Here is a 72,089-nt window from a genome sequence, read left to right as displayed (position 1 = left end):
TGCCTGTTTGAATCCACGCTGGTACTATATCGGGCAGCAGCGATATAGGAAGATGCTGAAAGGCATCATCTCATACTGCGCAGGACGAGGCAATGGTAAACCCCTCCTGTATTCTACTAAGAGAAAACCACAGGGCTCTGTGAGCGCCAGGAGTTGAAATCAACTTGACAGCAAATTTTACCTTTATGCCTAAAGCACAGGCCTCAAACTGCACCTCTCCAGCTGTTGTTGGATTACAACTCCCATCATCCTGCAGCACAATGGCCAGTAGCCCGAGATGGTGGGAGTTGTAGACAGAGGTGCACCTAGATTGGAGCCTGCACCTAAAAGCCTTTGGAGGCCCCACCTGTTGCAAGTTAAGCATTATTTTAAACATGTAGGTTCTTGCGGGCACAAACCACACCACCCAGGGCAGACTAAAGAGGATTTGGGGGGCCCCAGGGGTGTGTGGAGACCCTGGGCTTCGGCCCCAAAGTCCAAGGGTAAGAGCACCTCTCGTTGTAGGCCAACCTCTATAGAAGGATTGAGACCCCTTGTACAGTTTGAGACACCTTGTGCAGAGCTTTGCCTTCAATGGCTTTTTCCCTAGACCAGGGGCTCCCAACAGAGTTACCAGTATTCCTAGGGGTACTTGAAGTATTCCCAGGGGGGACTCAGAACCCTCCTGCCTCCCCATACTGATCCATATCTGAAGACTGCCAGCTTGAAGCTGAGGCATCCTCAGCAAGATGCCCACTGCAGAAAGGGAGGGAGGGCCATTGAATACCGTCCTCCTCTACTCCTGGTTGGCTGACTACATGCTGAAGCTCAGCATACCCCTCCCCTCAGCCTCACTTACGGTTTTCAGAAAATAAACAGTGTGTACTCCCATTGAAATTAATCCAATTAATTTCCAATTAATTTCAATATGACTGCTTGTGGGTGACCTAATGTGGATGTGAGCCAGTGACTACAACAGCCTGTCCCCCTAATTGTAACACTTAAATTTTGTGCCTTATGCACACACAAAAATTTAAATGTTACAGTTATGTGATGAGCTACTCCAGTCACTGGCTCACATCCAACTCAGTCTTATTGAAATTAATGGGACAAGTTTACTTTGTCGTATCAATTTCAGTGGGAGTACTGATGAGTAATTTTTAGAATGTCAGCCCTTTTGGGAAAGGGAACCATCTTGTTTGTTTTTTCCTATGTAAACCTCTTTGAGAACTTTGGCTGAAAAGGGGTATATAAATATTTGTAGTAGTAGTAGTAGTAGTAGTAGTAACTTAGTCTCGATGTAAGCCAGTAACGGGAGTATGAGGTAGCTGAGCTGAAGGTTTGTGACAGAAGGGGTATACTTATTTTTTAAAGAGGGTTCAGAACCCCAGCTCTAGACCACCTCCAGAGACAGGTCTACTGTGAAATATTTTACACATGGTTATAAAGTCCTTTTAAAGAAAAGGGAAATTTGAACATTTAATATCATGTAAGGAACTTTGATTGCACTAGTGTGTGGATACTTTTCATTGCTTTTTATCCAAAACACATGAAGCCTCAACTGTATAGTTCTTCAGAAAATGTCTTCTCAGTCCTCCCCTTGGAATCTCTTAAAAAGATCGCAGTGTAGGATCCCTGCAGGGCTCATTTGCTAGCATTCCTGCTCTGAGCTGCCACTCTATTCAAAGCTTCTGCTGGGCTGGCATTCCCTAATGCATTTGGAAATCTCTTGCCCTCAACTCTCGAAACAAACTGAAACATACTTTTTGCTTGTTAGTCTGCACCTCCGAGGGTCAGAGTGAAAGTCTGATGTAAGCCAAAAGGCATTTTTGAGAGGATGGCTAAATGAAACACATTCGTAAAGTGTATATTCGACTCAAATCCGACAGATTACGACATGGAGCACATCTAAAGAGATATGTTCAAGAATACGTGCAGCAAAGAAGCAGTTCTTTTCTGCCCGTATTGCCTCTGCGAGTTCACATCCGGCGGAGTTGTTCAGGGTTGTGAGGGAGCTAGTATCTCCCCCCCGCTCCCTTGAACCAGAATTTGGAATCATCACCTGCTGCGATGTGTTTAAAGAATTTTTCGCAGATAAAATCTCTCGAATTCGGGCCGACTTAGATGGAGACTCCACAATTAATTTGATGTCTGAACTGGAGGTGTCTAACTATTCCTCTTATGTTATTTGACTGGATCAGTTTCAGTTTGTGACTCCTGAGGATGTGGACAACCTCAGGATGTCTGCTTGGGGCAATGAAACCTACCACCTGTTCTCTTGACCCTTGTCCAACATGGCTTGTTCAATCTAGCAGGGAGCTGTTGTAGGCGGCCTGGTGGAAATCATAAATGCTTCTCTGAGGGAGGGCAGGATGCCTCCTTGTCTTAAGGAGGCAATTATTAGACATTTTCTAAAGAAGCCTGCATTAGATCCCTCAGAGTTGAGCAATTATAGGCCTGTCTCCAACCTCCCATGGTTGGGCAAGGTAATTGAGAGGGTGGTGGCCTCTCAGCTCCAGTAGGTCTTGGAGGAAACTGATTATCTAGACCCATTTCAAACTGGTTTTCGGGCAGGCCATGGGGTGGAGACTGCCTTGGTCGGCCTGATGGATGATCTCCAATTGGGAATTGACAGAGGAAGTGTGACTCTGTTGGTCCTCTTGGATCTCTCAGCGGCTTTCGATACTATCAACCATAGTATCCTTCTGGAATGTCTGAGGGTGTTGGGGGTGGGAGGCACTGTTTTACAGTGGTTCCGCTCCTTCCTCTCGGATAGATTCCAGATGGTATTGATTGGAGATTGTTGCTCTTCAAAATCTGAGCTTAAGTATGGTGTTCCTCAAGACTCCATACTTTCTCCAATGCTTTTTAAAATCTACATGAAACCACTGAGAGAGATCATCAGGGGATTTGGAGTTGGGTGTTACCAATATGCTGATGACACCCAGATCTACTTCTCCATGTCAACTTCTTCAGGAGTTGGCATATCCTCCCTAAATGCCTGCCTGGAAGCAGTAATGGCCTGGATGAGGGAGAATAGACTGAAGCTGAATCCAGGTAAGACGGAGGTACTTATTGTGTGGGGTCAGAACTCTAGAGGTGATTTTGATCTTGATGGGGTCACACTTCCCCAAAAGGAACAGGTTTGCAGTCTGGGAGTACTTCTGGATTCACACCTCTCCCTGGTTTCTCAGGTTGAGGCGGTGGCCAGGGGTGCTTTCTATCAGCTTCGGCAGATATGTCACCTGCACCAGTCTCGAGATCAATGACTTCAAAACAGTGGTACATTTGTTGGTAACCTCCAGACTGGACTTTTGTAATGCGCTCTACGTGGGGCTGCCTTTGTATGTAGTCTGGAAACTTCAGTTGGTTCAGAATGCGGCAGCCAGGTTGGTCTCTGGGTCATCTCGGAGAGACCACGTTACTCCTCTGTTGATGGAGCTACACTGGCTGCCAATAGGTTTCCAGGCAAAATACAAAGTGCCAGTTATAACTTACAAAGCCCTAAACTGCTTAGGCCCTGGGTATTTAAGAGAATGTCTTCTTCGCTATGTGCCCCACTGCCCATTGAGGTCATTCGAGGAGGTCAGTCTCAAGTTGCCACCAACTTGTTTGGTGGCTACACAGAGATGGGCCTTCTCAGCTGCTGCCCCAAGATTGTTGAATGCGCTGTCTACTAAGATACGAGCCTCCCCATCTCTGGCAATTTTAAAGAAACTTCTGGAAACGCATCTCTTTAACCAAGCTTTCTCAGCTTTTAAAAACTTGTTTTTAAATTGTTTTGGCTCTTTAATTGGTGTTTTATGATGTTTTAATTGTTAATTATTATTTTATGCAGTCTATAATTTTTGTTTTAATTGTTAATTGATTTTAATGGTGTTTTAATGTAAACCCCCCCTGAGCCTTTTGGAAGGGCGGTATAAAAATTCAAATAAATAAATAAATAAATATTGTTTTCCAACTTTTTTGTATTAATCTGGCAGATGTTAATGGTGCCACCATGACAAGAGTTCTAGAAACCAAGAAAAGCCAAATGGCCATTACAGAATGTGACCGAAAATTATCAGAATTAGAATGTTGCCAATATCTCTATGGGTGGGTTCACACAATCTGCCAACAAGTAAGTCAGAAGGAATCTTCCCAGGGAGTGCATGCACCCAGTGGGCATGTTGTATGAACTTGCCAAGTACCCGTTCCCAAGTTCTCCATCCAACTTTTGCCCAACATTCTCTGCCCAACTTCAAATCTTGGTAATGGAATTAAGATTCCGTTCAGAATTCCTTGGTTTTGGAATTCAGTTCGTAACCAGCAGGCCCGCAGCAACGTCAAGAAGCTCAGGAAGGGCCGAGGCCAGGCAGCAGCGTGGCTGGTACACAAACAACAGCTCAAGCTTATCGCGAAGACCCAGCATCACGAAAAGGCACTCACAACCTGCTGCCTGCATGGCACGGCCCCTAATCAATGCAAGATTTCCTCTGTAAATCACTGCCCCTCCACCTCCTCGGCCAAGGACCCAGGGCTGATGAAACATACGGAAACATGGCAAGTAGATCTCAGATAAGGCAACATCGCCATCATGACCCAGCTAGGTTTCTGTAATACAAACCAATTTCATAATACAAACTTATAAAAATTCTTCAGCATCAGATTTCATATCTGAACTGTTGGTCTTGGATTTTGGGTTCATGTATCTTGAGGTTGTGGTGGACAGCTTGTTGAAAGTGTCAACTCAATGTGCGGCAGCTGTGAAAAAGGCCAATTCCATGATAGAGATCATTAGGAAGGGGATTGAAAATGAAACTGCTAATATTATAATGCCCTTATACAAAACTATGGTGTGGCCATGCTTGGAATACTGAGTACAGTTCTGGTCACCATATCTTAAGAAGGACATTGGAGAACGGGAAAAGATGCAGAAAGTGGCAACCAAGATGATCAGGGGCCTAGAGCACCGTCCTTATGAGGCAAGGCTACAACACCTGGGGCTATTTAGTTTAGAAAAAGACAATTGTGGGGAGACGTGATAGAGGTCTATAAAATCATACATGGTATGGAGAAAGTAGATACAGAGAAATTTCACACATAACACTAGAATCAGGGGTCATCCCAAGAAATTGATTGTCAAAAAATTTAGGACTGACAAAAGGGAGTACTTTTTCACACAATGCATAATCAACTTGTGGAATTCTCTGCCATAAGATGTGGTGTCAGCCAATAGCCTAGAAGACTTTAAGAAGGGTTTGGATAACTTCATGGAGGAGACATCTATCAACAGACCTCTATTAGTCAGAGGGCTATAGGCTACCTCCAGCCCCAGAGGCAGGATGCTTTTAAATACCAGTTGCAGGGGAGCAACAGCAAGATAGAAGAGCTGCCCAGCTCCTGCCTGTGGGCTTCCCAGAAGAATATGGTGGACCACTGTGTGAAACAGGATGTTGGACTAGAAGGGCATTGGGCCCGATCCAGCAGGGCTGATCTTATGTTCTCATGTTCAGATTACTGATTTATTTGTCCATGTGGCTAGCACGAGAAACCAAGCCAGTGTGATGTGACTGATACTAGAACATTGAACTTGGACCAAAGAGGTCTGAGTTCAAACCTGAGTTCACGGGTACTTGCTCAGCCATGATCCTCACTATGGATGTTTTCAGACAGAGAAATATTCTGAAAATGAAAGTTGCTGGTCCCATCCTGTGAGAGCCAGCATGGTGTAGTGGTTAGAGTGCTGGACTAGGACCGGGGAGACCCGAGTTCAAATCCCCATTCAGCCATGAGACTTGCTGGGTGACTCTGGGCCAGTCACTTCTCTCTCAGCCTAACCTACTTCTCAGGGTTGTTGTGAGGAGAAACCCAAGCATGTAGTACACCACTTTGGGCTCCTTGGAGGAAGAGTGGGATATAAATGTAAATATAAATATAAATATAATAATAATAATAAGAAGAAGAAACAACAGTGGACCAGCTAATCAGCTGTTGTAAAAAGATCGCACAGACTGACTACAAACAAAGGCATGACAAGGTAGCAGGGATGATACACTGGAACATCTGCAAAAAATACAAGCTACAGGTAGCCAAAAATGGTGGGACCATAAAATCGAAAAAGTGGTAGAAAATGAAGATGTAAAAATATTATGGGGCTTCCGACTACAAACAGACAAACATCTGCCACAAAATACACCAGATATAATTGTAGTCAAGAAGAAAGAAAAACAAGTTCAAATAATCGACATAGCAATACCAGGGGATAGCAGAATAGAAGAAAAAGAAATAGAAAAAAAATCACCAAATACAAAGATCTACAAATTGAAATTGAAAGGCCGTGGCAGAAAAAGACCAAAATAATCCCAGTGGTAATTGGCGCCCTGGGTGCAGTTCCAAAAGACCTTGAAGAGCACCTCAACACCATAGGGGCCACAGAAATCACCATCAGCCAATTACAAAAAGCAGCTTTACTGGGAACAGCCTATATTCTGCGACAATATCTATAATAATAACAACAACGATGTTGATAATAAAATTCAGCCATCCCAGGACCTTGGGAAGGACTCGATGTCTGGATAAAACAAACCAGTCAATAACACCTGTCTGACTGTGTAAACAAGAAATAATAATAATATGACATGGTTCCCCATTGTGCAGTTTTGCAGTGTCATCTGTTGGCCATTTGCCTCTTTTGAAAATTGCCTCTTTTCCAGACAACCCTAAAAGTTTTTAAGGTAAAGAGGTAGTTTAGATTGGCAGTAACTTTCCAGCAGATGGCACTGAAAAATTGTGCAGCAGGGAAGCATGGTATCTGGATCAGGTGCGGACAAGCCAAAACTTCTGTTTTCAAAGGTAGTATTCTTTGGTCTGGAAACACCCTTTATGATCTTAGGCCAGTTGCTATCTTGCAGCCTAAGCAAACTCACAGCATTCTTATGAAGGGTGGTAGCAGAAGGACAGACCATTTATGCTGCCCTGGATTCCTTAGAGAAAGGGTGGGATACAACTGCAATAAATAATAATAAAAAATTTACTACACTGTTTTGGCAGTTTTAAAAAATTCTTCTGGATTCCAATCAAATTACGTTGCTGGCTGTCCAATTTCCTTTCTTCTGCCCAGAAAATTTATTTTATGGCCAACGGCAGATAATTTCAACTGTCTCCACCCTCTTTCTATGGAGTGTTATGTATCAGACAAAAAGTATTACAGACCATACTTCATAATTACTGCAGCCATTCATTTTATGGCTTGTCATGCATTGTAGGAAACAAGAAAAGAGAAGACTTTCATAATTATTTATGAAAAAATTATGTCAGGGCTGGAATGTTGTTTGTTTTTAAAGAACATTTTCCTATGGTACTTGTGCTACTGATTCAGAATGATTCTGAGGCAAATTGTTGAAATGCTTTCAGTTTTGCTGGTCAATGACCGAATAAACTTATAACTAACTAACTTAAGTCAGCTGGTTAAAGCTTCTTCTTGACTGGAGTAGTAAGAAGTGGTGAGGACCAAATGTTAAATGATGGGATTTTCTTAATTTTTCTCATACTGGAGCTCAGGGGTCTTCAGCGGGAGTTGATACAGCATTAAAGGAGTTGGGAGTGGATGGCTTGACTAAAGCTGAGCCATCCTCCTCCCCCACAGTTTGTCACCCGCTTCTTAGGCTGCAAAATTGTTGGCGGAAGAGTGCCAACATCGTTACTGGGGTCCATTTTGTTGGGGGTTGTTAATTTTACCCCCAGTAGATAAACAGTAGAGCACTAAGGAAGAGAGCACACACTCCAGTTACAGAGTAGGTAGCAGAGGATGGTTTAGTTGTTGCAGCTATTTAGATAAAACACATGGAGATTCTTGTAAAACTAAAAACTAAGTATTTATTGGTTAAGTACACTTGGATAGGAATGTCCTAATCCTAATCTAATGGACTACATGATGAATAGGTAAAGAGAGAGAGAGATGTTTCCATCTACTCTCTAAGAGAAAAGGAAGGATTGTGACTCAGCACAAGAAGTGCTGAAGAGTCAGATCAGGGGTCATAGAGTAGGGACAGATCGGGAGACCCTTACTCACTGTCTCTACTTCCAATGCCTCTAGTAGTCATTAGGATAGTTGGTGCAAAAGGTCGATGCACTGGAACTCCATCGGTGTGACAGGAGAACTCCATCTCCAACACATTTCCTTCAAAGTTCCTTCCATTCCTTTTTCTCCACACAGGAATCATTGCTTTCCTCTTCTGCCCTCACTATCCTCACTGATGGCATCCAAACGGAAGATAAATCAGAATATTCCTTCCCACCCAGAAAACACCTGAGTGAAACATTGCTTCCCCCGCCTATCATCCTCCTGATTTAGCTTCAGGATGGATGCCCTCGGTGTGAAAGGAGAAGAAAGCAATGCTTCCTACCTTGAGAGATAGGAACAGAAGGAACTTCAAACAAAATGGTGTCTGGCAGCAGCTAGAAGAATGATGAAATATGTGGCAGTGGTAGTGAAACTGATGAGTGGGGATGGCACTGTTTTGAGAAACCTTTCTTTCCCCACCCCTCAACCTCCAAAATTTCCCCTTTGGGAACTTTTGGCTAGCTCTAGACTTGACAAAGCAAGACAGTGCTGTAACCCTGGGCTAAATGTTGTGATGTTGCAGGGAGGAAAGGCACACTTTATCTGGCCCATAGGAACCCTGCCCTCTGAAAGGAAAGACTATACCCCTTTGTACAAACAAACAAATCTCCACTTCCCAAACAGGAGGTATCTTAACTATAGAAACCTTGGGACAATTTAATAATTCTTGTATTATTTATATAACACATTCCAAGGTCTCCAAGTGCCTCACATAACACTAGTCTCAAAAACCCTTATAACAGCCTGATAAAACAGCAGCCCAATGATTATCCCCACATGGTAGCTAGAGGGTTGAGGCGGCGGGAATCTTGGCTTCCTGAAGGCTACTGAGTGAGTTTGTGGCCGAGGTGATGAGTTTGAATGGAGGATCTTCCAGTTTACACAGATAGCCACTAAACCACACCAGCGTAATAAAGAGAGATTTGATTTATTTATTGAATTTGTATACTTCTTGTCTGTCTTGACCAGCAGTTTACAATATTGAAACCATGTTACAGAAGACTTTAAAAAGCAGCGTACCTTCAGCACACTGATAGTCTTTTCAGGAGCTGAGGTCATGGATGTCCCTAGCCTGGGCTTTTCCTTTTTTGTTTCCTCTCAGGGCACACAGGTCTTTCAGAAGCCCCTAGGAGGTTGTAGACTTTAGAAAGCAGTGTACCTTCAGCACACTGATAGTCTTTTCAGGAGCTGAGGTCATGGATGTCCCTAGCCTGGGCTTCTCCTTTTTGTTTTCCCTCAGGGCACACAGGTCTTTCAGTAGCCCTTAGGAGGTTGTATGGAGAGAGCTGCCTCAACAGGCCTCACAGACCAGTGCTGGTCTCTTTACGCGCCAATGACAAGAGTTCTCTGGCCTGAGTGCCTCTTCTTTGCCTTCCCTTCAGGGCACACAGATCTTCTGGAACAGGGGTTCCCAACCAGTGGTACTCCAGATGTTGCTGGACTACAACTCCCATCATCCCCAGCTACAATGTTTTGTGGTTGGGGGTGATGGCATTGTAGCTTAGCAACCTCTGGAGTACCACAGGTTGGAAACCTCTGTCCTAGAAGGTGGAGGAGGGGCTGCCCCAACAATCCTCTTAGGCTAGAGTTTGCCTTTTTATACATTCTGTGTGGGTCTATTTTGTTAATTGATGATACCCTATAGGCAAAACCACCATTAGTATTCAGAAACGCCTCCAACCCATTTTAAATTAAGTTTCATGTGTGTGGGCTTCCAAAGAGATAGGTAGGTGGTGATGGAGGTTAATGATTTCCCCCCGACTTTCCCCCTCTGCAGCTGGCAACCCATGATACTCACATTTATATCGTGAAGCTAAAAATCTTCCACAATGGTCTCCAGGATAGAGGTTGAGGCACAAAGGTAGGAGCTTCCGGTGCCTCCAGAGCTGAGGCCATTTAAAATGTCGCCTCAGGGTAGCCAACAGCATTTTATCTCTTTTAAATACAGCAGGGAGATTTGAATGGCCCTAACAAAATGTCTGCTTGTATATATGAATGTTGCTAAGCAAATGTAAAAATACAAGTCTTGGATGCCTGCACACTCTCACTGGAGGTTAGTAATTCATTATTTCTGTATATAAACACCATTATAATATACAAGAACACCATTCATCTCTCTCTTTCTCTCTCTTCCTCAGTGTACTTATAAGTTTCACAGCAGGGACGTACAATAGGGACTGCTTACATTTAACTCTACCCACACCACTGAGTCTGGGTAAGTAAAGCATAGCTTTTGCATGCACACTGAATGGATATTATTTAAGGCCAACATTTTAAAGGACCTTGTCACAGATGCCAAGAATGGGCACAGAGAGAACATGCAGATTCCACTTTGTTGTAACCAAATGCCTGTTTTAACATGTTGCATATAAAGGGGTGGGTTTGCACATATGCATACTAGAGCTGTAGGCCACTGTTTGGCGTCTGTGGACAAGCAAATGAAATATGCCCCTAAACACCATGAGTGTGATGTAAATTTTCACTGTATTCTCAATCTGAGGGTGTATAAAGCTGTTCTCATGGGCAACCCAACCCCGGTTAGGGCAGCCCAGCCTAGATTAGGCTTCTTGCGTGGAGTGCTAGGATCAATCCCGATCTCGGCACTGCCCTTGCAGGTAGCCCAATATTAAACCCGGCCTTTAGCCAGGGTGCAGGGCGTGAGCAGACCCCAGCTCCGGGGTCGTGTGTGTGCTCAGGCTGCACACAGCTCAAGTGCACACAGAGTCACTCAGCAATCCTCCTCCGGCTCCCTGCTCTGCTGCTCGCAGCAGCACTGCATGTGTGCCACAGTGAGCAGCAGAGCAAACTGGGGGGGGGGGTGATCGTGTGCAAGGAGGCAGGAAGGAGCCTACCTCCCCACCCGCCCTCCCCAGAGAGATTGTGTGCACAGCCTCTATGTCTGTGCATACTCCAAAACAAAGGCAGAGCAAGCATTTCGGTGTCCTCTAGTGTAGCTTTGTGGTGGAGATCCTCCACATAAGAGGGACTGGTGAATGTCTTCTTGATTTCTGCCATTCACCTTCCCCAGGTTTTGAAGTGTTTACACAAACATAGACCTGCCTTGCATCAAATCGGATTACTGGTCCATGTTTCCCTAGAATTGTCTTCTCTGCCTGGAAATGAGTTCTCTATGGTCTCAAGCCAAGAGCTTTCCCATCATCTGCTGCCTGGAGGAGCGCTGGTTTTGTGGTAGCAAACATGACTTGTCCCCTTTTAGGGGTGTAGAGAGGGGAAAGGGGGGGCCTGCGTTTGCCCCTCTCTCCAGCAGCCCCTCGGAGTGAGAGAATTAATGAAGTAAATCAGGAGGGGTGGAGCTGGGGGACCCTTAGGAGCTGGGGGCCCCATGTTCTTTGAACCCATCCGCTCAATTATAGCTATACCCCTGTCCGCTTTGCTAAGCAGGGTCCACTCTGGTTGCATATGAATAGGAGACTACATGTGTGAGCACTGTAAAATATTCCCCTTAGGGGATGGAGCCGCTCTGGGAAGAGTATCTACATCCTTGCATGCAGAAGGCTCCAAGGTGCCCACTGTTTGACCTTGGGACTGTGGCTGCTGCTCAGTGGGGAGTCTGTGCAGGACTATGGCCCAGGGGTGACTCAGCAGTCCCTGAATACCATCTGCCTAGTGTGGCCACTTCTGGGCCTGCTTAGGGATGTTGTCAGTGGCAGCGGGCCCACCATTGTCAGGGTCGCCATCAAAGGGGTGACACCAAAGGGATGACACCAAAGGGGGTCATCCCTTTGGGGGAGCCACTTCGGGGTATAACAAGGGTGAGGGCCAGGCTTCCTGGCACAAGAACGTGTGTGTGTGTGTGTGTGTGTGTGTGTGTGTGTGTGTGTGTGTGTGGTGACTGGGTGGGTATTTAATAGTTTGCCTTCTGTTTTAAGTAAGTATTGGGTGAGATAGTTTTATAATGTGTCTGGGTTTGTCTGGAGACCAGGAGATAGGGGGAGTATCCACTGATTATGGAACAGCTCTTCCAGTGGTGGTGGGGAACAGAAGAAGTAACGTTGGCAGGTCAGCAGACTGTTACGGGGGAAGGGAATTCAGAAATCTAATACTGTCTCCCCTTCCAGCTGTCCTACCAGCTCTTTGACCTTGGGGAGCAGTGCCAACCTCCCACAGAGCCTCACCTTAGTCCTCTGTAATGCCAGGTCTGTCCAGAATAACTCAGAAATCATCCATGATTTGATTATGGATGAAGAGGCCGACCTGGTATGCATTACAGAGACTTGGTTGGGGAAGGCTGGTGATGCCCAGTCTGGTCCCAGCTTCTCCCTCCAGGGTACTCTGTTGAGGAGCAGGTGAGGGGATGTGGGTGGGGAGGTGGAGTGGCTGTGGTCTATAAGGATAACATCTCCCCTACCAGGATCCCTTTTGAAGTGTCTGACCATATTGAATGTGTGTACTTAAATTTGGGAACTATGGATAGACTGGGACTTCTGTGGGTGTACTGATCACCCTGCTTCCCAACGGAGGAGTCCCCCAGGTTTGTGGTGGTGGTGAACTGCAATGTTCACTTTGGGACCAATCTCTCCAGGGTGGCTCAGGAGTTCATAGCGGCCATGACAACTATGATGTCTATCCCAAGTGGTCTTGGGACCGACACATATTGCTGGTCACATGCTTAATCTGGTCTTTCACTCTGATCAGGGTGGTGTTCTGTGGGTGGGGACTCCTGTGATTTTTCCATTGTCATGGATGGACCGCCATCTGGTTAAGGTTGGACTCACAATCACACCCCACCTTCTCAGGAGTGAGGGGCCCATTAGGATGGAACATCAAGCTCACCAGGGCAGTAGACATGATTGCTCCTAAGCATCCTCTCCAGCCTGCTTTGAAATTGGCCCTTTGGTATACAGAAGAACTACGGGGGCTGAAGTGGCGAGGTGGATGACTGGAGTGCTAGTGGAGAAAGACTCGATTTGAATCCAACGGATTACAAAAGGGAGTGCATTTGAAGATCTATGCTCAGGTGATATGGGAGGCAAAAACGCTATTCTTTTTTGCCTGTATTGCATCCGCAAGCTCACTTCCAGCAGAGTTGTTCAGGGTTGTGAGAGGGCTAATACGTGCCCCTCCTCCCTTGAATCAGAATTTGGTACCATCAGTTACACGCTGTGATGTGTTTAATGAGTTCTTTGTGGATAAAATCTCTCATATTAGGGGCATCTTAGATTTATACCCCACTATTACTGAACATTTATTCACCCAGGCTTTTAAATAGATACTATTTTAATAGTTTTTAAACATTGTTTTAAATTTTAAATTATTGTAATGTTTTAACCTTTTTATTTTGTTGCAGTTTGTATAATTTTATTGTAAACTGCCCAGAGACGTAGGTTTTGGGCAGTATACAAATATGTCAAATAAATTTAAAATATAAATAAGTAAGTAAGTTCCCTCCCAAGCATCTCCAAGTTAGGACTGAGAGAGACTCCTGCCTGCAACCTTAGAGAAGCCGCTTCCAGTCCGTGTTGACAATACTGAGCTAGATGCACCAATAGTTTGACTCAGTGAGGCTGTTCTCACGACCAAAGGAAAGCTGGCCAAGGGAGGCCAGCCCACTTTCCTGTGGTCGTGAACCGTTGGGAGCCGCATGTCTCCTGGCAGTTAGCCCACTCAAGTTCCACTCCTTAAATGAGGTTTATTTTATTTATATATTATTTATTAGAAACATTTAATATACCGCCCACTCCGAAGACTCCGAGCGGTGCACAAAAACATGCAAGCAAGGCAACATTAAAAATTACATTCTAAATTAAAAACTAAAGTGACTAACAGAAAACGAATAGGTAAACTACAGGGCAAAAGTGCTCCACTAACCCTGTTCTACTGCTCATGTGCCACCGCAGCTCCACACCATGATGACACACGAGTAGACCCTGACCAGGAGGCTTCAAACAGCCTCCCTGCCTTGAAGGTCCCCCCAGAATACCCCATGCACCCGCGCGAGGTGTTCTGGGACTTCCGGGGGGCGGGTACACTCGATCCCCACCGCTCCTGTGACAGAGCTGGTAGTCATGTGGGCAGCCGATCCAGCCGCCCAGGGACGGCTCCTTGCTTGTCTGCGGAGAGAGCACACTAATCCCACTCTCCTTGCAGAGCCCGGTAAGGCTCTCTGCACTGCTCGTGTGGAAAGCCTCAGTCTATCTATCTATCTATCTATCTATCTATCTATCTATCTATCTATCTATCTAAACGTCTTATATTCTGCCTCCTCCAAAGACTCTAGGAGGTGAACAGAAATACCAACAACGATCAATTTTTAAAAAGTATTAAAGGGCCAACGCCTGGCGAAACAGGTGGTTCTCAAGAAGGGCCTTAAAAGCAGCCAGGGAGTATATGGCTGCTACCTAGGTTCCTATCCCTTGACCTGGAGATGCCAGAGACCGAACCTGATACTTTCTGCTTAAAAAGCCGGTGCATTAACTCATATAAGCCAAGCATCCCACAAAGCTTAATTGATTTCATTATGATCCAACATAAAAATAACTCACATAGAGTGCTATTAGTAATAATGAATAATGGCTGGCATCTGATTAACACTGTGCTAGCACAAGGCTGTTGCATTAGCTAGTTGTGCTAAGTCTGGAGCTTTCATTCCAGGCTAGTGTTGCATTAGCGCAAATGTGTTGGTGGTTGGGCAACAAGGTGCACAACCAGTTACATGCCCTCTTTTGTTTTGCACAATAGCCCAAGAGTGCAATTCTGAAATCCCCCCTGATGTAGTACAGGTACACAGTTCTGCAGCTTGCTTTGTGTGCGTTGAGTGCTTTAGAGAAAGAGCGGGGAGTGGGGAAAGAAATATGTGGGATGGGAATATGTTAAGTTAAGAAATCGAATAAATAAATAAATGGTGTGTTGAAATGTTTCTGCTAATGCATATTTGCATAAATATACCAGTTTTATATTCTTATATTCTTGTGAGTTCAGCTGCTGTTTGTGCCCTCAGAAACCCACGTGTTAAAAATACTGCATATGTCACAGTCTGTGTGTGTGTATAAGGGGATGATGCTTAACATGCAGGCGGCAACCAGGGGTGAGGCTCCAAAGGCCAAAGGCAAATTATATTGTGGTTTGTTTATTTCGACTATTTATATCCAAACCACAATATAATTTGCTTTAGTTTTATTTATAATTGTGGTATAATTGTTGTGTACTTTGTGGTATCATGGAACCTTCTGTTTACATCCCTCACCAACCACAAGGGTTATGTTCCTGCAAAACCTCAGGCTGGCAAATTTGCTGTTGGTGAGGCATTGAAACCAATGGGAATCAGGGGGTTAGGGGAACAGCGACCACAAAATCACCTAAAAATCAAGGGGTGTGTGCTTTAAAACCTCCTCAAAATCACTAAAACTCCCTAAATATCAACAGAATCAGCAAGAATCACCAAGACTTACCATGTCACCAAGAGGAATAAGCAGACTGAGCCCCCTGAAAATTCCTGAAACACGCCCCCCCACAACCACTCAAATGCACTTTAAAATCACAAGAAAAAAGCAGAACACAAGCAACTGAAATGAAAAGCTTTTCCTACCTGACAGCCATGCAGATGGTCAGGATGCTGAGGAGGACGGGTAACATAGGAACATAGGAAGCTGCCATATACTGAGTGAGACCATTGATCTGTCTAGCTCAGTATTGTCTTCACAGACTGGCAGCGGCTTCTCCAAGGTTGCAGGCAGGAGTCTCTCTCAGCCCTGTCTTGGGGATGCCAGGGAGGGAACTTGGAACCTAGATGCTCTTTGCAGAACGGCTTCATCCCCTAAGGGGAATATCTTACAGTGCTCACACTTCTTGTCTCCCATTCATATGCAACCAGGGCAGACCCTACCACAAGACCAGCTCTCCTCCTTGAGGGTAAGAGGGATGTGTTGGGTTGCAATGAGGGGGAAGGGAGCTGTGGGAGGGGAGGGGTGGGGAGGGGGGATTTTCAAGGGGAAGAGGGGGTACCAGCACCCTCCTCCTCCTCCTCCTCCTCTGATGACGATGTGCCCTCTGTTGCAAGCAGTTCACAGCTGCTCCCCAAAGTGCCAGGCTGCTCTGAAGTGCCAGGCTGCACTCTCTTGAAAAAGCTCAGGAGGGACATAGGAACATAGGAAGCTGCCACATACTGAGTCAGACCATAGGTCCATCTAGCTCAGAATTGTCTACACAGACTGGCAGTGGCTTCTCCAAGGCTGCATGCAGGAATCTCTCTCAGCCCTATCTTGGAGATGCCAGGCAGGGAACTTGGAACCTTCTGCTCTTCCCAGAACGGCTCCATCCCCTGAGGGGAATATCACAGTGCTCACACATCAAGTCTCCCTTTCATATGTAACCAGGGCAGACCCTGCTTAGCTAAGGGGACAAGTCATGCTTGGTACCACAAGACCAGCTCTCCTCTCTGGTTTGGCTGTGCCGTCTTCTTCCTGAGGTATTTTTGGACCTCTGCATAGGACCGAATCAGGTCATCCAGTCCCCGTCTAAATGTCAGGCTGCACTGCATAAAGGGGTCCATGTCCACTGCCTCATCTGCCAGCTCTGAGGCATGTTTGAGGAACCTGTTGATCTTTTCAGGGGTCAACTTTGCTATGGCCCTGCAGCCTTCCTCTTCTTCACCAGCTTCTTCCTGATCACTGGAGGATTTGATTAGGGCCTCCAAGTCTTGCTCTGTGAGCTCCTCAGAGTGTGACTCCAGGAGCTCAGCAACTTCAGCCAGCTGGATGTCCTCAAAGCCCTTGACTCCATGTCACCTGGCAGCAGCCACTATCCTCCAAGTTCTTTCTCTGCAGCTGGCACAAAAGTGTTCTCTCTCACAGCCTCCTTCCACAGCTTCCTCCAACAGGCATTCAAGGTGATCCTCCAGCATTCACCCATCACCTCCTTCATGATGGTCAAGGTATGGGTGATGTTGTAGCCCTTCCAGGCTTCCTTCAGGGTCATGTCGGGGTCACCATCCATCAAGTCAGTGATGTCTTCAAAGTTCTGCCTGATGTAGTAGCCCTTGAAAGCCTGGATGATGCCTTGGTCCATCGGCTGGATAAGCAATGTGGTGTTTGCGGCATGAACACCACTTCCACATTGGGGTGAACAAGCAGCCGGTCCGGAGGATGCCCTAGGACATTGTCCAACAGCAGCAGCACCTTGAAAGCCAGGTTCTTCTCTCTTAGGTAGCATTCCACCTCATCCATAAAGCAGGCATTGAACCAAGACATGGTGCACGTTACCCAGGCCTTTGTGTTCACTCAAACACAGAGAGGTGGTTCATGTTCTTCCCCTTCAGTGACCATGGATTCAGGGACTGGTAGACCAGCATGGGCTTGACCATCAGGCCACCTGAGGCATTGGCGCAGAACAGAAGGGTCAGCCTGCCTTGGAAATGAAGGTGTGACTAGTCATCCTCTTCCAAAAGAGTCCAGGCTCGTCTGCATTGAAGACCTAGTCGGGCACATAGCCCTTCTCCTCGATCAGCCTCTTCGGCTCAGCAGGAAAAGGAGCTGCAGCCTCCTGGTCTGCAGAGGCAATCTCCCCAACAAGCTTCACGTTGCGAAGGCTTAAGCACTTCTTGAAATTCTCAAACCAGCCCTTGCTGGCTTGAAACTTCTCAGGGTCTCCCTCTACAGAATTTTCCACCAGGTGCCTGTAGATGCAAATCCGCACCTTGATGCAAATCATGTGGTACCTTTTTCTGTGCCTGGACCTCCATCCAGATGTTCAGGGCCTTCTCCAGCTACTCAGTGTTGGGGTCTCGTGGCATTTACAAAGCTCTAAGGAAGGACTGGGTCCCACTGCAACACTGCCTCTGATGGTATCCTCATTCTTCTTGATGCTGCGGATGGTCGATTCATTGACCCTGAACCATCTTCCAACCGTGCTGTGTAATCAGGCAGTCCAAGAGTTTGATTTTGTCCTCCAGGGACGTGAAATTCCTTGGCCACTTGGCCACAGCATCTTCCTTTCCCTTGCCTGCATGCTTTGGGCCCATTTTCTGAGCTCTCTCTCTCTCTCTCTCCACTGCTCCTCTATCTTTCACCTCTGATTCTCTATCTCTCCCTAAAAAGCAGTGCAAACACAGCAGTGAAGACACAGCAGCCATGCAGCCCCACCAGCACATGCAGCACCCAGCAGAAAAACAGTGAAATACAGGCTCCCCGCAGCAGCAGTGAACGCACAGCAGCCATTACTGTACAGCCCCCAACATCTACAGCCCCCAATATAGCAGTTTCCACACATCTCACCTCTGCCTCTCCAAATCTCTGTTTTTACTCCACCTCTCCAACACTCCAACACTCTCCAATGCCTCGCCAATGCCTTTCTAACACCTCTCCAACACTCCAACGGCTCTCCAACGCTCCTCCAACTCTGCACAACACTCCTCCACTCTTTCCTGCCTCTCACCCTCGGAAAATCGCGCCAACGAAATCCTGCAAGAATTGCAGTTATACTCAAGTCGCGGTTGGCAAGACCGGTCGCAAATTCCCAGTCATGGATACTCAAAACTGCAGTGGGGAAACCTGCTGTTGGCAGGGGATGACTGTAGTCCAAAACAACTGTATTTTGTTCTGACTGAAAAAAGTTATAAATCCCCTGCCCCTTCTGTGTATTAGAATGGATGCGAAGCATCAATGCATTTGATTTTTCCTCTCTGCAGTTCTCTGAGGACACGGTCTGCACGCACTCAGCAGTATCCTGCTCTTGTGCAACCCAAGCCCTACCTTACTATGCCTTGTCTCTAAATCATTTTCTCTTCCCAAGTTATTAATCACTTTGTAAAACAGGAATAGGTTGATTTCAGCCAGCAAGTGCGGGGGAGGGGGGCGCACGGGACCCAAAGGCCCCAGACTACCAAAGAGCTACAAACTTCAGTGAGAAGAATGGTTGACATTTATACAATTGAAGCCAGCCAGTGAACTTCCCTTGCTTTTGAACACAAGACAAGCCCATGCAATCGAACAACAAGCTTTATTACACATTGACAGCAAGTCATACCAGCGATGCATCATTCCTTGAAATTGTGAAAGCTAGCAATATAACTACGAGACCCTTTGTTTGCTCTTTGCTGTCCTGATTCAAGATAGACAAAAATAAATTACTCCTTTACAGAGGTAAATTATAATTACCTCACATAGCATGGCCTGATGGCACATGTTTTCGTCATGTTGCTGGAGCTAAGCAGGTCTACATGTGGTCCATGCTTGGACCTTCTGGGAACCCATATTTGCCACCTTGATGGAAGAAAGGTGGAGTATCCAAATAATAAATAAATCTGTGGAGTTTGTCTCCACAAGATGTGATGATTGCTTCTAGCTTAGAAAGGTGGACTTAAAGGGGGATTAGACAAAGAGACAGAAGGTAGGTCTGATTGGCTATTAGCTAGCTACAGAAGCTGTACCTTTCAACATTCAACACACTAAAGATTACTGCTCAAGCTCCCCTCCCTATCCACTATGACACATGGCTGATGACTGGATTCCACCCTGCTACATGCTGTGCACCGCATAATGCCTTAGTGCTGTGCACCCATTTATGTGCAGGTGCACTAGAGGCACGATGCATCTACCCACCCACTTGGAGATTTACTTTCTAGAGACTCTGGGGAGGGAGCGGAATCCTGAAGAATGACAACTCTAGAAAGTCACATGAACCAAAATTGAACAAGAAGGCATCCCCAAGAGACCAAAATAGAGGCGGTGATTTACTGGGGAACGATTCCAGAAAACAGAGACTGTCCTTGGTAAATAGTTGGAGCCTGTCAGAATCTCTGTATTCAGAGGCACCATCCCTCCAGATAAGCTGGGGCTCTAACTGTTGGGAATTCTCTCTGGTAAGAGATACCCTTCTATTACAGCAGAGTACACAGAGGCAAATCACAGCAGAGTCTGCCTAGGCATGCGTGTCTGCTAAGAGCCAAAAGAAACTTGGAGCCAGTTCATAGTTTCAAATCAATATGAGGAGTCTTTATTGGAGAACTCCATTCTAGATAGGAAAGTGGAGAGATAGAATCTCTAATCTAGCTAGCTAGCTGGATGCAGACAGATGCTGTATGCATCTCTGTGCACACATGGTGCAGAGAGAGGCAAGCATGTGGGAGGGAGAAGAAAGGAAGAGAGGAAGGGAGGCAGGCAGGAAGGAAGTCCCTGAGAGTAGCAATCTACATATCAAAGGGATAGTGTCAGAGCAGTAGAGAGGAGGAATGACCAATGTTTTGACCCCTCTAGCCCTCTGACTCACTAGTCTGTCCCCCTCTGTCACTGAGGCATGAGGCAGCACATAGTCCTTCACTTCCAACACTAACAACAGAGGAAAGCTGTTGCCTTTTTTGTCCTTCTCATAGGCTTGCTGGAAGCATCTGGCTGGCCACTGTTGGAAACAGGACTCAATAGACCCTGAGTCTGATCCAACGAGATTCCCTGCATTTCACCAAGGGCCTTTCTCTACAACCGGACAAAAAATTCCCTGAAGACATTTTTTTAGGATACTCCCACAGTCCAAAGATGTGTGTCCGTGCAGTCTCTGTGGGGAATTTAAAACAACAACAAAAGGAAAGCTTCACAGAATGGTGAGGCAGTGGCAAGGAGTATTTCTTTTACATTGGGTTTTTACCTTCCCCCTGCCCCCTGTCACAAAACAAAAGGCAGCATAGATAGGATTACCAAGCAAGCCTCAATCCAAGCACTGACCTGCACAACATTGCTGTATCGTGCCCAGGCCATTTCTCCTCTCAGGTATGCCTGCTCTTCCTGAAAGGCCTGCATGGGTGTATCAATCAGCACAGCATCCAGACACTAGCAGTTTATCTTAGCTCTATTCACACATTATGTTCAACAGTTGTACAATCTTGTGTACAACATACACAGGAACATATGCTTATAAGTACAATTATTCACATGTTATGTTGAACACAGTATAGCAATTAACTTCCTATCTGTTGCCTATGTTTCAGGGGAGCTGCACCCAGGTTAACTTTTAGAATGAACACAGGTATAGCCATTAATTCAAAAATATGTATGTGTGTACAGACATTGAAACGCAGGTACAACATAATGGCCTGATTCCGGCGTAGCGCCAAACTGCAGTTAAACATACCAGAAGTAGGTGTTTCTGATCATCCAAATGCATGAAGCTGTGGTTCCGTCACTCGACCGCAGCTCCGTTTTTGCCTCCAGACCTGAATTTGAACCCTCACTTTGTAGTGAGTTTGGCTGCTGAAACTGGAGGTTCTGAGGCGCCATCGTGTCATCCAAAGAGGCTATTCATGTGAGTGTGCAAAACCAGGCTAAGGGAGCCCAGCCTGGTTTGGCACACTTGTGTGAACCGCCGGGATCAGGATCGATGCCTGGTGGCCACATGGCGGCAAACCCGATCCAGTTAAACAAAGTTAATGCTCTCTTAACCTCATTTTTTAAAATGGTGGGTCAGCCGTGGCTGCTTGCAACTGCGGCTGGCACACTCAGGGGCGGGATCCCAGTAAGGCACTGCTCACTTGTGCAGTGCATTATTGAGGCTCCCGGGGGTGATGTGTGGCGGTGCATCCCAGCACCCTGACCCTGGGAGCTACAGTGGGAGTCGCTGCTCATCTGGGCTGGCGATCCGCCCACCCAGGGACCTCAAGCCGATCGTCTGTGGGGAATGTTAGTTTAACCCTGCTTCCCTGCAGAACGTCTGTGAGCTCTTCTCATGGATTGTGAGAAGAACTCTAAATTCTGCAGCCATTGTAACCTGGGTTTTGTGTGGAATAGGGGCATAGGGATCACTTGGGTGGCCAGAGGACATAGTCCTGCTGGCGACACCCCCGGCCCCGTGACTGTAGTGTGCACACGTCCCCCCCACCCCCCCACACACACCTGCATCTGATATCAGATGCAGGGAACATAGCTATTGCCCAGGAGAGAGTCTGTTCAGACCCTCTCCCATCCTCCCCACTGAAATACTGGTTGGCTGGGCTCCCCCCCCCCCGCCCAGCCACTGTTTCAGTGAAACACTGGCTAGGGAGGAGAGCAGCGCACCTCGTGTTCCCAGCTGGCAAGCACTATGTTCACCAGCTGGGTATGGGAGGGGACAAGGGATGCCCTAACCGAGGACATGCCTTGGCAGCCCCCTCCCCCCAACCCTGGCTGCCAGGAGATGGTTGTGCCCCCTTGCTCAATAGTCCCTCCGGCTACCATAGAGAGGTTGGCTCAGAGCAGCTCAGAAATGTGTCCATTCTAGGATGGTAGCATCTCTTGCTGGCTGTCTCTCAGAGCAAATGTTCCGCTTTCTACTGTTGCCTCACTCTAGCCTGGGTAGACTAGGAAGAAGGAGGGGTTACTCTGGCCAGCAGCCAAAGGTAGCAAAACCACAGTTGCTTGATTGTCTGAGGCATGATTCTCAGGTTCAGAGCCTAACCACAGGTTCATCTACCCCCGTTTACCGCTACGTCCGAATGGGTCCAATGTCTCAATAGGGCTCTTGTTTCCTGCACCTGCTTCAAAAGGCTCTGTGATCTGGTTGTTTCTTTGAACATTTTGTGTTGACATACATAAAATATTGGATTGCTTTAATTGCTCTCCACAATGTGATGGGTGTGGTCTAAGAGGTTTCTGGTATGGGGAGTTTCAGTCAGACCCTGCTTGGTCCCTTCTCCCATCCCGCCTCCTAAGTCCAGTTCTTGAGTTTGATTAAACGGAGAGGTATTAAACTCTTCCCCTTTAAAAAATGATTTGTGATGCTGAGCTGAGGGTGTAGCTAGCTACCTTTAAACTGGTGTTTAGACTGGTATTGGAAACTGGGTAAAATGTGCTGATGTACTGAGCTGCTGTAGCTGGGTTTTTGTCTTGAGTTTTTCCTTTTTGTTTTTTTAGAGATTTTATATTTTGTATTCTGATCTATTCTAACCTTTTCAACATTAAATTAGCTCCTGTGAGAGATCTTTGGGCTAGATAGTTGAATTAAAATGTAAGAAATAGTGCAGTTATGCCATAAAGGGGAATTAGTCCCTTTAAGTGCATCATCAAGACATTAAACCCTTCAGTTAGCTAGGATTTTAATCACAGAACAGATATTTAAGTTGTTTTAACACCTAATGTGCACAGTACACTGAGACCATTTCCCTCCAGAAATATTTCTTCTGACTCTTCTTGGACTCCCAACATCCTAGTTGTTTAGGAAACATAACACTGAGGTTGCTTGGGTAACCAGAACCCGACCACCTACAACTAGCTGTCAATGACATGCAAAGTTGTAGGACATGCAGCTGGAGTTTGGGGCTAACACCCACCATCAATTAGCTGCTGCAGCATCCACAATGGACACAAAATAAACACCATAAAGAATGCTTATGGATTGTCCATCAGGCTATGGTGGGACGGAATTATAACTATGGATTCCAGTGGAGATGGAGCAAGGAGACAGTTGTGGTAAAATCTGAAAAGCTGTAAAATGGAAAAGAACCTGCCTACCATTTCCCAGAGTTCTGTGTCATGCAGAATTATTACTAAATGGCCATGTGACCAAAGGTGTTGTACTAAAGTTAAGCACATATCACTTGATCTAAGGACTTCTACATAGGAGAGAGCAAGCAGCACAGACAGCATTACTTTGATACAAGTATTGGTTGGTGAAATTTCTGTTAATTTGACTATGGTTTTGAATGGGTTGCACAAGAACAGCAAACTGCTGGCAGAGTTGCCGTGAGCAAAAATCAGACACACTGATGCTTTATTACTGTTCTCATACATGGAGGGTTGGGGAAGTTATACCTGTTCCCCCACCCAAGCAGTTATTTTAGTCTGTTTCTTTTTAGACTGTGAGCTCCTTTGAGACAAAGAACCATAATCTCATTTTTATTCTCTTTTTAAAGAATTCCTTTGGGTTTTCTTATGTAAACCACTTCAGACCTTTTGTTGGCAAGTGGTATACAGATATTCTCAATGAAAACAGTAATGCTATATTTATGGTAGAAGGTAAGACGCCTGAATGGCTACTAGACTTCATAGGTACCCGGGTTTTCTACAGATTCTTGCAATCATATTGCAATCATAAACAAAACAGCAGTGTATTCAAGAATGGACTACAGAAAAACAAGAGAACAAAACTAAGAAAAATATATTTGGAGTATGTGGGAACATGGCTGAAAGCCTGTTATAAACCAAGAGCATTTTGCTCATTCGAACCACTGGGAAGTTCTCCTGCACATGTTGCATGAGTCAGGCAAGAGCACATTTCTTGCACTTTGCATTACTGGTTGCACAGAAGACTTGCTTAGGAGCAATGGCATAGAGAGGTTGGCAGCTGCCAGCGTTCAAATGTGCAGGGTCACCGCCACCACAGCCACTGCCATGGCCCCCACCTCCCTGCTCACCTGTCACCTCCCCTACACCTTCCCGCTTGCCTCCCCCGCCATTGACCTGACTGCTTCCCCTACCCACCCACCCCCACATTGCCTGCTGCCTCTGCAGCTGCAGCACAGTCCACAGTCATTGTGCACGGGCTGGCTTGCAAAGCTTTCCCGGCTGCAGCATGGTATAATGACGCTGCTTTCTAGTGCAGACTGTGAGGTCATCATACCGCGCCACAACCGAGAAAGCTTTGCAATCCAGTCTGCTTGCCTCTGGCTCTACAGTAGGCAAGGATTTCACTGCAGCAGCATCACTGTAGAAGCTGCTTCCATTTCTGCCTCTGAAACTTTAAATCCCACTACAGATTTTACATCCCCCAGCACTGCTTGCAAGGAATGTGGACTCAGTCTTGCAGCCACAGAGATGGCAGTTAATCCAGGGGGAAGTAGGTGGAGGCAGGCTGGTGAGCAGGGCGTGACCGTGAGGAGAGCCAGTGTGGTGTAGTGGTTAGAGTGCTGGACTAGGACCGGGGAGACCCGAGTTCAAATCCTCATTCAGCCATGATACTAGCTGGGTGACTCTGGGCCAGTCACGTCTCTCTCAGCCTAACCTACTTCACAGGGTTGTTGTGAGGAGAAATTTAAGTATGTAGTACACCGCTCTGGGCTCCTTGGAGGAAGAGCGGGATATAAAATGTAAAAATAAATAAATAAATAAATAAATGACAAGTGAGGGGGCCCTTGGTGGCCCCGTTTCTCAGGAGGGCCCAGGGCGGCTTGTGGTCTTCAAACATGCCTGCCCAATTACAGATAAGCTCCTGCTCAGGATAATGTTCCCAGAAGCGTTTCACGTGGAGCTTTTGAAGCCCTTTAACTTGCATCTCCTCCGAAATGGAGGGGGTGCATTCACATATCGGGTAGATTTACCCCAAAGTCCCAACAAGTTATCAGTGAGTAGTTCACACACAATTCACATTTTACACTGCGCATTAGAGTGTGACCCGATTTATACCTGGGGTTAAAAAACACACAACTATTTGCGGCGGGTGTTCCCCCCGCCCCCAACTTCAAGTTCGCAGTAAAGCCTCCCCATAAACTCATGGTAAAACCTGCTGTGCGTAAAAGTCCCCAGTGGAATGTGACCTTCCCATATCAAAGATATAAACATCCAAAAAAATGCACAAACCCCAATATACCTGTGCATAAACTCAAGATGGCTCTCGTTTGTACAATATTCCTGCATTGTGGTAACCTCTTTGTACATTCTGCATTAGTATCCTGGAAGGGTGATTTGTCTGGCTTCTATTGGATTAAAAATCTTAACAAAAACAAGGCCGGAGGCTATCTTTCCAGAAGCCCAGGAGAGGCTCGGGAGAATGACAGCCCATTCTGACTATGTAAAACATGCACTGGTGATACAGTAATATAGCTGGCATTTTGTGTTTGTCTCATGATGCAGTGTGTCTGTCACATTTTGCCGCCTTGTGCTGTAGGGATATTCAGCAAGCAACTTTAGAAGAGCTTTCACAGGAGAGTACTTCCAACAGAAGCTAAATAAATGTATCAATCTTCTCTCTGGAAAATTCTGAAATTCCATTATTTGTAATAATTTAGTTAAGTATTCTGTGCATCCACCAAGACAGTGAACTACCTGGCAGCAGATTTGGGTATACTTCTCAGCTGATCAGTTACTCTCTCGCAGGGTCAGAATCTTGTAAAAATGTAGATGGTGTTAATATTTGGAAATCAATTTGTTTAATATTTGCAAATCTTATCATAATATTTTTGTTACAGCCAAGAGATTAACTGTAGACTTGGGTGTCACCAATATGCAGATGACGCCCAGCTCTGTATTCCCACACTCTAGGCTAGGAAGGGAAGCTGCGAAAGATCTATACCAGTGTTTGGAGTTTCTTTCTGATTAGCTGAAAAAATTAAAGCTCAAATTAAACTCAGACAAGATAGAAGTGGTTTTGGTTAGCAAGCCTGTTAGACACATTTTTTTAGGTTGCCTTTTAGTAATCTTTGAATGTTTTGAATTGTTTTACCTCATTGTTGTTTTAATAGTTTGTTTAATTGGGTTTTGATTGTATTTATGGTTGTGAACTGCCTAAAGCCTTCAGAGTCAGGCAGTATATACATTAATTAATTAGTTAGTTAATTAATCAAACACACACACACACACACAATTCAGAGGCAGGCAGGTCAGGTTTACCATTTGAGGGTGCTTCTGAACTTAGCTTTGCTCCAGGATCTCCAGGTAGCAGTGGCTTTGCTCAACTTCAGTTTGGTGTGCCAATTGTGCCCATTCCTGGAAAGCTCAGACCCTCATGGTCATGCATGCTTTAGTTACACCCTACACTGGACTACTATAAGATGCTGTACATGCGGGTGCCCTTGAAAACCATTTGGAAACTGCAACTAGTGCAGAATGCTGCTGCTAAAATACTGAACAGAGACAGATATCGGTATCATGTGACCATCATGTGATCATGTTGTTGTATCAGCGACACTAGCTGCTGATCCATTTCCGGGTTCATTTCAAGGTGCTGGTCATTTTGCTTAAAGCCCAAAATGGCTTAGGCCCAAGGAACTACCTCCCTCCACATGCCTACCTGATGCTTAAGGTCACCTGGTCTGTTGCATATCCTGCTGCTTTTGCCAACTACACTTGGCAGTGGTGCATGCAAAGGGCCTTGTCCACAAAGGCACCCAATTTGTGGTACTCCCTGCCATGTGAGTTCCAGCAAGCCACATCTATCCTGGTGTCCCACTGCTCACAGAAAACATCTCTTCTCAGTGAATTAAACAGCTATCTCAGCCCTGGGGCCGTGTCTGCTACAGTTCCTTGTATTTTGATGTTTTATAACACTAATAACCAACACTATTAATGACTCCTGATAAGTGAGCAAAGAGGCACCTTATAAAGTGGTGGTTCTGTTATATTTAGCAGGGGGAGAGCAACTGTTCCTATCCAACCCCAGCATAGCATCCCTCCAGTGGCTGTTGCTGGTATTTACCTTATGTCTCTTAAACTGTGAGCTCTTTTGGGACATGGAACCATTTTATTTTATTTGTTTATTATTAATGTAAACTGCTTTGAGAACTTGTTCTAAAAGCCTGTGTGTGTGTGTGTGTGTGTGTGTGTGTTTGTGTTTGTAGTGGTTGTGGTGGTGGTGGTAGTAGTAGTAATTGTGTCAGTTTTATGTAGATTTTATTTTTTAACTCTGCAGTTGTTAACCACTTTGGTTGTCCCATAATGGGGATGGAAGAGTGGGATATAAAATTTTAAGATAAATAAATAATACTAGGGCTTTCTATCTGTTTTCAGAATGAAGGAGAATCAACACAGAGAGCCAGCGTGGTGTAGTGGTTAGTGTGCTGGACTAGAACTGGAGACAAGGGCATAGGAAGGCTACGAATACAATGGATATTTATATACCGCTTTTCAACAAAAGTTCCCAAAGGGCTCACAATCTAAAAAAGAAACATAAGACAGACGCCAGCAACAGCCACTGGAGGGATGCTGTGCTGGGGATGGATAGGGCCAGTTGCTCTCCTTCCACCTGCGTCAGCATGCCGACACAAAGGGTGTTTCCAGGCATGGACTCACAGCCTGTCCAGCCAGTAAGTGCTTTCTTCCCCTTCTCTATCTAAGTAATGCTTGCAACTCTGTAAGATAGGATAGTATTATCATCTCCATGTGTTTAGTGAAGACCAAAAGTCTGGGAGCCTCTCAAACACAAGTAGTTTTATTACCATCAAACTAACAATTGGCCTTAATGCCTACTAGGCCTCCTTCACCATATACTGTAACTCCCCCTTTCTCCCTCATGTCCCTCCCATCCTATAAACCCTGACCCTTAAACTTCTAACATACTCTATGTTGTAGGTGAGGTTAGGGTTGCCAGGTCCAGATGGTGAAAAAGGTCGCTATCCATCATACACAGACACAGACACACACATACAATTGAAACAGAGGATGCTTTTCACACAAAAAAAGTCTCCAAAATGTCTTCACTTTGCATAAAATTTGCATATGTTCATTGGTATTAAATATGCATATTTTGATAAAAATTGGATAACGTGAGAATAAATACAGCCCATCACTGTGAAGCTGATGACCGGGCGAGCTGTATGTCTGCTCAGTCTGCTGTCTAAGTAAGAGTTCTCAAGGGCCCTGCCTCTTAACCATAAATTCATCTTCTGGTTAGGTTTACCATGCACCAAGTCTTCTCTCCTCCTCCCCACGGGTCACCCACCCTGCTCTCCCCGGCCAGGCCAGCAACTTCACCACTTGGCTCAAGGCAGGGTAGCCAGCTAGCTACCGAGCCAGCTTCTTTGCATGCTGGCACAGCAGTGCGTGCACAATCTCCCACTCGCTTGCTGTTCTGTACAACTACAAACATTTATATACAGCTTTTCAACAGAAGGTTTCACAGTGGCTTTCAAAGAAAAAATAAATCATAAGGTGCTCCCATGGGCCCCAAAGGGCTCCCAATCTAAAAAGAAACACAAGGTAACACCAGCATCAACCATTGAAAGACTGCTGTGCTGGGATTGGATAGGGCCAGTTGTTCTCCCTATGATACATAGAAGAGATTCACCACTATGAAAGATGTCTTTTTGCTGGGGTAGCAGGGGTAGCTGCTAACTGCTAACGTCTCACCAAGGGCGTAGCTAGGGAGAGGGGGCCCATGTTCACCCCTCTCCCAGGTGGCCCCTTGGAGCGAGGGAGATAATGAAAGAATAGGGAGAAGTGGAGCTGGGGGGGGGGCTCAGGAGCTGGGTGCCCCGGGGTCTTTGAATCCATCTGCTCAATTATAACTACACCCCTGCTTCTCACTGCCACCGCCACCACTATCACAAGTAGGAAGCAAGCTACACCAGCCGGGCCCACCTATACATGCTCCTGCATCATGTGGCTCTGCAACCTGCCCTTGAAGCAGAACCTCCCCTCCGGCTTCCTCATTGGATGGATGGTCAGTAGGAAGGGAAAAGAGACAGAGGAAGAGAAGCTGCTCATCATGAGAGCAAAGTGTTCTGAGCCAACAAAATGCCACAGCCGTTCCCCAGAACTTCGGACACCACAACACATGCTGTGAAGGAATGAGGCCTGAACCTCCTCTTTCTGTGATTTCTGGATTGCCTACGTATTTGCTTGCTCCCTAGGTTCCATGTTAAAAAGCTGTGCAGGGTTCAAAAGTCCACAGCTCCTGTTCTACAGTTGGTTCGGGAGGGGAAAGAGTTTTACTGGTTAACCTTTGGAGGAGGGAGAGGGTTTGTTTTGATTGGGTATGTTTTAAAATAATGGAGGAAAATTGAGTTGTCCTGATTGGTTTGTTTAAAGGAGCCCCTGGTGGCGCAGTGGTAAAACTGCCGCCCTGTAACCAGAAGGTTACAAGTTCGATCCTGACCAGGGGCTCAAGGTTGACTCAGCCTTCCATCCTTCCGAGGTCGGTAAAATGAGTACCCAGAATGTTGGGGGCAATATGCTAAATCATTGTAAACCGCTTAGAGAGCTCCGGCTATAGAGCGGTATATAAATGTAAGTGCTATTGCTAAATGTAAGTGCTAGATCAGTGTTCCTCAACCACCGGTCCGTAGACTGGTGCCAGTCCGCAAGGCATTGCTTGCATGTTGCAAGGTCCATGAGGCATCACTAATAAAAATCTCCACCCCCCCCAAAAAAAGCCCCCAATTTTGGTCTGGTGGGGGCTGCTGGAAGCTCTCTGGAGCTCATTTCCAGGCAGCTCTCGTTGCTGGATAATGTTCATTTTGCTTCCTTGAAATGAACATTATCCAGCACTTAGGTCTGCCTGGAAATGAGCTCTGGAGAGCTGCCAAAAAATTGTTTTTGGGGGGTGCCAGGGGGTGGGGTTGGGGGCGAGGGGGGCAACCCCCTTACTAACGGCTGGTCCAGGAAACTGCGCACAAATAATATACCGGTCCATGACTCCATTGAGAAACTCTGGTTTAGATAAATTTTGAAGGGGAAAAGAGTATAAAATAAAAGGAGGCTTTCTTGCAACAGAGAATAAGTTTGAATAGTTCAGGTTAGTTCAAGTTGGAATCTTGGAGAGCCAGGAGAGAAGAGCTGAGAAGAACTGCTGAAATTAAGAGCTGAGAAATCACTGGGAGAGTTAAGTTGAAAACTCTCTTGAGATCTGAATCATCCTCAAAGGAACTGTCTGGAAGTGAACCTCCAGTACTGGGAGGAAAGCCAGCCCTAAATGGCTTGGGACCAGGTTACTTGAAAGAGCGGCTTGCCCCCTATGTCCTGTTGGAAGTGAAGGACTTTGCGCTGTCTCTTGTCTCAATGACAGTGGAGGACAGACTAGTGAGTCAGAGGGCTAGAGGGTCAAGACATTGGTCATCCCTTCTCTACTGCTCTGACACTATCCCTTTGGAATGTAGATTGCTAATCTCAGGGACACTTCCTCCTTCCTCTCTCCCTTCTCTTCTTGTTCCTTCTACCTTGCAACATGCAAGCTAGCTCCTTTCTCTGCACCATGTGTGCAGATGCAGAATCCATCTGCATCCAGCTAGATAGATAGATTAGAGATCCTAACTCCTCACTTTCCTATCTAGAATGGAGTTCTCTAATAAATGCCATATATATTGATTTGAAACTATGAACTGCCTCCAAGCTACTTTACTCTCAGCATACACGCATGCCTTAACAAAATTCCGCTGTGTTGTGCCTCTGTGCACTCTGCTATAATGAAAAAGGGTTTCTCCTACCAGAGAGAATCCCCAAAATGTTCCTACCCGTACCTTAAGATCTTCTTTGGAGGCCCTCCTCCGGGTGCCCCTGCCAAACAAGATGAAGTAGGTGGCTACCAGGGAGAGGGCCTTTTCTTTGGTTGTACCCCGTTTATGGAATAGCCTCCCCAGTTAGGCAGCTAGATATTTTTGGAGCCTGGACCTAAAGGCCTTTGGGGGCCCCCCCCCCACGGCAAGTTAAGCATCATTTTTTAAAAAAACATGTAGATTATTGAGAGCACAAACCACACCACCCAGGACAGACTAAAGAAAATTGGGGGGGGGGCAGGGTGTGTGGAGGCCCTGGTCTTCGGTCCCGAAGTCCAGAGGTAGGAGCACCTCTGCAGTGAGGTTCACCTGGCTTCATCACTTTGTTCTTTTAGAAACCAGGTAAAGACCTTTTTGTTCACCCAGGCCTTTTAAATTCGGCTTTTCAGATTTTATCTGATTTTTAACTAATTTTAAAATGAGTTTTTAATGCTGCATTGTATTGTATTTTCATCTCTTTTTTGTCTGTTATAATGTAATGTGTTATGTGTTTTTATTGTATGTATTAATTCTCTGTTGTAAGCCTCCCAGAGAACAATTTGCTATGGAGTGGCTAACAAATAAAGTTGTTATTATTATTTACTGGAAAGGATGTGCCAGACCTGAAGCTAAGGAAGGGAAAAGCCCGGCTTGCTGCAGAAGCTGATTAGAGGCGATTGTAAGAAAACTCCTGGTAAGGACTCTGGGTTAAGGCACAGTATTAGGTGCAGGTTAGATTGGATGCATTTTTCTCCTATTTTAGTTGTTCCTTTATGTTCATATGGCTGCGGTTTCTTTGTACTAAATTTTGCAAAAGAACTACTGTTTTAAATTGAACTGTTTTAGAGTAAAATTTCTCTTTTTGAATTCAACCATCTGTAGCTTCTGTCTGTTTCCCTCATCCCACGCTTAGAAGCCTTTCCACACTACCTAACTTTTAATAAAACAGAGGTTTGGAACAGAAGGCTGTTTCAGTAGACTCAGCCAGAGGAAATATAAAAGTCTACTTGGTGGCAGCGGTGAAGCTTAAAATCACAGGACTGGTTGAGACCATGACACATGCTTGTTTGTTTACGTTTATATCCCACTCTTCCTCCAAGGAGCCCAGAGCAGTGTACATGGTTATGTTTATCCTCAAAACTACCCTGTGAGGTAGGTTAGGCTGAGAGATACATGATTTGCCCAGAGTCACCCCTGAAATCACGCTGAATGGTGATTTGAACTCTGGTCTCCCAGATTTGAACTCAAATTTCAAAATTCAAAATTGATTGAGTTCAAATTGATTTGAACTCAAATCACGCTGAATGGTGATTTGAACTCTGGTCTCCCCGGTCCTAGTCTAACACTCTAAGCACTACACCCCACAGGCTCATGACACATGTGTGTGTGTGGGGGGGGGGAGTTGTTTGGTCCCCAAATAGTCTCCATTCCTCCAAATGCAAAAAATGTCATTTGGTCCCTCAAATAGTTGCATGTCCTCTATAAAAGTCCCTAGTTGGCAATCCTAGTTGAGGTACTGAGGCAGAGAGATAGTGGGCTGTATAGCACAGGGTGATTTCCCAGCTCACATCTGAGCCACTGCACCACATTAGCTCTTGATGCATATCCTGAGATGTAAAATGAGATCACTCTCACTGTGAAACGATCCTTCTCCAGCTTTCGCATATCTTTTTTTTAATTATTGTTTTTGACATGGTATCCATTTCTTCAGAATGTGCTGCCATAACTTCCTGCACTGTGGTGAGATCACTGATGTACCACATTGAGGAGGATGACTGAAAGCTACGGTTCTGCATTTTGTAGTAAGCCATGGTTTTTCCTTTGTGGGGGATGCATCTGTAAGATGTAGTAATCACATGAAAATGATGAGCAAGACTTTATGACATCAGCATATCAAAAATTAATGTGAGGACTGGGCCAAGTAAGAGGTAGCAGTGGCAAAGTAATACTTGAATTGGTTGTCATTTATGCCGTCTTGGTGTTTATGCAGTCTTGTTGGTTATGTTGTGTTTATTCTAAGTTGTTGGGGAGGAGCCATAGCTAGTGATACAGTACATGCTATGAATGCAGGATGCCTCAAGTCCAGTCCCTGTTATCTCTCAGGAACGGATCAGGTAGCAGATTTTGGGAGAAACTTCTCTGTGCCTCAGGCTCAGACCCTGGAGAGCCATTGCCGTTCAGAGCAGTCAGCACGGCTAGATGAGATGCACCCATGGTTTGATTCGGTATAAAGAAGCTTCATATTGACTCAGTATAAAGAAAGCTTCACATTCCTTGAAGGATGTGCTAATGATCATTGTTAAAGCCTTTTTATGCTGTGTCTGGGGCATTGTGGGGAAATCAAAATGGCAGTCATCAGCCAGCAGCTGCACAGAGAAACTTTCTAGCTTGCAGGAAAAGTAATCCCCTTGTCCTGCACAAATGGGTACAAATGGAAATGAATGAGATTCTGACAGTGAATCCCATTAGTGCCTCATTAGTTGTGAGGTACATTCATTTCAGTAAGAAGAAAAAATGAACCAAATGGAGTCCATTTGGTTCAATGTTGCATTCATTTTGAATGAAACCCCTGCCATTTATTTGAATTTTTATTTGAATTTCTATTTAGATACCTTGGATCTAAGAAATACACAGTGAATTTAAGCAAAGATTTGGATCATTAAGATTGGATAATGACTGAGAAGGCTAGTTTAGATAATGAGAATCTTATTGCAATGCCATTTTGTTGCTGTCTCCCCAGTTTCCTTTTGTACCATTAAAAATCCAGCACAATGAGTTGGTTTTTCTTCTTCTGGCGTATAGTACAGGAGGTTGCAAGCTTTAGCTCCTTGCAGATTTTAAATAAACCTTTAAGAAAGAAGTAGGGACAGATGCTTGAATTATAAAAACAGATCTTGAAGGTGGGAGAAATTTTTCTTTTATGATGCCTTTACCTAGTCAATTAACTTCTTAAAAATCATGTTTGAAAGCAAGACTAGCAGACAATTACTATTGTAAGGGGATATTGTAATGGGATTAAGAAGAGAACATAAATCTTCCAGGGAACTATGTAAATCACTGGAAGGGCTGCATTTCAATGTGCATGCTCTTATGTTTAAAAACTGAAATGTTTCCAAATGATTCATTGCCCATTTGCTTATTTGAGGATTGCAATCCTGCATCTGATATGAAATGGCCTTTTAAAAATATGAATACATTAGAATAAATTATTGTAATCAACACAATTTGTTTTACAATTCCATATAATATACACAGCTTTGTTCAAAGAGGATTTAGATTGAGCCAATAATAACTTTAAGGAAGGGACTGAATTAAGAAGAAATCATATGAGAATGGAGGGTTGGTTGATTTGTAACGGGCAAAACACTCTATAGCCATTCATCATTTAGATGAGAAGGGGGAAAGCCTCTGGAACAAAAAAATCACATATGAATTGGCTTTGCCACAACACACTCATTTGATGCACACATCTGGCATTATGTAATTGATGTAATACCCAGTAATTGCAATATGAGAGTAAAGTGTTTAAGAAGATTGGGTTCAATAGTTGCTGTATTGTACTCCTGTAATAATTCAGCAACTGTAAAAGCAACTGGGTATCAGGATCAAATCTAACCCTGGTGTAAACGGATCCTTCTGCTGTAAGTAGAGAGGGAAACATTTGGTCCAAATGTGTAGTGCTCTCACTAGTTTTGACATGCCATTTTAAGACTCCCTGAAGATGCCATTAGTGCAGCCTGGATGTTAATTGTACAAAAAAGAATGCATTCCTACTGCAAAGCATACTCTTGTGGCCAATACTCATCCTGCATGTGATGCCTGTGCTCTGTGCTGGTTGTCTGACGACCCGATTCACCAGAATTTTTTTAGTGTGTGTCTGCGTGTGTGTGTATACACAGATGTTCCAGTTTCTTTGTTAAGATGGCAGATTTGTGGTTCCTGAAAAGTGTCCTGAGGTCTATGGATGTTTTGCCTGCATACTTCATGTGGCAGTCTGGACGTTTACACAGGCACACATCCTGGTGAATCAGATCACACACTTCACCAATGTCATATTTATTATAGAATGCAAACATCTAGACTACCACATGCAGTATGTAGGCAAAACATCCATAGACCTCAGGACACTTTTCAGGAGCCACAAATCTGCCATCTTAACAAAGAAACTAGAACAACTTGCGGCCAGACATTTCAATTCAAGCAAGCATAGATTAAACTGATATGGAAATATTTCCTGTTGAGCAATATACCCATGATGAAACACTGGACAAATGAGAATATATATATATATATATAGAGAGAGAGAGAGAGAGAGAGAGAGAGAGAGAGAGACTCAAGACCCTCACACCATATGGATTGAACTTGGAGGCATAATGCATCATCTGCAACATTTGTCCACCTTCCTTTTCTTGTCATCTGCCCTGGAACTCTGCTAACACAGCATTCTTATGTGACCTGTATGTGCTCACACAATGTTTTTTGTTTTTGTTTTTAATTTCACCTATTGTTGATGAAGGCATAAGCTGAAGTTCAACTGAAATTTGATTTCATCTATCTCTGTTGTCAGTCCTCTCTCTCTCTCTCTCTCTCTCTCTCTCTCTCATATACTAGTAAAATGGCTTGCAGTTTGCAAGCATATTAATATCTTACTGTATGTTGCTGTGACACTTGTCCTTTCCTAGCTCAATGAGGTCTCATGACCCATGCTGTCCGATGGGAGAGTTCTGCAGCATTTTTCCAGGGTTTCTGATTATTTTTGGTAGTCTGGGAGAGATCTGGAAAGGAAAGGAAAGTTTGTGCCATCAAGTCAGTGTCGACTCCTGGCGACCACAGAGCCATGTGGTTTTCTTGGTAGAGTACAGGAGGGGTTTACCATTGCCATCTCCCGCACAGTATGAGATGATGCCTTTCAGCACCTTCCTATATCACTGCTGCCCAATACAGGAGTTTCCCATATTCTGCGAAACACAACAGCGGGGATTTGAACCAACAGTCTTCTGCTCCCTAGGCAGGATGCTTCCCTGCTGTGCCATTAGGTGGCAGAATCTACCTGCAAAAATGACACATTTCTATCTTTTGTGGTTTGGTCTAGGAGTTACATGTCAGCCAGTGAGAGAGTCAGTGAGGGCTTGCAGTCTGCAAGCATCTTATCTTGCAGTGTTTGATCATGCATGTGTTTCATGCAATGGTCATCACAGGAGGAAAATCATAGCAGCCGAGTACAAATACGACTCTACCAATTTAGCTATTGTTCGTTAAGCTTTGTAACCTCTGGACATTGGTACATTACATCTGAATCCGAAGAAAGTTTCACTGTAGAATCGTGTGCTATTGATTTCAATGAAAAATAGTTCCTATTGATCTGTGTGCACCACAGATATGAGCCTAAATTAGCCTGAGATTTTTGGGCAGCAGCCAAGAGCAAGCCTTTCTATCTCTACCTTTCTACTAAAGAAATAGGAGATGGAACAGTTAGACAATGATTTTATTTTACCATGGTGCACACACTTCACTGCCCTGCAGGCCTAGAAAGGAATAAAGGTCAGAGCAGCAAAATAAGTACAGAAATGGAGCTGTGTTTGATTAGTGATATTTTAAAACCATGCATGCATATGGATGCGTAGCATTTGCAATGTTTCCATTTAAAATGGAAAATGAATGATGTGGGTCATGGCAATGTGCTCCCTTCCCTAGATCTACAGAGGAGCTTATTGATTGCTTTGACCTTTCATGTTTTCTGGTACATTACATTTCACTTTGAATGGCACATAAAAGAGTATCCCCCACCTCCCTACAGCCAGGAAAATCTAATGCTGAGAACAATTCTGGGCTGCTGCATGTCCTGGTCATCAAGGGAATGCCTTTCCCCCCAGTGGCAATGACAAATAGCAGTGGTGGGATCAGTCCTGCTCTCAATTCCCTTGCAAAGGGTAAGGTTAAGTAGGTAACCCTTTCAGTCAAAGAACAGTGGAAGAATGTTCTACATTCCCTTTCTCTGGGGGTTCTTCCAGCTGCATGCTGTGAAGAGCTTGCAAGGAAATTCTAGGTGAGAACTTATTCAACATCCACACACTCCTGCATATATCTGTCGTCTTCCCCCATGGGATTTCACACACAGGTCAGAGGGCCAGCAAGGACTTCACATAATTTCTGCAGTGCCACCTGCTGGCCATCTCTTGCTTTCCAAGATTAACCCACTACAGTTCAATACCACTTTTCTGGTAAATGGGGGTAATAATAATAATAATTATTTGTTTGCCACCTCATAACAAATTGTTCTCTGGGCAGCTCACAACACAGGATTAAAACATACAATTAAAAACACACAATATGTTAAATCATAAGACAAAAAGGGAGAACAGAAAATACAAAATACAATACAAAGCAGTTGGAAAGGATTGGTTAATCTTGGAAAGCAAGAGCTGGCCAGCAGGTGGCACTGCTGAAATCCTGCAAGGTCCCTGCTGTCTGTCTGACTTGAAAATGAGATCCCACTAGGAAAGATGGCAGAAGTCTGTAGGAGTGTGTAGATCTGAGTAAGCTCTTGCCTAGAACTTCCCCTCAGGTTCTTCACAACATCCTGTTTATTGCTGTCTGGAAGAGCCCTATTCTGACTGAACATGTCATAGGAACATAGGAACATAGGAAACTGCCATATACTGAGTCAGACCATTGGTCTATCTAGCTCAGTATTGTCTTCACAGATTGGCAGCGGCTTCTCCAAGGTTGCAGGCAGGAATCTCTCTCAGCCCTACCTTGGAGACGCCAGGGAGGGAACTTGAAACCTTCTGCTCTTCCCAGAGCGGCTTCATCCCCTGAGGGGAATATCTTGCAGTGTTCACACATCAAGTCTCCCATTCATATGCAACCAGGGCAGACCCTGCTTAGCTATGGGGACAAGTCATGCTTGCTACCACAAGACCAGCTCTCCTCTCCTGGGATTCACTTCTGAATAAACCAGCACAAGATTGTCAGCTGATAACCTGTCAAGAGTATATGGTTTGAATTTTCAAAATGAACAATGTATATAAAGTGTACATTATATACAATGTATATAAATGGGAGGAAACTGATTATCTAGACCCATTTCAAACTGGCTTTTGGGTGGGCTATGGGGTGGAGACTGCCTGATGGATGATCTCCAATTGGGAATTGACAGAGGAAGTGTGACTCTGTTGGTCCTTTTGGACCTCTTGGCAGCTTTCGATACTATCGACCATAGTATCCTTCTGGAGCGTCTGAAGGGGTTGGGAGTGGGAGGCACTGCTTTGCGGTGGTTCCACTCCTACCTCTCGGGCAGGTTCCAGATGGTGTCCCTTGGATACTGCTCTTCTTCAAAATCTGAACTTTTGTATGGTGTCCCTGTATTGTCTCCGATGTTTAACATCTACATGAAACCAGTGGGAGAGATCATCAGGAGATTTGGTGCAGGGTGCTAGCAGTATGCTGATGGCACCCAAATCTACTTCTCCATGTCAGCATTATCGGGAGGGGGCATAACCTCCCTAAATGCCTGTCTGGAGGAGGTAATGGGCTGGATGAGGGATAACAAACTGAGACTGAATCCAGATAACAGAGGTACTCATTGTGTGGGGTCGAAACTCAGGAGATGAGTTTGATCTGCCTGTTCTGGATGAGGTCACACTTCCCCGGAAGAAACAGGTACACAGGGGGTGCTTCTGGATCTGAGCCTCTCCCTGGTCTCCCAGGTTGAGGCAGTGGCCAGAAGTGCTGATATGCTAGCTGTGTCCGTTTCTTGAGATAAACAACCTCAGAACAGTGGTACATATGCTGGTAACCTCCCGACTGGATTACTGTAACACGCTCTATGTAGGGCTGCCTTTGTGTGTAGTACAGAAACTACAGCTGGTTCAGAATGCAGCAGCCAGGTTGGTCTCTGAGTCATCTCGGAGAGACCATATTACTCCTGTATTGAAAGATCTATGCTGACTACTGATAAGTTTCCGGGCAAAATACAAGGTGCTGTTTATAACCTATAAATCCCTAAACGGCTTGGGCCCTGCGTATTTAAGAAAATGTCTTCTTCGTTTTGATCCCCACCACCCATTGAGATCATCAGGAGAGGTCCGTCTGAAGTTAACAATAGCTTGTTTGGTGGCTACTGGGGGATGGGCCTTCTCTGCTGCTGCCCCAGGGCTTTGGAACGCACTCCCTGCTGAAATAAGAGCTTCTCCGACAACTTTTTTAAAGTCTTTAAAGACGCAGCTATTCACCCAGGCTTTTAATTAAATATTGTTTTAACAATTTTATCATAGTTTTAAAAAGTTTTTAAAATTTGAATTGTGGTAATGTTTTAACTTTTACTATGTCATTTGTTTTGTTTTAACTACTGTTTTAAGGTTTTTTTTTGTCATTTATTTTAACTAATGTTTTGGCTTTTTGTTTGTTTGTTGTAAACTGCCCAGAGACATGAGTTTGGGGCAATAGAGAAGGATGTTAAATAATAAGTAAATAACAAAATAATAAATTTAGGGATACTGGATTCAAAATCTTTCTCCCACTTGACTTATGAGTTAAACGGATGTTGGTATCTACTGAATCATTTTAATTAACTGCTCCTCCTTGTATCTAACAGATTTCTAGAACAATTTGTTCTTTAGGATGCAGGGACAAACATGAGTGGATAGGAGAGAGGATGTAAATTTGTTCAATTGCCAAGCTGTTAAAATAACTCTGTCTGCCACATTTCAATCAGTGGGTTCTTCCATTCTTTTCTTGCAGCAGCCCCTGAAGCTTACTGGCATCTGTATGTGTCTCCCAGGCTGTACAATGGCTCCAAAATACTTGACCCTATCCTGTTTCCTCACATATATTTCCACATTTCACAGAGATAAAAAGGACACACTTTTAGCACCTTTATACCAAGGATTATCATGGCATGCGGGGGTTCATTGTTTTGGTTAAAGGCATACTGTACAAGAAGGTAATCATCCTATTAGATGTGGATGGTTTAAAATATACCTCAGCAGCTGCAAGTGTGTGCAGTCCATGGTGCCTAAGTGTTTGGGTGCTTGTATGTGCATGCACATGCACTAGAGACAAGAGATATTTATTATTATTTCTTGTTTACACAGTCAGTTGGGTGTTATTGACTGGTTTGTTTTATCCAGACATCGAGTCCTTCCCAAGGTCCTGGGATGGCTGAATTTTATTATCAACATCGTTGTTGTTATTATTATAGATATTGTCGCAGAATATAGGCTGTTCCCAGTAAAGTTGCTTTTTGTAATTGGCTGATGGTGACCTCCGTGGCCCCTATGGTGTTGAGGTGCTCTTCAAGGTCTTTTGGAATTGCACCCAGGGCGCCAATTACCACTGGGATTATTTTGTTCTTAATGCAGCACACTTGTCTAGTCCAAACTCCATTGCTATTTCGCTACTGAATATACGGACAGTGTTTAGCAGTGATTCGATTTCTGATTGGGACTTTCCATACAGCTCCAGATCGTCCATGTATAGCAGATGGTTGATTTTACTTGATGTTTTAGATGTTTGGTATCCGAGGCCTGTTATGTTTAGTATTTGTGAAAGTGGAGTCATGGCGATTACAAACAACAGAGGGGATAGTGAGTCCCCTTGGAAAATACCTCTTCTATTATTTATTTATTTATTTATTTAATTATTATTATTATTATTATTATCATCATCATCATCATCATCATCATCATCATCATCATCATCATCAATTCAATTTCTATACCACCCAAAAATGGCTCAGGGCGGTTTACATAGAGAAATAATAAATAAATAAGATGGACCCCTGTCCCCAAAGGGCTCACTATCTAAAAAGAAACATAAGATAGACACCAGCAACAGTCACTGGGAGGTACTGTGCTGGGGGTGGATAGGGCCAGTTACTCTCTCCCTGCTAAATAAAAGAGAATCCCCACTTTAAAAGGTTCCTCTTCCCACTCAAATATTTAAGTAGCAAAGCCTTGGAAGATGATGCAGAACCCTGATGAATGACCATTCTTGCCTGCCTTTTAAAGGCACAGAGAGCCGCTCCTGGCTATGCTACAAACGCAGGCTGGCTGCTTTAACTCCCAAATGGGGCCACATGGTCCCATTTGGGAGCTAAACCATGCCCTTGTGTCTGACATCAGACGCAGAGGGTTCAGCTAAACCAGGGATTCTCAAACTTGGGTCCTCAGGTGTTATTGGACTTCAACTCCCATAATCCCCAGCCTCAGTGGCCTTTGGTTGGGGATTATGGGAGTTGAAGTCCAATAACAACTGAGGACCCAAGTTTGAGAATCACTGAGCTAAATGCTCCCTGCGTCTGACATCAGATGCAGGGGGTGGGGCTAGGGGGGCCGCGGCAGCGGCATAACCCAGGCTGCCACTAGCCTCCCTCTGCTCCTGGGAGGCATCTTTTGCTGGCCATGCACATTCCCCTCGGTACCACTTTTTGTTGTTGTGTGAGACAAGTTGTGTTCAGCTGGTGCTGGAGCAGGGCCAGTGTGTGGCAATAAAGAGAAAAATAAATAGGATTGCCAGCTCTTTCGGGGGGCAGGGCGGAGAGAGGGTGCATTACCTTTAATGTCACATGTAGAAGTTAAGCAGGTGAAGCCTTTCCCATCCCTTTAGTTTTGCATGTCAAGAACAGGGCTGAAGGAAGGGGAAATGTGGGGCTTGTTCTTAACAATGCATGTACAAAGGAGGACCAGGTTGTCTTTGGAAAGGTAGCCTAGTTATTATCTGGTACCTTAAGGGTGCTTCAGCTAGCACAGTTAATGTCCTTTGAATAGGCTTTCCCTCCCTTGCATAATCATATGTGTTGTATACAAATTGGTGCAGAGTGATTCAAAGCCAAAAGAACACACTGTTTCCTTCTTTCTGAGTGCCAGCATGAGCTGCTACAGTTAGGCACAGCAGGTACGAACGGCCTGCCCAGATTCAAAGAGCAGCTCATGCTGACACCCATGTCGCAGACATTTTCCTAAAGCCCTGGGAGAATTGGAGCATCTCATCCATCCACACAAACGTACCGAGGGCTCGGGGCAGAAAATGTCAGCAATGGAAACAGATGCCTCACGCCCCATGCGGCCAACCTGTGTGCAGAGAAATGGGCAGAAGACATGACAAGAGCTAAATGAAATGAAAGATAAAATGGAATCCAAGCGCTAAACCACACATTTCATTGTGGTTTTAAATGGTTTTAAGGTTTTTACTTTTGTGTTCTAACTTGTTTTATTTATTTGTATTTATTTATTTATTTATTTGTCTATTTATTTATTTAATAAATAGACTGCCCAATCCACAGACTCAGGGCGATGTACACAGCAAGAACAGCATTTTTAAAAATATGCTTTATGTTGTTGTAAGCCGCCCAGAGATGGAAGCTTGGGACGGCATACAAATTTGACAGATATATCCATATTTATTTATTTATCTATCTATCATATTTCTATACCGCCTGATATGTGCATCTCTAGGCAGTGTACAAAATTTATTTATTTTTTAAAAGTCACAGATTAAAATAAATGACAATAAAAACAATAGAATAAAATAGTTAAAAGTTTTTTACAATTATTAAAAATTAATTCTAATTAACAGCCGGCAAAAACAGGAGAGTCTTGAGGGTCTTCCTGAAAATAAACAGAGAAGGAGATGCTCTTATTTCAGTAGGGAGCATATTCCAAAGCTCTGCAGCCACAGAGAAAGCCCGGCCCTGGTTTGCTACCAAACAAGCCAGTGGCATCCGTAACTGGACCTCTCCAGAAGATTGTAACAGGTGGCAGGGTTTATGACAAAGGAGTTGCTCTCTTATATAGCCTGGACCTAAGCCATTAAGGGCATTATAGGTAAGAACCAGCACTTTGTATTTCACCCGGAAACATATTGGCAGCCAATGCAATTCTTTCAAAACTGGTGTTATATGGTCCATTCGTGTTGTTCCAGAGACTAATCTAGCTGTCGCATTCTGCACCAATTGTAGTTTCTGGACAACATACAATGGCAGTCCCACATAGAGTGCATTGCAGTAGTCAAGCCTGATGGTTACCAGCATATGTACCACTGTTTTAAGGTCATTCACCTCTAGAAATGGACAAAGCTGTCTATCAGCCAAAGCTGATAAAAGGTGCTCCTGGCCACCGTCTCATCCTAAGAAACCAGGGAGAGATTTGGGCCCAGGAGCACTCCCAAGCTACGTACCTGATCTTTCGGGGCGGGGTGTGTGTGTTTAACCCCATCCAGAACAGGCAGATCTAAACCATCTCTCGGTTTCTGTCCCCCCACAGTCAGTACCTCTGTCTTATTTGGATTCAACTTCAGTTTGTTATTCCTCACTTGTGGTAGCAAGCATGACTTGTCCCCTTAGCTACGCAGGGTCCACCCTGGTTGCATTTGAATGGGAGACCACATGTGAGCACTATAAGATATTCCCCTTAGGGGATGGAGCCACTCTGGGAAGAACAGAAGGTTTCAAGTTCCCTCCCTGGCTTCTCCAAGATAGGGCTGGGAGAGATTCCTGCCTGCAACCTTGGAGAAGCCGCTGCCAGTCTGTGAAGACAATACTGAGCTACCGATGGTCTGACTCAGTATATGGCAGCTTTCTATGTTCCTATGTTCATTGCTGTCTGAAATGTGAGGCAGCAATCCCACACACATTTATTGAAAAGTTCGACTTCATTAGACCCAGTGGGATGTACTTCCAAGCAAATGAGACAGGAGGGGAGCTGGTCTTGGAGTGGCAAACATGAATTGTCCCATTTGCTAAGCACGATCTGCTCTGGTTTGCTTTATTTATTTATTAGACTTTTATACCGCCTCACCCAGTTGGCTCACAGGCGGTTCACAAATATAAAAAGAGATTTATTTATTTATTTAGTTATTTAAAACCCTAATTAAAACAAAATTTAAACCAGTTTAAACTCATTTTAGTAATCACCAAAGGCCAGGCTGCAAAGATAAGTTTTTAGGGCTCTTTTAAAGGCTGCTAAACCTCTTAAGCCTCTAATATCCATAGGGAGCTCACTCTAGAGCCCAGGAGCAGCTACAGAGAAGGGCTTGCTCCCGAGTTGCCGCCCGCTGAGCTGGGGGCAGCTGGAGACGGACTTCTGATGATGTTAATGTGCAGTCGGTATCATACTGAAGAAGGCACTCTCCCAGGGAACCTGGTCCTAAGCCATTTAGGGCTTTAAAGGTAATTAGCAGCACTTTGTATTTTGCTTGGAAACATATCAAAAGCCAGTGCAACTGTTTTAAAACAGGCATAATATGGTCTCTCCAAGAAACCCTGAAGACCAATCTGGCTGCTGCATTTTGAACTAACTGAAGTTTCCAAACAACATACATAGGCAGCCCCATGTATAGCACATTGCAGTTATCAAGCCAAGAAGTTACCAGTGAGTGCACCACAGTTTTGAGATCATTATCTTCAAGGAACGGACACAGCTGTTGTATCGACTGAAGTTGACAGAAAGCACTCCTGGTCATAACCTCCACCTGAGAAACCAGGGTGAGGCCTGGATCCAGAAGCTCTCCCAAGCTACATACCTGTTCCTTTAAAAGGAGTGAAACCCTGTCCAGAGCAGGAAATTCTATCACATTCTTAGAATTATGATCCCTCACCATTAGTACCATCATCTTGTTTGGATTCAGCTTCAATTAATTATTCCCCATCCATCCCATTACTGCCTGAAGGCAGGCATTTAGGGGAGCTATGCCATTTCCTGATGATGATGTCATGGAGAAATCGATTTGGGTGTCACCAGCAAACCACCTTAAGTGGCACAGCGGGGAAATGCTTGACTAACAAGCAGAAGGTTGCTGGTTCGAATCCCCACTGGTATGTTTCCCAGACTATGTGAAACACCTATATTGGGCAGCAGCGATATAGGAAGATGCTGAAAGGTAAAGCCCTCCTGTATCCTACCAAAGAAAACCACAGGGCTCTGTGAGGGCCAGGAATCAAAATTGACGTGATGGCACACTTTACTTTTCTTTAGCATATTGATAACACTCTGCTCCAAATCTCCTGATGATCTCACCGAAAGGTTTCATGTAGATGTTAAAAAGTATCGGGGATAGGATGGAGCCCTGAGGGACACCATACAATAGCTTTAGTTTCACAGAGCAACTATGCCCAAGTGACACCATCTGAAATCTGTCTGAGAGATAGGAATGGAACCAGTGCAAAGCAGTACCCACTATTCCCAAATCCCTCAGACGATTCAGAAGGATACCATGGTCAATGGTATTGAACGCCTCAAAGAGATTGAAAAGAAACAGCAGAGCCGCACTCCCTCTGTCGATTCCTTAGTATAGATCCCCCATCAGGCCTGTCTCAACCCCACAGCCCACTCTAAAGCTAATTTGAAATAGGCCGAGAATCAGTGTCCTCCAAAACTACCTGAAGTTGATCAGCCACCATCCTCTCAATCACCTTGCCCAGCCAATGGAGGTTGAAGTCCAGCCTATAATTATCTATCACTGAGGGCTATAGGGGTCCATCACTGAGGGCTTTGTCTCACAATTGCCTTCTTCAAACATTAACATGGAGGCATCCTGCCCTCCCCCAATAAGGCATTTATGATGCCAACTAGGCCATCTCTCCCTACTAGATGATATAAGCCATGTTGGGCATGGATCCAGAGGAGAGGTGGCAGGCCAGACACTTCCAAGAAGCTTGTCCACATCCTCAGGAGTCACAAATTGAAACTGATCCATTCTAATCAAACAAGAGGAGTTACTGGACATCCCTACCATTGACTCTGCAATAACGGTAGAGTCCTATTTGAATGGGAGACGACATGTGTGAGCACTGTATGATATTCCTCTTAGGAGATGAGGCCAATCCATCCAAGCAGAGGTGCACCTACAGTAGGTGCAATACTGAGCTAGATGGACTAAGGGTCTGACTCAGTATCAGGCAGCTTCCTATGTTCCAGTGTTGTGTGGGATCAGGCTACATGTAAAATATGGGGCAGACTTTGAAAATGGGGCACAGACTAAAAGACAGTAACTCGTTATCTGTGTGTTTGCACCATCAAGTGCACACCTGTATGGCAGTGACTCAACTGCCCCCCAACCCCTGCCACTATCACATATCTTTAAAGCTGTGGGTCTCCCCCCCTCCCCCCGATTTATCTCTAGTGGTAGCCAAGTGTTGCCACTCTGAGCAAAAAGTCTGATAGCATCACAGAACCGCAGACCCTTCAGAATGATTCTATGCCCTCCCAGAATGAGATGCCTTCTAGGTCCTGTTGGGCAACACCTTGCAACAGCCCTGTGAGGTAGGTCAAGCTGAGGGATAAGTGACTGGCCCAGAGTCACCCAGGGAGTTTCATGACTGAACGAAGATTTGCACTTGGGTCTCCCAAGTCCTAGTCCAACACTCTAGCCACTCTAACCAATGTGCCATGCTTGCTCAGTTGTCAACTAGACTTAAAGGTCTTTTAATGTGTGCTCAGCAACAGGCTTTTAAAAATGTATCTTAATTCCACATTTCAAAAAAAAAAAAAGTCAGGTGTTTACACACAATTGCACAGCAAGGGGCTTTAAAAATAATATTTTAATGTGCATCAGCTCAGCAATGGACGATGGCGGGGACAGTCTGGGCAGTGCCTTTGAAGTTAAAAAATAATCATAGTGCAGAGGCAGTGGCAGATCAGGGAACAATGGCTGCAAAGAAGTATGAAACAATGACAAGGAAGTGGAAGATGGGATTTTTATGCAGACTTTATCATATCCTTTGAAATAGCCATTTTTGCATCAAAAACCAAACATCATGAAAATCCGTTGCAGCAAGGCTACAACACCTGGGGCTATTTAGTTTAGAAAAAAGACTGCGGGGAGACATGATAGAGGTCTATAAAATCATGCATGGTGTGGAGAAAGTGGATAGAGAGAAATTCTTCTCCCTCTCACAGAACACTAGAACCGGAGGTCATCCCATTAAATTGATTGCCAGGAAATCTAGGACCAACAAACGGAAGTACTTTTTCACACAACGCATAATCAACTTGTGGAACTCTCTGCCACAAGATGTGGTGACAGCCAACAACCTGGATGGCTATAAGCGGGGTTTGGATAACTTCATGGATGAGAGGTCTATCAACAGCTGCTAGTCAGAGTAGGCCACCTCCAGCCTCAAAGGCAGGATGCCTCTGAGTACCAGTTGCAGGGGAGTAACATCAGGAGAGAGGGCATGCCCTCAACTCCTGCCTGTGGCTTTCAGCAGCATCTGGTGGGCCACTGTGCGAAATAGGATGCTGGACTAAATGGGCCTTGGGCCTGATCCAGCAGGGCTGTTCTTATGTTCTTATGGTGCAGCGTACAGATAATTTATGTAATGTAAAGGATGGAATGGTTTGGGGCAGGTCAGCTGAGTGGGCTGAATCTAAATACCTGCTCAGCCAAAAAATAAACAGGGTCTCCTTGGGGAAGGCATCCTCACCATTACTAACCCAACTTCCAGGATTATGGTGAGACTAAAATGTCACCCTAAGCTCTTGGAGGAAGGGCAGGATGCAAATAGAACTAATAAGAAAAATAAACCTGCATTGCAAGATCTGGAACAGATGGTGGGTAGCTATAGTAGAGAAACCCTCTGCTACATACTATTCTCTCTCCTTTCCCTGAGGTAGAGGGTTTTTTTAAATTAAAAAAATCTATGATTTTGATCTAATTTTCCATACCAGACTTTTGTTTCAGGACCAAACGGACCCTCTAAGTGGTGCAGATTTTCACCTTTCACTGTTCTCATTCAGTTGTTCCACTGCCCGATATAATCAGTGAAAATGCATTTGGAAGATTGGCTTCATCTAGGGAACAGCACTCAGCCAAACTAGCACTCTGCTTCACTTATAATAAGCTATTGGCTGTCTTCACTTTTTACCCCTTAGTAACTTTGGTAGTTACTGATCTGGCAATATTCCAGTTGGAACAGATATCTTGTTCATTTCTCCCATACTGTGTTTGTCTCATGTTCAGTGGGAAGCTGGAAATCTCTGGGATTCTTGAAAGAAATTTTATTTTCCATAAACAACAAATGTAGATACAGACATTGGGTGGCAGAGGAAAGTGAGGCTTGGGAACTGGACACTGGTGAATTCAGAAGACACAAAACCAGCTTAAATTGTGGCTTGTGGCAAGAGTAGGGGTGTGCACAAAACTGGTTGGCCCGGTTCGGAACTGGACTGGGCCAGTCCAGTCTGGCACTCCCTCAGAAACACCCCCTCCCCGTTCGGTTCAATCCGGGGGGGGGGGGTGTCATCTTTTATTGTACTTGCCCCCTCGGGGGGGCTTCTCCAAGGCCATGGAGGGGGTCCTCCGGAGGTTTCCCTCCCCCCGCTGGCCTCCATTATGTTGTCAATCACCCTGTTTGGGTGGTCTTCGGCCCGTTACAGGCCTCACCCCGTCACGGCATCCATTTTGGAGGCCACTGAACATGCCTGATGGGCCTCCTTGCTTGACTTTGAAGACACACTTGCATCCCACAGTCTTTCTTCCTGCAGGTAGTTCCACAAGTCTCCAAGTCTCATTTTTGCACAGGAAATCAATTTCTTCTAATGCTGCTTTTCTCCATTTCTTGGCTTCATCAGCTGGCATCTTTTCTATATCTCACCATGTGGTGGGTTCTTTTATCTCTCCTCCTTTGGTAATGAGTGAGAGCCTTTTGGGTGGAACCCCTTTGTTGGGTCTCTGAGAGTGCCTCAGTTCCAGCTCAGGCTGTGCAGCCCCTTCTGAATCCAGCATAGATCCTTTGAGTTCATTGTCTGGCTCTATCTTCACGAGGGTCAACTCACATGGTTCCTCTTTCACCTGGATCTCTGGCACATTACCTCTAGTTGGTCCTTGTCTCTCATCAGAATATACCACATTGCGTATTCTGACCTTTCCACTTGCAGGATCAAGGAAGCTGTATCCCTTTTGGCCAGGCACATATCCAGCCAACACTCCCAGTTCACATCTGCAATTGAGTTTGGTTCTCTTGGCCTTTGGGACGTATGCATAAGCCTTTGATCCAAATACTCTGATATGGTTTAGAGAGGGTTGGCGCCCATGCCATAGTTCAAATGGTGTCTTGTCTATTGCTTTGGTTGGCAATCTGTTTTGCAAGTAAATTGCAGTCATCACTGCTTCTCCCCAGAATTTATTTGCCAAACCAGCATCATGTAACATGCATCTGGTCATTTCTAGTAGAGAGCGATTTTTCCTCTCCGCCACATCATTCAGTTCTGGTGTGTATGCAGGAGCAAGTTCATGTGAAATCCTATGTTACTTTAGGAATCTTTTCACGTCATTTGACATGTATCCGGCATTGTCTGACCTTAGTCTTTGAGGCTTTCTTCCAAATTTGTTATTGACCAGTGACATACTCTTTAAATTTTTCAAACACTTGACTCTGCTCTCTCAGAGGATACACATAAATAAATCTTGAAAAATCATCAATAAATGTATGTAGCAATTGCCAGCCATACTGTGTTCAAGTGGACCACAGTCATCAGAATGTATTCATTCCAGAGGATGTTGCGACTCCCTCTGTGCTTGTCCAGAAAAGCTGGGTCTCACCACTTTATTAAGTATGCAACATTGACATTTAGTTGTGGCTTCTTTGCATGATTCCACTTGAAAATCCTTGATTAGTCCATTTTTCTCAGGCTCATTTATCACATTATTTGCCTATGCTCTAGTCTTTTATGCCATATGGTAGAACAATTCCTGTGTTTTCATGAGGCTGCGAGGCTTATCTATTCAGTTACACAGTCCAATTGAAAAAGCCCATCTTCATGCATATAGGCTGCCATAACTAAATCATCATCTTTGATGATGTAGCAAACTTTGTCTTCAAAATCACTTTGCAGACTTTATTGACTCCATGTCCCACAGAGAGCAAGTTGCTCTCCATATCAGGGACTAAGAGAGCATCCTGGATCAAAATTCTTTCAATCTGTTCACCAGATTGCCTGCAATGCAGCTCAGTGGTTCCTTTTCCTGTGGAAAAAAAAATCATATTCCCATTCCCAAGAAAAACAGGCACTTTATTATTATTACATTTATAGTCCACTCTTCCTCCAAGGAGCCCAAAGCCGTGTGCTACATACTTCTCTTTCACAACAACCCTGTGAATTAGGCTAGGCTGAGAGATAAGTGACTGGCCTAGAGTCACCCAGCTAGTATCATGGCTGAATGGGGATTTGAACTCGGGTCTCCCCGGTCCTAGTCCAGCACTCTAACCACTACACCACACTGGCTCTTTAATCAATAAATACTTCAGGGAAATTCAGACTATTTTGGGTAGCACTGGAATCAATAATAAAATCATTCTTTTAATTCCTACTTGCTAAGTCCTGATCTTTTGACTGTCTCTCTGTGCGTCCTGTTTTTCAAAACCAGCATGCTGTTTGCTTCTCTGTCTGTGAGAAAAGCTTTCTTTCTTTCCTGTTGTATTCACAGACTGTAAGTCATCTCTGTAGCTATGGTAACCCATTTTTTCTCCTCTAGAATTCTTTCTGTATTTCCTGCCTTTGGGCTCTGGGCAATTAGCATGCAAACGCCCTGCTTTGTTACAGTTAGAGCAATGTCTGTTTGCCAAAAAAGGCTGCGGAACTGTCCCCATGCTTTGCAAAATCTGTTTCTCCCTATTTAAGGCGAAATCTTGCAAGCATGCAATTACAGTTTCCAATTCAAGTTTATCATGTGAAACTTCCAATGCCATCTTCCCTCTGTGGCAAAGATCTCAGAATCAAGCCAATTAACACTTGATCACCCAAAGTAGAGCCATGTTGTTTAAGTAATCCGTGAGTCTCCTGCATTCCACTTATATGGGTTGAAAGATCCCCTCCTTCTTCCAGCAGCATTTTGCAACTCCTTTGAATTAAAAGGACAGCAGCATTGGGGGAGACTCTGCCATACAGCTTTTTGAGCTTTTTCAACACCTCTGAGACAATTTTGGTCTCTTTGAAATGCATTAGTAAGTTATCACTTACATTTAGAAGAATCAAGCCATATGCTCTGTTGTTTTGTGAATCCCACTCCTTTGGGGCAGCTGCTCCATCTGTTGGTCGTGGTTCTGTGAGGGCTCCATCAAGTCCTTTTGCCTTCAGGAGGGCTTCCATTTTCATAACCCATTGATTGTAATTCCTTCCATTCATCCTGGAGAGGCAGTGCTGCTCACCTCTGGATCCATGCTATCATACTAACTCAATCAGCTACACTTTAAAAGGAAAACTTTGCTGTAGACTCTTGGGCTGCTGGGCCCATAACCCTGTTGGGGTTTGTGATTATTTAGCCAAGGAAGCTACCACTCCAGTTACAGAGTGCAGAGTTTAGTTGTTGCAGCTATTTAAGGAGCACACATGGAGATCACTGTAGGAGCTAAACTAAATTGATTTATTGGTGAAGTACATTTTAGATAGGAAAGACCTATCTTATCCATCAGCTACATAACGAATAGGTAGGGAGAGAGAGATATGTTTCCATCTAGGAGGAAAGGAAGAGGACTGACTCACTACAGGAAGTACCTGAGGAATCAAAGCAGAGGTCATAGAGTGGAGGCAAGCAGGGACAGCTAAGGAGACCCTCATTAGCTTCCTCTACTCCCAGTGCCGCTAGTGGTCATTAAGATAGTTGGTGCAAAGGATCGATGCACTGGAATGCCGTCTCCAACAGCACCTAGTCCTTTCCATCCCTCAACACAGTATCTCTCCTGTGACTGTTGCTAGTGTCTATCTTATGTTTCATTTTAGATTGTGAGTCCTTTGGGGACAGGGATCCATTTTTCTTTATTTCTCTATGTAAACTGCTTTGGAAACTTTTATTTAAAAAGCATTATATAAATATTTGTAGTAAGTGTAGTTGTAGTTGCATGCTTTAAAGGTGCAGCATGGTGGGGGATTTTTGGCAGGAAAATTGTGCTTAGGGAAAGGAACATAGGAACATAGGAAGCTGCCATATACTGAGTCAGACCTGTGTGCTGCATTCCCAATCTGAATCAGCTCCTACTTGTTGCAGTGGCTGCTTTTACTTAAAGAAGAGGTGCTTTGAGATTGAAGCACACCTCTGAAGATTTATTCAGGCATTACATGGTACATGTGTGCAGATGACATGTGTACAGATGTATGAAATGACAATGCATGCATTTATTTTATAGGTGACCCTGAGTACAGGCATCTTCAGAAACAAGTTAGACGTTGTGTACTCCTGTACATGCATTAAATATAACGTGCGAACAATTGTGCATGCATACATTGTACATGGCTTGTATGTGCACTGAACATGTGTGAACTGGACTTTAGTATGCCAATAAGTCAATGTCTAGTTTGATCCCAAGAATGAGAAAAAATGAACAAGCACTACCAATTTTCAGAGGAGTTTGTGTGCTATGTTTCTGTATGAGTTACTCCTCTCTGGAAGGAGGCATAGCCGGAGCAGTGATGCAACGGGCAAATCATTTTGCTGCAACTCTACATCAGAAGTAATTGAATGATACAATCACATGTGATGTGGAGACATGGAAGATTACCTCTTTTCAGCAGAAACTAATTAGAACAAGGCCAGAGCAATGGCCCATGCAGAGATGCAGTGGGTAGCCTCCTTGGTGGGTGGGTGCTATGGGCTCACAGGAGCCTTGCTTTAATTAAGTAATTGCTATATTTCAAGTGGTACAAGTACACTCCAGCACACTGTTTGGAAACTATTTCACTAGTGTAGCACAATGGCCAAAAGTCTAGGAGGTCCCTACAAGTCGCGAATCCTTTATCCGGACTGCTTGGTACCAGGGGTGTTCCGGATTTCGGATTCTTCCGGATTTCGGAATATGTTCATAAATGAGATATTGAGCATGAAAGGTTACTGGGTTTTTTTCTCCAACAACCCCTGATGTTCCTTCCTGCCTTCTAGCCAAGCTTCTTCCCGCTTCCCCTCCTTCCTCTCTCGCAGACTGGCTTGAGAAGCATGTGAGTGGCAGTGCAATCCCATTCACAAAACCGGCTTGGCTCCGCCCCTAAGGAGGGCTCTTCCTCCATTCGGAGCGCCATTGCAGACGGAGCCCCGGGTGCTGTTTTGCCTCCCTGGCCCCTGCCCTGCCTGCAAGTGCCCTTAAATGCCACCAGCAAAGTGCCCACCCATGTAGGAAGGGAAGAGGAGCCGAGGCTGAGGAGGGGCTGGGCAACTGCCATTGCAGACGGAGCTGCGGGTGCTGCTTTGCCTCTCTGTGAGTTGCGGGTGCTGCTTAGTTTGGGGGCTTTTTGCTGCTTTGCCACTGCTAGTTGCTGAGTTGGGGCTGGGATTGGTTTGGGGGCTTTGTGAGTGGCTGAAGCTACAGGTTGAGAATCCAAGTGGAAAATACAAGCGGGGTTGGGTTTTTTTCTCGGCGTGGTGTCCGGATTTCAGAGGTTTCCGGATTTCCGGAGTCTAAATAAAGGATTCTCGGCCTGTATTTTGAATTTTGACTGCCATGAACTCACTAGGAAACCTTAGGCAAGTCACTGTTCTTTCAAGCTGTTGCCATGACTATCCCAGTCGATAATATGAAGATAATAAGAATGGCCTACAATACAGGGGTGCTGTAGGGATAACTGAGATAATGTATGTGAAGTCTCATCTGCACTAACTGCCAGTGGCTCTCTGAGGTTTCAGACACCTGTGTCATTTCCCCCTGATGCATTCTGGGATAAAAAAATGGTAGCCAGCAGGAAGAGCAGGAGTGCTTGACTACTGCTGCAGGCGCTGTGGCCTTTTCAAGTTAAAAGTCAGAGAAATGGTAAGCTTAGCCAAGGGTTCCCATCCTGTGAAGTAGAATACTGTAAAATATGATATGCAAGGTAAGTATTATGTTTTATAATCTGCTTATCTCTCCATGAGTTTTGAAAATGGGGTGGACAGACTTGAAAATGCAATCCATCCACACAAATAAAGTGGCCTCAGTTTGATTTGGGCGCAACCCTCCTTTGCTTAGGGCCTGACTAAAATGGGGGCTTGTACCATACCTCTGCCACACTATCCCAGTCCCCTCTCACCTTCCCCAAGGAAAACCTTGGGGAAAGGGGGTGGGAGGCGACATAGGGCTCTCATCACCTCGGGGGGGGGGGAGCCCTGAAGGGCCTCTTCTCAATGCAAATGATGACCAGAGTGACTTTTCCTGCTAGGATTCATGGAGTTTGACTACAACTCCCATGATTCCTGAAACGAAATGAAGTGCAGAGTAGCACTGGGCTGCATTTTCTCCAAACCCTTCCAAATAGGGGTGAAATAGTCATTTCATGGGAGGCAACTGCAAAGCTACAATGGATATTTCATGGTAACTGAGGCCAGGGAGAGTGGCTTAGCGCACGGTTTTCCAACCTGTGGTACTCCAGATGCTGCTGAACTACAACTTCCATCATCACCCCCAGCTACAATTTATTGTGGCTGGGGTTATGAGATTTGTAGTTCCACCACACCTGGAGTACCACAGGTTGGAACCCCTGACTTAGCTTATCATCTTCTGTCTTTTAATTTGAAAAGGCCACAGCCCCTGTAGCAGCGGCAGCAGCAGTCAAGCACTCCTGCTCTTCTGGTTGGCTGCCATTTTTTCCTCCCAGAATGCACCAGGAGAATGACACAGGAGTCTGAAACCCTGGAGAGACTCTGGCAGTCGTTGCAGAAGAGACTGACCTAATGGGCCAACGGTCTGACACAGGACTAGGCAGCTTCCTATACCTAAGTGATCAATATAAACTTTTGAGGATCCTGACTCTTTTTCAGGATGAGAAAGGAGCGTGAGCAGTATCCCTATTCAAGACAAAGAGAAACACAGGTGAGTATGTGCCATATTACACCTAGGGACATGCAGCCCTTCATAAGCCCTTCACTGAAATGGATAGAGGTTTCTGTCGAAGTGGTTCTCCTTGAAGGAGAGCATTCTCAGCATTAAAGGTGGGTTTGCTTTCATGCTGGGAAGCGGAGATCAATAGCAGGCAGCCAACCCTGTTGTATTCTGTAAAAATAAAATGTGTTCTTCACAAAAAGTAACTGAAGTGACTATGAATAATTTAGGCCTCTGTTCAAAGGCTGTTTATGAGAGCAGGTTTGGACTTGCTGCACAGTCATTTTTGCTAGGGCGGTGGCACAATACCTTACTGTGTTCTGCCACTTAATGGTCGATACCCAGCTTCAAAACAGAGGTCAGTTTCATTACTTCTACTGATCCTCCCCGTCCAGTAACACTGTAATAACAACTTGATGTCACAACACATCAAAGGGCCCACAGAGGAAAATGTTTGCCCCCCCCCTTATTATTATGCTTATAATCAAGCGGATACAAGGAAGGTCTTTTTATTCAGCTGCATTGTAGAAAATGATGGTGGTATGATTGGTGCGTTTGGGAACAGGCATACATGCTCCACCTGGATTTTGAGAGTGCAATATAAGTGGCTTCCAATGCAACAGGGAAATCCTTTCCTTATGGGCAGAAGTGGCTCATCTTAACAAGCTGGTGGGGTGGGGGTGCTGAACAAGATGGCGCTGCCTCTGGCTCCCAGCAGTTTGGTTGCTCCTCTCTCTCATTCCACCCCACCCTGGAGTTAACAAGAGCTGCGCTGCTTGCAGGCTGGCCATTTGTCAGGTGGAGCTATGTGGGCTGGCCAATGATTAACTAGCTTGCACAGCTCTACCTGATGATTGGCCAGGCTGCAAGCAGCTGGTTCACTCCTGGGTGGGGCAGAATATGAGGGCGGGGTGGGAGCAACAGAGCAACTGGAGAAACGGCATCCTGTTCAGTGCCCACACCCAGCTCATTAGGACGAGCGGCTCCTGCTTAAGGGCATGCCTGAATGGTGGTGTAGAAAGAAGCCAGGGTAGGGTTGCCAACTTTTCAGCCAGCCCCTACAGCTGTGCTTTGATCAGCCACTTGATCTACAGGCATCTTCTTCTTTATATTTATTTCTCTAAGACGAACCCATGGCTAATCCCATGCGTGGCAGCTCTCGCTGGAGTTCAGAGAGCTGCTGGATAGCCACAGGATGGGCTAGAGAGAGAAAATATGCTGGCAGTGGTGGCAGCCAGCTGAAGAAGGTGGCAGGCAAGTGGGTGGCCAGCCGCAACCAGCAGACAGGCAAGCAGCCACAACTGACAGGTGGCCGGCTGGAGTGGCTGCGGCCAGCAGACGGGCAGCTGGAGTGGCTGCAAATGGCAGGTGGGCCTAGCAGGTGGGCAGCCAGAACAGCTGCGGGTGGCTGTTGGTTGGCTGGCCAGCAGGCGGGCAGCCAGGAAAAGCTGGTGGTGGGCAGGCGGCACAAAATACGAAGATGGGGGCAGGCGGCAGGCGGGGAAGAGGAAGGTGTTTGCAGGTGGGGGGAGAAGAAGAAGGGCGAGGGGAGATTGCAGTGGGGCGAGCAAGCAAAAAAGTGGCGGTGGCGTGGGTGGGGTGAGAAAGTGTCGGCGGCAGTGAACTAGGGGCGCAGATGCTCTGTGCAGGATCAGCTAGTTAATAATACTACTGTTTAGCATTTGTATAGTGCTTTTTGAGAGCTCAGAGCATTTAAGATGTACAAGCTGACCTGGCGCAGAGCATCTGTGCCCCTAGTTTTCCCTTGGCAGCCGCTTTTCCTTGGCCCACTGGCCGGCCCGGCAGCGGCCACTTCTCCTCCGCCGGCAGGGCCACCCATCCCCGTCGCTAATTGGCAGCTCACCCGTGAACTCACATGGGATTAGGGACGGGTACGTGTACAAGATGTATGTATATATATAGAGAGAGATTATCTTGTTGCAATCCTTACAGCAACACTGTAAGATAAGTGAGTATTCTTACCCCCATTTTGCAGAAGGAGGGCTGAGTCAGAGCAGATGGCCACCTAGTGAATTCATGACAGAGGAAAGATTTGAGCAGGGGACTCCCCGAGTCATAACACAGTCTCTTAGTCACTATGCTATTCTAGCTCTCACACAATAATTAGCCCATCCTGATGTTTGCCTCCAAGTTGGGCAGCCCAGGCAAGGGCTGCCCCAGGTATTGTGGCACCTGAGGCAAAGCACCAAATGCTGCCTTGTCCCACAACTCTGGTGGAGGCCAGCCCCTTTCAAAACTGACTCTTGCATGCTTTGAAAACGGTGCAGGGGACAGGGAGCGAGGGAGGTTGCCAGAAGCCTCCTCTTCTCTCCTGGTGCTTTTTGCAAGCTTTGCAAGGCATGTCTTTGCAAAGCTTGCAATGGTTAGATCAGTCCTGAAGAGCTGCTCCCATGGCAGTGGCAGGAGGCGTCTTGTAGCCCTGCTGGAGCCCCAATAAGCTGCTGCCTGAGGCAACTGCCTCACCTTGCCTCTTGGAAGGGCCGTCCCTGAGCCCAGACCTCAATTAAAGGCACAAAAGCAGGCCAGGCAACCTTTTTTTTTTTTTTTTGGCTGACAACCCTGCGGTCAGATGTGTAGTGAACAAGACCCCTGCTAACTACACAAAGAGGCACCTTTCAACGTGATGAATTCTCTTATATTTAGCAGGCAGAAAGCAGCTGGCCCTATTCAGCTCCAGCCAGAGGTGCACTAACCCCCAGACCTTGGGGACCAGGTCCAGTCCTCCAAGGTCTGGGTGAGCCTGCAAATGGCTGGGGGCTGGGAGCCTCCGGCAGCTGAGCCACCCCTCGCCCACCCTCCAAAGCTCCGCTTTCCCCCCCAGTCTTATTGTGGTTGAGGGGTGACTGCGGAGGGAGGGATCAGAGAAGCCCTTTTCTCTTCTCCCCCCTCCCCCAGTGGTAGTGGGGTGGGAGCAGGGGAGACGCTTGCCCCACCCATTTGGGCCAGAGTCTTTAAGCAATTGTGAGGCACTCCTGTGCAGCTATGATCATTGCAAGCCCATGATATCACGGGCTTGTGACAATCTCTAAACTGCGCAGGCACGCCTTGCAGTTGCTTAAAGGCAACTAGATAGTTTTTCTCTAAAACCGAAAACTTTAAAAGCAGCTCTAATCTCAGCAGGAAGTGTGTTCCACAGCTCTGGGGCAACAACAGAGAAGATAAGTCCCAAAGGGGTGCAAGTTGTTAGCAACTTTACATAACTCCCAAAGGGGTGCAAGTTGTTGTTAAGAATCCAGTGTGTTAGAACTCTGTTTCTGGTATTTCTTTTTCCTTTCTGGCTTGAAAGGTTCACAGTATGTGTGCCTGTCTTCAGAATTATCATGCACGCACATATGCACCTGTCTAGACAGCTTTGTGAACATGCTCCTGCATCATCTGGTACCCTTTCAGCAATCAGGATCCCACTGGCTGCTTTTCCTGCCTAGAGGAGCATTGGGGCATCACTGCCTCTGGCACCTGACCCAGAATTTAGATGACAGTGCACACATTTCACTCGGCTCTGTTGTACCATGGAAAGTTGCAAGACAGGCTAGAAACATCATGTTTCCTGCTATCTGGCAGCAGATTGCAGAGGCCATTTTATTCTGGTCCTGCTGCAATTTTACTGCCTTTTCCTTTTCTGGCAGGACTTATTTTTAGTATGCATGTAATATAAGTCTGTATCATATTGAGTTGGATCACTCTTCCATCTAGTATAGTACTATCAACACTGACTGGCAGTGATTCTTTAAGGCCTCATTCCTGGTCTGCAAATGTAGCACAATAAGGTGGTGGTAAGAAAGGGAGGCATTAGAGTGGACTGTGCCACCTCGGATTGCAGTCAATCAATCAATCAATCAATCAATCAATCAGCTTTATTATAGTCAAAGAAGACCAGCACAGGTAAATACATACAACTATCAGTGAATATAAAAATGTCTAAGAAGTATAAAATATTTAAAATAAGCTATAAAATATGCTAAAGGGTAAAAGCGGGATAGCTAAAAAATAAGGGAAGACAACTGATAGGACTGATAAATCTGATAAAACAACTAACTGATATGAGCAATTTAGTGCAATCTGTATATAAAATTGGTCTATACCACTCTAATGGGATGACTAGTAAAAAGGAAATAAAACATAGTTAAATATATAAGTACATATCTAACTATAAGTTAAAAGCAACTAATATAGTAAAAGTACTTTTATACAACATGTTAGAATAAATTGGTCAGTAGTTAAAACCATGGGTTATGGGCAGGCATGCAGGGTCCGACGGATCTTGCACGCTGCCACATAGAACCTAGTAACATTGTATGTGAGGGTTCGCTTTTCATCTGAGAGCAGCATCTTACTGTAGACTTGACTGGAACGGCCAGAGTAGTTGCGATGTAAAGGAAGTATGAGGTTCTCCCAGCTATCTTTATAAAACGATCAAGACAAGAGTACGTGTTCAGTGGTTTCCACCTCCCCAGAGGCACAGGGGCAGAGCCTTTCCATAAACGGGCTCATCCTGTATTTTTATTATCATTTCTTGTTTACACAGTCAGACAGGTGTTATTGTCTGGCTTGTTTTATCCGGACATCGAGTCCTTCCCAAGAACCTGGGAGGGCTGAATTTTATTATCAATATTGTTATTATTATAGATATCATCGCAAAATATACAGGTGAAACTCGGAAAATTAGAATATCGTGCAAAAGTCCATTAATTTCAGTAATGCAAATTAAAAGGTGAAACTGATATATGAGACAGACGCATTACATGCAAAGCGAGATAAGTCAAGCCTTAATTTGTTATAATTGTAATGATCATGGCGTACAGCTCATGAAAACCCCAAATCCACAATCTCAGAAAATTAGAATATTACATGGAACCAAGAAGACAAGTATTGAAGAATAGAACAATATCGGACCTCTGAAACGTATAAGCATGCATATGTATTCAGTACTTGGTTTGGGCCCCTTTTGCAGCAATTACTGCCTCAATGCGGCATGGCATGGATGCTATCAGCCTGTGGCACTGATGAGGTATTATGGAAGACCAGGATGCTTCATTAGCGGCCTTCAGCAATTCTGCTTTGTTTGGTCTCATGTCTCTCATCCTTCTCTTGGCAATGCCCCATAGATTCTCTATGGGGTCAGGTCAGGCGAGTTTGCTGGCCAATCAAGCACAGTACACTGTATACTTTTCAGAGGTCCGATATTGTTCTATTCTTCAATCCTTGTCTTCTTGATTCCATGTAATATTCTAATTTTCTGAGATTGTGGATTTGGGGTTTTCATGAGCTTTACACCATGATTATCACAATTATAACAAATTAAGGCTTGACTTATCTCATTTTGCATGTAATGCATCTGTCTCATATATCAGTTTCACCTTTTAATTTGCATTACTGAAATTAATGGACTTTTGCACGATATTCTAATTTTCCGAGTTTCACCTGTAGGCTGTTCCCATTAAAGTTGCTTTTTGTAATTGGCTGATGGTGATTTCTGTGGCTCCTATGGTGTTGAGGTGCTCTTCAAGTTGTTTTGGAATTGCACCTAGGGCGCCAGTCACTACTGGGATTATTCTGGTCTCCTTCTGCCACAGCCTTTCAATTTTCTATTTCTTTTCCTTCTATTCTATCACCTAGTATTGCTATGTCAATTATTTTGACTTGTTTTTCTTTCTTCTCGACTACAGTTATATCTGGTGTATTGTGTGGTAGATGTTTGTCGGTTTGTAGTCAAAAGTCCCATAGTATTTTTGCATCTTCATTTTCTACAACTTTATTATTAATTATTATTATTATTATTATTAATTTGATTTCTATACCGCCCTTCCAAAAATGGCTCAGGGTGGTTTAAGCAGAGAAATAATAAATAAATAAGATGAATCCTTGTCCCCAAAGGGCTCATAATCCAAAATGAAACAAACGATAGATACCAGCAACAGTCACTAGAGGTACTGTTTTACCTTCTGAACGAGCGGATGGAAGGGCATGACAGCGGGCGAGGGTGAACGCCCTTCTGTGACTTGGTATTTCCATCTGGGTCAAATATGTAGGAGGGAATACCATGAACCTAGAGCTGTCCGAGGCCTGATATCCAGGAACCATACTTAGATCCACCTGGCGTTCCGTATCAGGATCCTCTGTTTGATGGCCATTTTTGCCTTGTCACTGCCCATAGCAAGAAGGTGAGATGGGGAAAAGCCCCAAAGTGCCACCTTATTATCGACTGCCTGCTTCCATGAGGACTGGAAATTTTTCTGCAGTATTAATGAGGCCAGGCCCTGTGGCTAATTTGAGCCAATGTGGCTAATTTGAGCTAATTTGAGCCAGTGATTGAGAACAGTCATCCAAACTTTAGCCTCAATTTTTATCATGCCAGTTTCCAGATGCAGAGTGGCATTGAAGATACACCTTGGATTGCAACTGAGAGTGTCATTCTTGAATATTTGTTTGTTTAAAGCCTTTTTAACCTGTTTTGTGCGAGTCAGCAAGGTTCCCAGAGTGACTTACATAATGCTTTCTTTTTAAAATATGGAGATACTAGGGACAAGGGCACCATTTTCAGAAAAAAGATGTCATTCATTCTTATTTTATTTATTTCAACTATTAATACTTTATCCTTCCACTTAAAACCTAATTTTTATGGTGGATTAAGGTACAGAATTGACAAAATGATGAGTAAAACACCAGGTTAGTCTAAAAACATCAGCAACATTAAATACACACACACAGAGCCAGTGATGTGTGTAAGTATTAGGCGAATTCACACAATAATCAGAATTAAGTTAGGAGGCATTCTACCCTGGTTTGCATGACTGTGTGAACTCACACAAATTCCTCCAACTCAGGTAGCTCTTTGTAAGGAAAGGAAAGGTTGTGCTGTCGAGTTGGTGTTGACTCCTGGTGACCACAGAGCCATGTGGTTTTCTTGGTACAATACAGGAGGAATTTACCATTGCCTCCTCCCGTGCAGTATGAGATGATCCCTTTCAGCACCTTCCTATATCGCTGCTGCCCGTTATAGGAGTTTCCCATATTCTGGAGAACACACCAGCGAGGATTTGAACCAACAGCCGCCTGCTCTCTAGGCAGGTTGCTTCCCCGCTGCACCATTAGGTGGTCTGTACCCTGCTCTTAATCAAGGTAGGAGAAAAGGAGAGCTCTCCTACCATGTGTTTCTGGTCATGTGGATCCATTTACCTCTTCCAGCCAACCAGTGGGACCCAGCAGGCATGGAAACAATAGAGAGCTGTGGCTACAGGGGTCACTGTCCATGGCCCAAAGCATACTCTATGATCTTGTAGCTGGAGCAGCTTCAGCAGGGCTGGGTTTGCCTCCTGCTCCTTCATGGCCAATCAGAGGGCAGCTGTTGAAGTAATTAGGCTTTCCAGTCTAATGGCAGTGCAAAGCATTCTGGGAAGCTAATCCATGGAGGCATTGGAGCAGAGGTTCCTAACCTGTGTTGCTGAAATCATGAAATCCTAACCATTGTTGAAATCAGGAGCTGATAGTCCTCCAAGGCAGGAGTTCCCAACCTGTGGTACTCCAGAAGTTGCTGACTACAACCCCTCATCACCCCAGCTACAATTTATTGTGGCTGGGGATGAAGGTAGTTGTAGTTCAGCAATATCTGCCTTGGAGGACTATCGGCTCCTGATTTCAGCAATGGACAGCAGGCCTGGCTTAATCGTGTATTTCCTGGGTTTGAATCACATGACCCCAATGGTCATGTGAACAGGCCTACTGTGTGCATAGTTTTAAGTGAGCTTGCAAACCTTAGCTTCTTTCCCCCACTCAAGGCCTGTGTGGTTAGAGTCCCTCTTCTTCTTTATGGTGTATGGAGCTGAGACAGGGTGCTCCCTCTTTCAGTATATATAATGGAGTTCTCTGGAAGCTGATGTGCCCTTTAGTGGGGCTGCCTTTGTACGTCATCCAGAAACTGCAGTTGGTCCAGAATGTGGCAGCCAGGTTGGTCTCTGGGTCATGTCGGAGAGACCGTATCACTCCAATCTTAAAAATCTACACTGGTTGCCGATAATTTCCCACAAAATACAAGGTCTTGGTTATAACCTATAAAGCCCTAAACAGCTTAGACCCTGGGTATTTAAGAGAACATTTTGTTCACTATGAACCACAACACTCATTGAGATCTTCAGGAGAGGTTTGTCTGCAGTTGCCACCGGCTCGTCTAGTGGCTACTCAGGGACGGGCCTTCTCCATTGCTGCCCCGAGGCTTTGGAACATGCTACCTGCTGAAATAAGAGCTTCCCCATATCTGACAACTTTTAAAAAGGCAGTCAAGACACATTTGTTCACCCAGGCTTTTAATTAGATACTGTTTTAATAGTTTGATGGTTTTTAATAATTTTAAGTTGCTGTAATGTTTTAACGTAATTACTTGTTGTTTTTATTGTTTTGTTGTAAACTGCCCAGAGACTTGCATTTTGGGCGGTATACAAATATGTTAAATTGATGATGATGATGATGATGATGATGATGATGATAGGAAATAATAAAGAGACGTGTTGTTGAAGTCACCTGTGTGGTGAAAAGAGAACATGTCTGTGAGGTACAGCACTGCCTGAGCAGCAGCTTTATCTCCCATACCTACCATGCCCCACCCCCAAGAAACACCACAGGGCCTAGACAACTTAGAAAGGCATAACTTGTCCTATTAATTTCAAAGGGACCTTCACTGAGTAATTCAATCTGGGTGTCAGCCATTTTTCTTCAAAGACTGAGCAGATTGACCACTACTAGTTTCATATCCAGCGTGGTGTAGGGGTTAGAGTGCTGGACTAGGACTGGGAAGACCTGAGTTCAAATCCCCATTCAGCCATGAAACTAGCTGGGTGACTCTGGGCCAGTCACTTCTCTCTCAGCCTAACCTACTTCACAGGGTTGTGAAAAAGAAACTCAAGTATGTAGTACACCGCTCTGGGCAACTTGGAGGAAGAGCGGGATATAAATGTAATAAATAAATAAATAAATACCACTATAATATATTATCAACCTGAAACTGAAAGCACTCTGCTGACTCTGTAAGGCAGGATAATAATCCCTTCCTCTTTTGCAATATCTCTTATTTGCACTGCAAGTAGGGTTGCCAACATTGTGTAGGCCAAAATCGGGACACCGAAGGGTGGCTGGGTGGCGGCGGCAGGGGGCCTCCAGGGGCAGGACTTGCATTCACTGCCGCCCCCCCCCCCCGGTGGCAGCCACCGGGCACACTTACCTGGTGGTGGTCACCACCACCAGGTCCAGGCAGGTCGTGGCTGGTGACTGGCTGTTCCTGCTGCTGCACGGCGGTGGAGCAGGGATGGCGGCGAGAGCTCCTCCTGCCTCCCAATGGTGAATTTTAGCACTAGGCAGGCTAGGCACTTAGGCAGGGACACACGCAGCAGGCTGCTGCGGGCCATGTTCACCGCTCCAAAGGCAAGGCAATGCTGGTGGTGCTTGGGAGAAGGCGGCAAAGAGTACCTACCCGATCCGCCTTCCTCCCCCAGATGAGGTGATCCAAGCCGATTTCAGGCTTCGGCACACGCATGCGCAGAAGCATGAAATCGGCTTGGCTCACCTCATCTGGGGGAGGAAGGCGGGTCGGGTTGGGACTCTTCACCGCCCTCCCCGCCTGCATTACCTTGCCTTCGGCGCGGTGAACATGCCCACCCAGAGCAGCAGCCTGCTGCATCTTGTCACTGCCTAAGTGCTTCGACTACCTAGTGCTAAACTTCAACATTGGAAGGCAGGAGGAGCTCTCGCTGCTGTCCTTGCTCCGCCGCCACAGAGCGGCGGCTTAAAAATTTTTTTAAAAAATGTTTTTCTAAAAAAAAAAACGACATGTGGGAGAAAGCATTTCCCCACTGCAATTCAGGACGTCCCGCACAACGCAGGACAATTGGCAAGTTGCAGCCTTAACTGCAAGAGCTGTGCGTGCTGTGCAGTTGGATGGAGATGATATTCAACAAAGGCGACCATTTCTCGGCAATGTAAGCAAAGAATACCGTTGCCAAAGAATTGGGATCAGAGCCATCCCCTTACGTGGTTACCTCATTGCGCTGGAATTAAGTTCTGTTTGTTGTGTACAATTGACTTTGTTTTGAAGTTCTTCTGTCAACCGGGATATATGAACATACATAATTCATCTTATTTTATTGTATGCTTTGAACAATCTTCCTTGAAAGCTTTGAATTTTAAACAGAATTTTAAAAGATATCATATTGACCTGTTTTACATCTCTCATGAGATTTAATTTAAAACCAATTATTTTGATTAATGACACTTCATATTTATTCATACTTGACTCTTTCTTCTGGACTGCCTGTTTGGCGCTCCCATTCAAACACTAACTTGGCTTAGAGTGTTGAGCTTTAATAGAATAGCAATTGGAGTTGCCATGCCCCCTGGAATTTTGGGTTTCACCTGGATTTTAAGCATCTCACCCAGATTGCTTAGCCCACCCAGATTCGCCAATTTACATCATTTGCAGATGAGGTACCCGGATTTGGAAAGCCAGAATATGGCAACCCAGATAGCAATAGTATTTGCTGGGTTTGTCAGTCTTCATGATAAGCCTCACAAAGCATGCCACAACATTCCAGAATTTTTCTAAAATTGTGGAAATGATCCACCCAAAATGACTGCTGAGATGATGAGTACTTTTATCCCAAGATGTGAAAGAACCACTTCCTGGCATAAAAACCAGTAATTGGCAGCCATTGGACCAAAAGGGAGACCCGCCCCCAAGATAGTATCTGCCTGGATGGGACAGGATGGAGGGCAGTAAATGAGCTGCAGGTGTCTTGCTCTCCTCTCCCTGCCCCAGCCACCTCCTCCTGCCTCATTTAGTGCATAGGCTGCTTATTCGCCTGGGTGAATAAGCAGCCTGCACGGCTGGAGTTAATGTGGTGGAAGGCAAGATAAGGCAGAGCGGGTCAGCTGGGGCAGGAAGAAGAGAGCGGGAATGAGCTGCATTTGTGGACTTGTTTACCACCACCCCCTGTCCTGCCCATACAAGCTGCTACTGCCCTGAGGGTACTATTGGCTCTACTGGCCATACAGTTGCCAACCTCAGAGACAGACAAGGGCTATGAATGGGGAGTATGTGTGACAATAGGACTTGTTAGCAGGCCATAAGGCATGACAGTATAACTGTTGTTGTTGTACTACACCTCCCTTCATCCCCATCCACTGTGGCCAATACCGTATTTACCCAAATAGAAGACAACTCAGAATTTAAGGTTCAATACAAGTTATACCTGTATCTACCCCAAAAGAAAGAGGGCTCTGAATTTAAGATGCCTCTCCCTCATATTTAACTGGAAAGAACTGGGGGGGGGGACCTCGTATTAGATTCAGGTAAATATGATAGCCAGAGATGATTGGAGTTGCAGTCTAACATCTACAGGAGGGATGAAGTTGTGCAGCCCTGCCACAAGAAGACATGGGGTCTGTCCTGTACCTACTCCTTTGTCAAAGAGGCCCTCTAGCAAAACCAGGGTGTATGTTTGAATTCTAAATGAAATAAGGAAAAGTAGGGGTTTTGTTGCTGTTGTTCTAAAGGCCCTGTCCCAATTTTTTCTGTAGAATCCAGCATGCTTATTATTTGATCCTTGAAATAAAGGCTTAGATTTTGGCATGAGTTTGGAGACAACAGCTGTCTCCATGCACATGTGGGTAAACAGCATTGAGCAGTGTGAGATCAATGCTCCATTGCATTCCAGCACTGACCTTTGCTGTATGTTATGCATCATTTTGCTCAACATCCTCTGTGCTCTGTAGCTTGATCTATTAATCCTCTGCAACTCCAACAGTTTGTGTTGTACAGCCTCATCTGGATTTAAAGTGTGTTCTGGTGTGTGTGTGTGTGTGTGTGTGTGTATCCACTGGTGTGTTCCAGTTTTAATGATGAAAGCACAGCATTTGCTTTTATTCTCTTGAGATTTTATTCTCTTGAGACTGGGGAACAGATAATTAGAAAGTAATAGGCTATGACTTATTTGGCACAGTATGCAAAATGTGGCAAATTTGGTAGTTGGCATCACACATGGGTCAAATGAGGGGGTGAGGATGTGCTACCGCCCTCTGGATCAAAATGCTGAGAGTGACCTGGAGTTGGAGAAGGATATCAGGAGGCGGCAAAGAAGGCCAGAGCTGAAATAATGGGTGATTTCAATTACACTCATGTAGACTGGGTAAATTCATGTGCAGGGAATGACAAAGAGGCCAAATTTCTAGACACACCAAATGACTGTGCCTTAGAATTGTTGGTTGTGGAACTGACCAGAGAGAAGGCAACCTTGGACATAATCCTGATTGGTGCACAGGACCTGGTGCGAGATAGCATAATAGAACCATTGGGGAACAGTGGCCATAATGCAATCCAATTCAGTATATATGTGAGAGGAGAATTGCCAAGGACGTCCAAAACAGATACACTGGACTTCAGAAGAGAAAACTTCTAAAAAACGAGGGGGTGGTAAAAAAGAAGCTGAACAGGAAACGGAGGAGGGTCAAATCAACCACCGCCACCCCCCCGACATTCAGAAGAAAAAGGGGATGGGATGGCAAGATGGGCACAAAGATTTTTGTTCACCTTTTTTTTAAAAAATGAAGAAGTATGTTCACAAGCACATGCAATTGCAGTGGCATAATAAAGCGGGCAACCCAATGAGATCGCTACAAAGATAACATATGGCATGGCAGTGATACCCAGGGTTTGGTTTAGAAGGCTGGACCACCCAGGAATTCTCCAATGGCTCTACGCTACTTTTTGTACAATAAAGTTGGGGAAGGAGGAGCCAGCTCATACCCCTTGGGTGTAAGCATGGACTCCATGGCATTACTCATGAGAAGAACCGTCCAGCAGGAGCAGCATTGCTTCCAGTTACAGGAGAGATCCCTCCTATGTGATGATGATGATGGATGCTGCTCTGGAGCAGGCTACTCTCTCATGAGAGTGGAAGGCCATGGAGAGCCCCATTCACAACTCATGAGAAGAACCATCTAGGGGCATATGGGGATGGGGCATAATCGCTAATAATGTGCAATGACAGCTGCCGCCCAGCCTGGTTGCTCAACACAAGCAAGCTGTGGGGATGGGTCCCCCAGCAGCACCTCTCCCTGTCTTGGTGACTGCCATGAAGAAGCAGTCCCTCTGTCAGTCTGTTCATCCATTCAAACATGACCATATTTGTTTTTGACCGTCACGGAGACCCTGTTCTCCTGGGATCACTGATCATTGGGGCTCCCCTCTCCTGTGATTTCCCGCAGAGGCTGATCTGCATACTCTGCAACACCGGTCCAAACTCGGGAAATTTGAATGAGATTAAATATTGATCCCTGGTCCCTGCGTTTCCCTAGTCTGTCCACCTGATATCACCCAGACTCATGGAGCGGCAGCTGCTTTTTGGTGTCATGAAAGGGTTTTCTGGAGAGGAGGGGGTCATGGCGTAAAAGCTCTGCTATTAACCAGAGAGAACAGGGGCCCCACACAAGTTTGTTGCCTCCTTGATTTGGATGGCCTAACTCATGAGAACACAGTCCAACAGAGGACTGGTCTTTAAGTCTCTGGTTCTCCCTAGTGAACTGGCCCTCTCATGAGAGGGCTAATCCCCAGGCTGCAAGCCAACACCAGAGTAGGAGTGTGGTTTGGCACTGCTTTGCTGGGGTCAGCCATCACAAGAGCATCCTTGGTCACCCTGGACCAGACCCCAGGATCCTTTGCCCACCTTCATATACATATTTCCTCCTAGGAAGTCCTCAGAGTAATAAAAAATAGAGTTATTAAAAAATAGTGACTCCCTGCAACCCCCCATAGTCAGCAATTGTGCTTGCGTGGGACTGTCTTGGTGTGGGGCTCTTACGAAGGCGGTGGTGCAATTGCTGTCAGGAGGACTTAAATGCCATTTAAAGAGATTTAAATGCACTTTCCCTGCCAAGGGCAGGGGGTCCATTCATTCTGAAAAAGCACGATTGTGCCTGGCTCTCCCCTTTGAAGACTGTGGCCAGTGTCTGCTGCCCTGCAGACATTCTGCTGCCTTGCCCACAGTCTGACGATGCGAATGCTACAGAGTTGGCTGGGATGCAGAATCGGCAGACCAGGGAGAGGGAGTGGCTCGCCTTCCCTCAAATGGGATGTTGCCAGGCTGTAGTTTGACAAGCGCCTGAGATGTGATTCATGGTTACAAAAATTAACCACAGGTTCAGCAACCTCCAGTTTCACATTATGTGTGAATGTGGCCATATACAGTAGAAGGACTGGCTGTGCTGAAAGCGAACCAGCATGGATTCTGTAAGGCTAAATCTTACCTCACTAACTTCTTGGAGTTCTTTGTGAGTGTTAACAGGCATGTGGATAAAGGTGATCCGGTTCACACAGTATACTTGGACTTTCAAAAAGCTTGAAAAGTTCCTCATCGAAGTCTCTTGAGCAAACTTAGCAGTCATGGGATAAAGGGGACAGGTTCATGTGTGGACTGGTAACTGGTTGAGCGACAGGCAACAGAGGGTAGGAATAAATGGACAGTTTCACAATGGAAGGAAGTGAGTAATGGGGTCTTTTAGGGATTTGAACTGGGACCAGTGCTGTTTAATTTATTCATAAATGATCTAGTAAATCATTTACTCATCATTTAGTAAATAAATGGGGTAAGCAGCAAAGTGGTCAAATTTGCAGATGACACTAAACTATTTAGGGTAGGGAAATCCAAACAGATTGTGAGGAGCTCCAAAAGAATCTCTCCAAATTGGGTGAGTGGGCGACAAAATGGCAAATGTGGTTCAATGTAAGCAAGTGTAAAGTGATGCACATTGGGGCAAAGAAACCCAACTTCACATATACACTGATGGGGTCTGAGTTGAAAAGCAGTACAGTATATGCATAATAATAATGGTGGCTCTCACCCTAACAAAGCGCTGGTGAAGAAGCACTAATGTTTCTGAAATATTCAGCTAACTCATCAACACTGCTGACTCAGTAGGGGCAAATATCAGCAAACTCCCCTTCCCCAGGAAGTGTTCTGTGCCACCTGAAAATATGTCCTTGAGGGCTGCTCTGTCCTTGGGGACATATTTTTGGGTGGCACAGTAGGTTTTCTGAGGAAGAAGAGGCTGTTAAATTGCTGCTGCACTGTTGCAGTTAGTTGGGAAGTTCTGTTAGGCTGCTCTCTTGCTGCACCAATGCATCTTTGCTCTGTATGTTGGCCAGTATCTTCTTATATTGATTGTTGGTTTTTTAACAGACAAGATAAGAATAAAATATAAACGTGCAATGCTCTGCTTTGGTTGCTCCTTAAAAACAACAAAAATTAAAATCCTGGTTACATTTTATAAGCATCTGGGACTGAGCACAAAAGTTACTTTGCAAGCAAAATTACTTTCAAAACTAATAAATACTAGGGAGGTAACCCCTTTCACCAAGCATTTATAGAAAAATAAGTTTAAAAGGCTGCTCACAAGACCACTTTAAAGGCTGCCTGAACCACATGGAAGCAATCCATTTTCCCATGGATGTGTGTTTTGTTGAAGTTAATGTATGGCATACATTCCATATAATTAGGGATGGTATAAAATAACTGCAAAGAAAAACTAAAAAGCCCTCCATGAAATGTCAAGGGGCAACACAATTCTGTGCAAAAAAAACCCAGCATGTGTTTATAAATAAAAGATCTTGCCAGACAATCTTGATTGCATATCGTGAAACAGTTTTAATATTACCAGAGAAAGGGAATGCAGACAATGAAGGATTCCTTGAGCTTAGTAAAACAATTGAGACAATCTCACTCTCACAATATTGATATTGGCAGGGATACAGACAATGCCACATGAACCAAACACTTTTGTGGTAATTATAAACATCAGGTTACAGCATGGGTTCTGAACCGTGGATCCCCCAATATTGCTGAGCTACAGCTCCCATCATCCCCAGCCACAATGGCTTTTGATACTATGGATGGGGATTATGGGAGTTGTAGTCTAACAATGTCTGTGGCGTGTGGAACCTATGTTGGGAACATAGGAACATAGGAAGCTGTCATATACTGAGTCAGACCATTGGTCTATCTAGCTCAATATTGTCTTCACAGACTGGCAGTGGCTTCTCCAAGGTTGTAGGCAGGATTCTCTCTCAGCCGTATTTTGGAGATGCCAGGGAAGGAACTTAGAACCTAGATGCTCTTCCCAGAGTGGCTCCATCCCCTGAGGGGAATATCTTACAATGTTCATACTTCTAGTCTCCCATTCATATGCAACCAGAGTGGACCCTGCTTAGCTAAGGGGACAAGTCATGCTTGGTACCATAAGACCAGCTCTCCTGGTCATGTTGGGAACCCTTGGGTTAGAGCACAGAGCACCGATTGTCCAATGAAGCTAGGACCAAGGAAAGTGCCACCTGTTGAGGCACCCGACTGATCTGTCATATATTTAGTCCTCCTTTAATTGTGTCAAAGAGTAATTGACTTCTGAAGTCATCTGAAGAAGAGAGGAAGAACAGCAAACACGGGTAAAGATAAAAGATTTATACAGGCAGATGCAGCTACATTTAAAAAATGGATAGAAAACAAAATAAACCTATGGATTTAAAAAAACTTAAGTTTTCAGTTCTCCAGGATGCGGGAAGGTTAGGAGCATGGGTGAAGTTCACCTGTTATGCTGGAGGGCAGGCAGAAGGGAGAGCATCCCTACTTTTCCTTGGCAACCAGGCAGCACTTCCTGTCTTCCCAGAGTTTCAGAGAAGAGTATGGAAAGATGGAGGAAGTTGCCCAATTGTCTGGGCAATATAGTGACACCCCAGTTTTGGCATCAAGCACGGGAACTGACAACACCAGGCCATCTGGGCATATGCGACCTGGTGACCTGGTCATCTGTGCTATTTGACATTGATGGATGTGTTGGTGATTAATGCCTTAAAAATTGGAAAAAAGTAATGGGTTCCTTTAGAGAGCATGACAAGTTTTAATTATCAAAATGGTGTGGGGGGATAGGGCTGTGGGCCTGGTCCCAGGTCTTTTAAGTTCCTGGCAATATCCATGTCATAAAGGTTTGTCTAGGTCGGGCACAGGCCTGAAAACCCACAGCCATTGGAGGGCCCATCAGCCAAACCCTGAAGCTCCTAGAGTATCTGCTGCTGCCTTGGC

At 45.1% G+C, this 72,089-nt stretch overlaps 1 long non-coding RNA gene across 1 annotated transcript; it reads right to left on the bottom strand.

Annotated features, from left to right (window-relative positions):
* Window positions 1-32,879: 32,879 nt before the first annotated feature.
* Window positions 32,880-62,228, bottom strand: LOC128349189 (uncharacterized). The gene is made up of 3 exons (XR_008318613.1): window positions 62,124-62,228; window positions 35,832-35,956; window positions 32,880-33,017 (listed from the first exon to the last, which is right to left on the bottom strand). It is a non-coding gene; the product is annotated as an uncharacterized LOC128349189 (long non-coding RNA).
* Window positions 62,229-72,089: the final 9,861 nt, after the last annotated feature.

This window comes from Hemicordylus capensis, chromosome 3, assembly GCF_027244095.1.
Source record: "Hemicordylus capensis ecotype Gifberg chromosome 3, rHemCap1.1.pri, whole genome shotgun sequence".
Classification (NCBI taxonomy): domain Eukaryota; kingdom Metazoa; phylum Chordata; class Lepidosauria; order Squamata; family Cordylidae; genus Hemicordylus; species Hemicordylus capensis.
Note: the sequence above shows the minus strand (reverse complement) of the source record. Positions and strands in the feature narration are given on the sequence as shown.